This window comes from Zophobas morio, unplaced genomic scaffold (assembly GCF_036711695.1).
Source record: "Zophobas morio isolate AGI-343-1 ecotype UQ-CSIRO unplaced genomic scaffold, CSIRO_AGI_Zmor_V1 ptg000030l, whole genome shotgun sequence".
NCBI classification, from domain to species: domain Eukaryota; kingdom Metazoa; phylum Arthropoda; class Insecta; order Coleoptera; family Tenebrionidae; genus Zophobas; species Zophobas morio.
In genome coordinates, this window is record NW_026972135.1 from 14,840,844 (window position 1) to 14,907,946 (window position 67,103).

Consider the following 67,103-nt stretch of genomic DNA (forward strand, 5'->3'; position numbering starts at 1 on the left):
GGAGTATGAGAAAGAAGAAGTCGCCGGGAAGGGATGGTGTGACGCTGTGTGGAAGACTGTTCCGGAGTATATGATGGAGGTGTTTAATGCATATATGTGGGAAAGATGGGTTCCGGACGAATGGAAGGTTACGCGACTGGTCATCCTCTTGAAGGACATGGATAAGGATAGGTCATTACGGAGGTCGTATCTGCCTTTTGAGTGTGATCGGAAAAGTGTTTGAAAGAGTACTGGTGGAGATTGGCGAGGGTACTTGAAAGAAGAAAGTCGAGGGCTCAGTTCGGATTCGTGAAAGGGTTGGGAATACAGGATGCGTGGATAAGAGTGAAACAGGTTGTGGAATGGTCGGAAAAGAAGTACGTGTTGGGAATTTTTGTTGATTTTATAGGAGCGTTTGATAATCTGAGCTGGAATGCGGTGTTGAGTAAATTGATGGAAGTTGGGTATAAGGAGATCAAAGTTTGGGCGAGTTATTTTAGAGACCGGAAAATGTGTGTGGTAGGAGGAGCAAATGAGGTGGAAATAAAGGTGTGTAGAGGATGTCCACAAGGATTATGGGTTGTTGGAAGAGATTGGAAGGAGGGAGAAATCGTGTGTGGTGTATGCGGATGATCTGTTGTGTATGATTGAGGCGGATAATAATAGGAGGGAAACTGAGGATGTGAGAACGGAAGTGATGGAAATGGTGGTTGCTTGGAGGAATGGAGTGGGAGTTGATATATCCGGGGAGAAAACGGTTATGATGCTTCTGAAGGGATCGTTGTCTGACTCGAGACCGCCGAATCTGAGGGTTCAGGATAAGCGTTTGAAGCATGTTGTAATATCCCGCTTTAAATTTAAATCGAAACAAGATCAGCGCCAAAGTAACATCCGAATTTATCCCAGAACGATACTTGGTACGCCATCTGTTGGGTGGTACGGGACGTACCGGGGGATGCGGAGATACGAGGCGAAAAGGAAGGGAGAGAAGTCAGTCAGAGTACTACCTTCAAGGGTGCAAGATCGAACAAATTACTGGTGTCAATATTTATGTTTTTCTGGAGTTTTTCGTCTGGAAATAGGAAACCACCGACTCCTCCGAGACACTTGGGACGGGTGCGGTGTACCAATAAACTATTTCCTACCCAGTGAGGTGAAATTTAGTGCGACGCCCGCACGGCGCCTGCGACTTAAGTGCCGAAGCTGAAAGGACGCCGATTGGATTAACCTTTTCCCAACTCGGTGGCTTATTGGTAGGCTCGATTATCACATATGATGTTAGAGGCGAATTATTGTAAGAAGTGTGCATGCATGCGGAAGCGGTGTTGGTATAATAATAATAAATTCGTTGTTCGCGCGGTCAGGTGTCGGAAAGTTGTATCAAAGTGGGCTAGGAATGGAAGGGTTAATTTTAAGGCGGGCGTAGAACGTGGGTAAATAGCTTTGTTTTGTTCTTGGATTAGCGTAGCTAGGTGGTGGATACCGGGTAATTGGGTAATTGTTAGTTGCGTTAGTTAGAAAGAGACAGCCTGTGACGCTTCACGAAAAGTAAAATGGCGGCCGACGTGGTGCTGGCGTTTTGCTGTCTTTGTCATTTTGTTAGCTAGAAAGAGAAACCGAGTGACGCTGCGCACAAGCGAAAATCGCGACCGACGCGATGGAGGCGTTTGTCTATCTTTGTTATTTGTATTAGTTAGAAAGAGATAACATGTGACGCTTCACGGAGAATAAAATGGCGACCGACGCGACGGTGACGCTTTGTTATTCGCTTCTTTGTTTATTGAAGTCTTGCCGTAACACGTAAATTAGAACCTGTGAAAAGAGTGACTCCTCTGTTCGTAATCTGATTCGCTTGCACTCAACTACGACCCGTGGCGCAGAGCTTCCTCTCCCCCTCTCTCTCATTTTTCGTTCTCTCTCTTTCTTTGTTTTTTTTTGTGTGTAAATGTACCTAATAATTAATGTATGAGCACGTGACTATTAGTTCCTACAGCTGAATTTCCAATATGTACTCGCCAAAAGCCAAAACGGCAATAGGGGAAGCACCCCAGGGGAAATCCCCCACCCATTATTTTTGAATTTGTGCGTTATCGTCTGCCCTGAACGCGGGTGTTTTTTTTATGTCTTTTGTAGTTGACTTTTTCTTCTTTTCACGTTAGTACGAGGCATGATTGATAGGTCCGGTTCCTTTTTCTTTTCCGTTCTGCGGGTGATCGATGCGTGATGTACCGCCGTCTTTAATCCCGTCGCTGATCGGACGGTACACGATGCTACTGAGCAGAGACCTGGTTACTGCGGGGCCATCGGACCTTGTAGACGGGGTGGCAGTTGTATTCGGGGACAGCAGCTTCTCGTGGAACGGCCGGTAGTCAATGGTACATCGCGCCACGAAACCGGCGGGCCCGGACAGGAACTTTTGGACGGGGGGGCGTTCCCCCGGCCCTAACTCTTTCTCTTTCTCTCTCTGATGTGACACTTGTATATCCCTGCACGTCAAATAATCTTCCTGTTCTTCCACTGGCGAAGCGCTACGTTTTTTTGTTTTTCACGGCGAAGATGCGAATGGGAGTCATTGTTCCGAATGCAAAAATTATTAGTAAAATTTATTGTTAAAAAAGATGTAATTTAATGGGCCTGTTCGGTGTCTTTCTGGGAGGTTTGGACCCGAACCTTGCTTTTTAACAATTTGTAAACACAATGATATTAAACTTTGTAAACAAGACAAAATGTGCCGCAAAATAATTGTAATCGCAAACTGCAATGTGTTTAAACCGTTTATTGTGTAATCGTTAAACATTAAAGGCGTCCTCCCGTTAAAAATTTATGTGTCTTTATACCTGTGTTCTTCCCTCACTCGTTGGTTTGCTCACTTCGCTATAGATCTGAACCGCCTGCTGCCATATTAACGTAACACAACTTAGGTTCTAACCTTGCTAGACGTTCACGACCATTGGCCAAATTACTCATTTGAATTTGCGCGGTTTTCTTGTGTTCAGAGTGCGCATGTGCAATATTCGGCGGCAGGTTTGGGTTATTACAATGTGAAAGAGCTGAAGTATCTGGGTATAAGAGTTAGTGAGCGTATGAATTTTAAGCCACAAGTCGAGAGTCTGGGAGGTAGGATGATTGGAGTGATGGGGAAAGTGAGGCGTGTATTGAGGAATAAATGGGGTCTGGATAAACGAATGGTACGTGTGATATATAAAGGATTAGTGGTTGCGTGTGCTTCGTTTGGCGTGTTGAGGTTTTGGTATGCGAGGGAGTTGGTGAACAGATGTCAAAGGAGGGTATTGTATGGGTGCATGGTGTTTTGTACGGATGCGATGCAAGTGTTGATGGAAGAGTTACCGTGGGATTTGGAATTTTTGATGTTTAGGCCGAAAAGGGGAGTGAGTCTAGGAGAATTGGGATGGCTGCAGATTAAGTTAGAAGAGGGAGAGGATCTGGAGAAAAAGGATGTGTTGGATGCGAAACTGTGGGAGATCTGGTAGAAAAGATGGGATATGAGCGAGAAAGGTAGACTGATACATGATTTTGCTCCGAGTGTAAGGTTTGCGAGAAAGAATGTTTGGTTTGACCAAGGAATGTTTGGGTTGTTTTGTTGACGGGGCCTGGGACTATGAATGAGTTTTTGAATAAAAGAGGACTGAGTGATACGGATCTGTGTGGTTGCGGTAGGGTAGAGAATGTTTCGCATATTGTTTTCGAGTGTTGATTGTATGATGAGGAAAGAAGGAGTTGTGAATGGTCAGAGTGGATGGGGGAAGAGAAAAGGCTATTTAAGAGATTGTTGGAATCAAAGGAGATGTATGAGGGATTAATGGGATTTGCGGAAATGGTGTTTAGGAAAAGGATAAAGATGAGAAAGAAATGTGACGGGGTGAGGTCCACACGACGAGCCAGATTGCCCTCTCAGGTACATCACTGTAGATCTACCCAGAAAAGGACTTGCCAGCTGAAAACCGACCAGATCTCCGATCCAGACCTCCATAAAATAATCAAAAACATGGAGAATGGTAACCCAGAAGAACCCAACCGATGTAACGGAGAATACGTGATAACACAGGGTGTGTTATACCGCTACTCTCCAGACGACGATGTCGAAGAAGCCCAGCTCGTCGTTCTAACAGCAAACCGCCCGAGTTCTTACGAGATTTCCATGAAACGCAACCGCCAGACATTTCAGACCCGACCGAACATTCTATAAATTATCAAGACAACCGTGACCTAAAGATCCTCTTAGCCATCCTCGTGGGCACTACGCCTGATGACTGGCCCGAGAAGCTACCATCAATCCGGTTCGCCATGAATTCAGCTCGTCAGACTACCGGTTTCACCGCTGCATATCTTATGTTTGGCAGAGAACGCCGTACCTTTTTCGAAGTCCAACACGACATCCGAGAAATTCTTCACTAAGAAAACTTCATTCCAGAAATTACCTCCAAGCTGCTCCAGATGGTCATTACCTTCTAGGAAGCTCGAGAAGCCCAAAAAAGGGGGCAAAATTGCCAAAAATGGTATCACGATCTCCGTCATCAGTCAGGGCCGAGCTACCAGTTTGGAAATCTAGTGTTGGTGGAAACCCAAGATCGTCTACGAAGGACATACTAGCTCTCTCAGAATCTGAAAGGGGAGATTGTAACAAACAGTACCCCGGTAGATCCAAAGCGCTCCACTACTAGGCTGGTGAGGTCGCCACCGTAACCTGCGTGAGCCCTTACACCAGCCCATCTTTCGCCACCCACTCTGAAGAGGGTATCCCGCCAATCCCTATAAAAGAGACCGTTCTGCACGACCAACTTCACTTCCTCTTGTGGTTTCTTTAGCACTGGTTGCCGGTCTTGAGCTTCATAGACATTAAGTCATCGCCGCCCTTGAGCCTCCACCGAATTCTACGCCGTCCACTTCCGTGTCCATAAGATGTATAAAATACGAAATAAACGAATTTTTGTAACTAAAAGTGTATAAGAAAAAAAAATATCTGAACATAAGCACATAAGGAGAAAAGTGCATAAAAAATAAAATAATACTTACGTACAAAATGTGTAACAAAAAGACGTCAAAAATTTTTTCATATAACAAAAATTATGTAAAATTACCGATGAAAGTAGCCTTCATAAAAGATTTAAAAAAATGTAAAAAAAATAACACCCAATTTATATAAAATTAATGCAAAATTCTAACCTTTAGGCTTCTTCTTCTGCTACAATTCAGCGAATCCCCTCATCTTCATTTATGAACCAACTGCAACAAAAAGCACAAGAAATTTTTGTATACACAGAGAAAAATACCATAGAAGTTACTATCAACTTTATAGGTACATACTAATTTTTAATAACGCTGCAATTCAACATTAAACAGGTTTAATAAATAGAGGAGATTTAAAAAATACCAATCAAAAAAAGTTTTGAAATAACAATATAAATTCTAAATAAAATTTTACATTTACAACACGCGATTCTTGGTGATAATGAACAGAAAAAATTTACATAACAGACTCAAAATACGCCCAAAAAAAAAGAGATTCGGAGAATAATTTTGCCTAAAAATTCGCTAACATTTTTCAACGAAATCTAATAGTGAGAGCTATAATTTAAAAGTATTTTCAAACATATAGAGTGTTCCGTTTAACTTTTAATACAATAAAGCTGTATGTTTCACTTTCGGAGCGGCCACTTTCATGTTCTGTTGACGTTTCATAATCATAACACTCAGAATATAAAAAATTAATGCAAGTTTATTTTGACAGAATTTATCTTGTCCCTAAAACAAATCCCGTCTCTTTGAAAAATTACGAAATCTGATTTTTCGATTTTTCATTTTGTCTCCTTAAACGAGAGGAGTAGACTGGTTAATACAGCAAAACGGTCCAAAAATTATCTTTGGTGAGGATCTGTTATTGTAATAAAAATATTTAAATATACAATATAATTTATACAATTAAAATATTAACTTATTTTATCTGAATTTGCTATTAATATTCCTTGTGATACGAGCTTGAAAAGGGGTAATGATTTTCCTTCTTTCGAACTTTTTCCTTGTAATACAATGATGAAAATTAGTTGCTTTAGACTAATGCTGCGAATTTATTATTAATAGTATTTTTAATAGCCAGTAGATAATATACAACATTACAATATTTTTTATCTCGGGTCATTACGAATAAACATTTGTTGTAGAGATACTTAATAATTCCAGAGTCAATTGTTTTAGAATTTATTTTACGATAAACAAAAAAATGCGGCGTTAAATAGTTTCAAAACTTTTGTATCTGATGATAAATATTTCTGATAACAACTAAATCGCATACCATTCACCGGAAACAGCTGTAGTGCAGACTTATTCATAACATTTCTCGCATGAGTGTAGACGTTTACCTTTCGGGAACAGAATGTTTAACGAAAAAAAACTTACATTTCTGCTCAAGCTAGGCAAACTATTATTGTTAACACCCTCGAAAACCCGTTTAACAAAATTTTGTAGTAGTGTGTTACTAGTAATTTTGACTTTTAATTTTATTTTTTCATTCTTTTACAAAATACCGTCTAAGAACGAACGTACTTATCTAAACCTGACTGTTAACTTTTTGTCGTATTTTCTTTTATGGTTGTCGAACGTTTTCGCTATAGCGAGTCCGGTATTTATTAAAAGAAGAGAATGGTATCAACTGACAACGAGTTTAAAAATAGAGAATTTTAAAAACTATCACAGAAACTTTTGGTACCGTTACGAATTAGCAGCAACACACATAACTTTTACAGCGTTTATCATTTACAAGTTTTATGTTTGGTCATACGTCTTGGGTGTACACTTCTTGCCACAAATAATTTTTAGTATTTTGCTTTATTACCAGTATTTCTACATAGAGTTAATGTTCAGCACGCTGCAAACTTTACTCAAAAAGTACAAATTTTTGAACTCGACAATTAAGCAAGAAATTTCAGCTATAAAATGCTCAAGACTCTGCATCACAGGCCTGAAAAAAATTGAAAGAAATTGTTTGAAATTGAAAAACCTCACTGATGTTTTTAACCAATTGTTTGGATGGCCACTTTTCTTTTTAACATCCTATTCCACTCTCCTATTGATTAACTATGTTACCGATTTTTTAAAACTGGAAAGTGAATTAAACAAATCCGAAGAAAGTATTTCGTCCGATGTTTTTCAACTGTCTATATTTTCTGTAACGTTTTTACAACTTTAAGTACAATTTTCAATAAATTGTGTGTTTTAGGTTGGTCTTACTGCCTTGATGTTGGAATGCGGTAGAATTTCAGAAGAAGCCAAGAAATTACTATTTCTTTTATATAAGTTGGAACTAAATAATAATTATCGGTTGATGATCTACTCACACGAGTTGGAAGATCTTGTAACTTATATGTCTGATCATATGTTTCATGCAGCAGGATTTTTCACTCTTGGAAATAGCACAATTCTGGATGTAATGAACGTAATCACTACATATGTTATTATTATTTTGCAAGTTGACGATAATTTTTTAACTGTAACCGCAGATTGAATAATTGATTACAATATTTGTGACTAAAATGCTTGATATTATATATCTTTAGCACAGCGTTTCTTTAGAACTTTTCACTGCTAAATATTTTCAGTAAAAATATGTCTATATGGATACTTTCATTCTTATTTCATTCATTTACTATTAGGCAAGCATGTATTACCTAATTGAGCGTTAAAAAAATTGTAACAAAACTATATATAATATTTATACAGGGTGAATAAAAAATGGCGCACTTATTCAGCGATACAAAATCATTAAAAGTTTCTTTATACATATACCTACATAAAATCATACGTTCACTTACAAGAACAAAATATCGGTTTAGAATTATTAGAAATAGAAAAAAAAGTTTGAAACAAATTCGTATCCTTCTCTGAGAAACATACATTAAAATTATTTTCAACTATGCAGAGTATTCTATTTTCGATGCAAAACACGCGACTTAGGTTTTTAATGGAACAGCCTATATATTTTTGCATATTCTGACTGGCCTATTGTAGACTTGTACACCTGGTTTATTATTTAAATTTTAATGGGACGTTGCCACGTCACTGCAGTTTTCTTGAATTTTTATTTCCCGATCTTTGCCATTTCTATTGAAACACCACTTGTTAATCGTAAATTTGGCAACGTTCATACTCAGACAATTTTCTAACTAAAAGCCGTTGTCAATCAACCGAAAGCTGTCACCAATTGCTAAATTTTAAGCAAAATCAACAGGTGGTGTTTCAATAGAAATGGCAAAGACAATAATAAGGTAATCGAGTCATCGGGCGACTGGTTGATTTAATGTTTTGTTGACGATTCATGACACTTTCATTATCACAGTAACTACTAATAAAATTTTTAGTTAATATTTCTTCCACCCATGACAATGTTTAATTACTATTTCAGTTAGAATGTACAAAGATATGCTTGTGTTTTTTTTTGTAATAATTTGATAAAAGTCCATTTGACAACAATATTTGCAGCAGTTAAAAATGTTTGACGTATCAAAAATTGTCAAAGTTTTCAAAACCCTACGTATCAAATGTTCACAGTTAATTTTAAGTCCCCTGGTGTTTTATTTTCAAATAAATTTAAAGGCATATGGTGTTTTGTTCCTAGATTAAGTTGAAAAAATCTTTTGAAAAAGTTTTGAGTGCCGCAGTGTTTTTTTTTTTAATTCGATATACTATTGGGTGCCCGTGGTGTATTATTTTGGGAGCCCATAGAGATTCTTTTTATAAATTGTTCTGAGTTAATTTTGGGGCCCTGTTTTTTTTTGAAAATTTTAAAACAATCTTGAGACTTTGGAAGTGCTTTCATTAATATCTTGTAAGGATTTAAGTTAAATTAAACTAGTAACCTTCAAAGTTACCAATAGAAAAAACATCCTAAGCCTCTAGTGTCATTTCTTATAATAATTTAATCACCCGCCCTCTCTTTTCTTATCTCATTTGCCAAAATTACTCTTACCAGGAACTACCCCCCCCCCACCCTCTCTTTCGTTAGAAGGTATGTCGTTCACCAAAATCTGTCCCTTATTAGCAAGTACTAACCCCGCCCACCCGCGATCTATTTAATTCTTAGATGGATCTGATTTGCCACAATCGGTCTTATCCTAACAGGTACTAGCATCGCCCACCCACCCTCTCTTTTCTTAGAGGGTATTTCATTTGCCAAAATCAGTCTTATCCTAGCTAGTAGCTACTAAGATAAGACTGATTTTGGCCAATGAAATACCTACTAAGAAAAGAGAGGATGGGTGGGCTGCTAGGATGAGACTGATTTTGGCAAATGAGATCCCTCCTAAGAAAATGAGGGCGGATGGGTGGGGTTAGCTCCTGCTAAAATTAAATCGATATTGACAACTGACATACCTTCTAAAGAAAACAGAGGGTGGGTGGGTGGGGCTAGTAGCTGTTGAGATTAGACTGACTTTGGCAAATGACATACCCTCTAAGAAAAAAGAGGGTGGATGGGCGGGGCAGTAGCTGCTAAGATAAGGCTTATTTTGGCTAATGAGATACCTTTTAAGGAAAGAGAGGATGGGTGGGCGAGGCTAGTATCTGCTAAGATAAAACTGATTTTGGCAAACGACATACCCTCTAAGGAAATAGAGGGTGGGTGGACGGGGCAATAGCTGCCAAAATAAGGCTGATTTTGGCAAATGAGATCTCTCTAAAAAAATAAAGGGTGGGTGGGCGGTGTTAGTACCTGCTAAAATAAAATCGATTTTGGCAAATGATATAGTAGCTGCTAAAATCAGTTTATATTTAATATCCTAAAAAAATAAAAGGTGGATTTCAGTCACTATCGTTACTAAGAAATCAGAAAGTAAGCCGGAGGTATTCACGCATTAGGTGCGTACAGTGTTCCTAATTTTTATTATTTTTTTGGGACTCCCGAAACCCCCGTACATAACGTACTGAAGAGTTAATCCGCCACTTTTCAGACACCCTTATAGAGTGTTCTATTTAAAAAAAAACAAGCTGTATGTACACGTTTCAGAAACAGAATTCTTTGTATAGTTGAAAATAAATTTAGTGTATGGTACCGAAAAAACAGTGCGACTTTGGTCTCTGACTTTTTTTCTATTTCTAATAATTCATGAGATATCAAGGACCGCACTGTGTGACAGCCTATATATTTTCACTAATGGCTAACACTAATATGAATACATCTGTTGGTAAATAAAACTTAATATTATACTAAATACATATATCACGTTTTCTTATCGTTTTAAATCGTACCTCGATTTTACAGAAGTTAAAGTCGAAGTCAACAAAAAAACATAACGAACTTTAATTTTAGGAGTTATACTCGCATTTCCTAAATAATTCATTTTTATGTGTCATCACAAATTTGTTGTGTAAAACAGTTATAAACAGATTTTAAATGATGTAAGCATTTTTTAATTAGCCAATAACACGTGACGTCACGCTGTGGCGGGAACTCAGCGTTTGACAAGCGCTGTGAAACTCCGTAAGTGACAATGTTAACATTTTCGCATTTTATTTAAAAGTGTGGGTATTTATCTAGAAAATAAACACGTGAATAGCTTCTTTCATATCTTTTCTGTGTATCAGGGTGCTTTTTTGGCGATTTGAGTTTAAAAATACATAATAAAAATAAAAATACAGAACGCTGTTTTGGTCTGAATTCCTCGTCACCCAAAATACATTCGTGTGTTTTAAGCGGTAAATCGGAAATTAATATTTTCGTTTGAGGTTAATGTGACGGCTTTAAGTGAAGGTGTGTAATTTGTTTTTAAAGTATGGATAATTTAAGTGATTATGCACGATGTCTTTCCGTCAAAGAGAAAAGCAGATATGTACAAAAGTTAAACAATTTAAACCGCGTAGATCCTTATATAATGAGTGCAAGTGATTTTAATTTGTGTTTAGACGATGTCCCTACCATAACAATGAATACCATTCTAAACTTTTTTATTTTTGGAATAAGTAAAATAACCCACAATGAAATTTGTGCATTCAAAAGTCTACAGGCATTTATTCAGTTTTCTCTATTTTTGTCTTTCAACATTACAAGTATTACGAGTGGATTTATTTTGATATCCTAAATTTTGTGATGGAACATAATCAGGATGGTCCACATCCGACAAATCTGCAGGTTTACCTAAAAGAGCACCAATGTAGTAATTTATTAAAAACTGTAAATCTAATAGGTAGTTACTGTACCAAAATAAAATGATCTGAACAAACATAGGAATACTTTACTTTGGCTTCGTTAAATCCACTCGTTTCAAGGCTTTTAACCAAAGCTTCCGCCTTTTTCCCCATCCTGTATATATTTACCTTTATTGTTGCTAATTGCTGGGAAAGGAAAATAAAATTTGTCCGCATTTCTGGTGCTTCGATTCGCACAACCTACAACAGCACAAAATTTAGGCATTTTCTCCTAAAATACAAAATATTATAATATTAAGATGCTAGTGTATTTAAAAAACATTGATGTACATTAACAAAGAATTAATTTGCAAAACAAATAATATAAGATGCAGCGAAGTTAACCTGTACATCACATTGGAAAACATTATTTTTTAAGCATATTCAAACGTTATGGTGCGTTTTACAGATATCTACACAGTCTAGAAACTGTAACAAACTTACCAAACTATAAAAACACAGTTGACACGCTCTCAAATTTAAATGAATTCCGAAAATATTAGCATTGACTCTTATGAGAAAACAGGCTAGTTGTCAAACGCTGCCATCTTGATGACCTCGGATGACGTCAGTGTATTTGGCTAATTTTAGATTTAAGTGACGTCACAGCATGCGATGTCCCATCCCCCTAAAAGAACGATTTTAGTATCAAAAACGGCTTTGAAATGTAAAAAAAATGTGTCTGAGTGTGGTAAAAAAACAGCAAAACAAAAGAGTTCCACCCTTGACACCACATTCTCTTATACACTTTGTGCTACTAATAACAGTGATTATGACTATTATTAGCGAACAAAAAGGCATTTTAAATTAGCTACTTTCATAAAGATTTAATAGAGATACTTGCTCTATATTTTTTATATATTTGTGGTAGCGACAATTTGACATTCGTCATCTGGCAACCCTGCATCAATTTGTCATTCGAACCAACTGACGTTGACAGTTTTAGGTTATGTGGTTAGCACGTATGTGACGTTTGTTGTTTGTGTTGAAAGTAGGAAATCCAGTGATACGTATGCATTTTAAAAATATTTATAAAAGTAACGTTTACAATCCATACGTTAGTAATAGGTAGTACTTAGTACAAAAATGGAAGAAACTTTTATGTTAATATCATTAATTGTGGTTATGCTAATAGGCTCATTTCTCGCTGGTTCAATACCACTGTTTTTCAGTTTTTCCGAGGTAAAAAAAAACTAATTAAAAATGTAACTTCCTACACCCTGTTGCAGGACAAACTAAAACGGATAACCGCTTTTGGAGCGGGGCTATTAGTTGGAACCGCCTTAGCTGTGATTATACCAGAAGGCGTTCGTGCTTTACTGCATGAAGAAGCCCCCAAAGATGTCCACCCACAGCAAGAAGGTCACCATGAAAAAGATAACCTGTCTGTGATAGGGATTAGTTTAGTTTTAGGTTTTATTTTCATGTTAATGGTAGATCAAGTAAGTCTTCCAAATAAAATAATTATGCATGTTTTTGTTAAAAAAGGATTGTCGCTTTTAGATTTCACAAAGTAAAAATGAGAATCTTAACCCTTCTGAACGTAATATTACAGCTACAATCGGCTTAATAGTTCATGCAGCCGCCGATGGCGTTGCTCTGGGGGCAGCAGCCACTACAAGTCACGCTGATGTAGAAATTATAGTGTTCCTAGCAATCATGTTACATAAAGCTCCAGCGGCTTTTGGTCTAGTCACATTCTTATTACATGAAGGAATTGACAGGTTCTGAATGTGTTAAGTAATGTATGTAGACATTACCTGTTTTTTTTTTATAGGCAAAGGATACGAAAACACTTGTTGATGTTTTCTCTAGCAGCCCCCATTTTGACACTTTGTACTTATTTTGGAATTGGGCAAAAAGGGAAAGAAACGTTAAGTTCCTTAAATGCAACTGGTAGGTATTTTTATTTATTCCGTTCACAAAACGTCTCAAAAAAATAATTTTTTACTGAGAAGTATTTTTTTGTCCTTTATGCTTTAATTTTTTATGCATACAGTTAATAACCTCATCTTAAGATTTTAAAAGTTGGCGCCGTAATGACATGACGTCACTCATTTTCTGAACGGGATATACATTAATTATTGCAATTAATACTTCTAACTCGTGTGTAGAGAATGATATGACTAATAGAATATTCTGTATTTCTATCATTTGTAATCTTACAACGTTATCAATGTTTATTGGATATAAACTAACAATTCATCACTCCTCGTTTTTCCAGGTATCGCCATGTTATTCTCTGCTGGAACATTCCTCTACGTAGCAACGGTTCACGTATTAGCTGAACTCACCCAAAATTCTCATCATTCCTACTCCAAATTACAAAGTTTAGAGACTGGGAAAATACAGACTTCTCAATCGTTGAAAACTGTCGAATTAGTATGCTTAGTTGTGGGTTGTCTCACTCCTCTTCTTCTTACTATAAGTCACCATCATTAAAAATATTTGTAATAAGAATTTATTGCAGTATTTAATTTTACGAATTTTGTAAATCCAATATTTATTTTATTTTAAAACAAATACATAACTGTAAGACGAAGATAGGCTGACTGCAATAAATAAATATGTAAAATTTAAGAATACGGCAAATTGTGATTGTGTGTACACCCACAGTTTTGTACTGTGGTTTTATGCTAAATCATCATGTTTACAGTTATAGAATTATTTCAAGTGTAAACAAATATATGTGATACGTTAGCATTATTTTTTTATTATTGTGTGCACAATGTATTGTGTTCAAAAAATCCAATGGTGGTTGTCAAATATAACTATTTCTTTTTATGCATAAAGTATGTGAAACTTGGTAAGATATTTTTATTTACTTCAATAATTACTTTGAATTTTAATGCAGGTGCAACTTTATTCAAACTTTCAAAATAAGACGATAATTTTACAGTGGTGTGTGCTACTTATTAATCGTAAATTTGGCAACGTACATATTCAGACACTTTTCTAACTATAAAAGTCTTTCACGATCCAGATTAGCAGGATTCGACGGAATCATCTATATAGTAGGCCATGAAATTTATTTTTAGAAGAATAAAGTTGTCATTGCAACCACGTGAGAAAAATTGTCAAACCAAACAAGGAACGCTTTGGTGTTGCCAACATCATTGTTTTAAAAATAAATTTCATAGCGCACTAGCGGACTTTTTTTCGTTCATACACGGTAGTAATTTAAAGTAAATTTCTAGAGAAGCTTGTTTCCCTTTTTCAAATAAATTGTTGCTGTCGAAGCATAGCCAATTTTGTCTAAAGAACTCGTGCAGTTTAAAATATTTAAAACATGAAATTTTCTAAAAACTTATTTTAATTCTGCTACTGCAGTTTTTAATGTCGCACCCAGTTTTATCACTTTTGTTAGTATGTGGGTAATAGAGCTCACAGTTTATTTTAATTTTTCTTACTGAATTTTTGTAGATTGATTTTAAAATAAAAAAAATACAATAACAACGGTTTTTGTTTTTCAAAAAAGTTACAGAAATATTATCGTGCAAACATTACGCTTGGACACTCGGTATTACCAAATTTTTGGCGAATTTCGATTAATATTTAATGTAGGGGAAAGGTGGGTATACAGGCGTTACATTTTAACGTTTTGGTAGAAAATATTTTAACAGATTGGTGGCATTTTACCACGTTAGAGTTTAATGTCCCTGTATGGAATACTACCGAGCTGTAAAAAATAAGAATGCTACTCCTTTTGCAGAGTTGGGAAATTCCGTTGTGTTTTGAGAAAATCGCTTGTTTGTGTTTCGTTATTATTAGTAGTTAGTAGTAGTAGTGCTATCTAACAGAGGTTTGAATTTTTCTGTATCAACGTATTATAAAATAAATAACTAAAACATAATATTTTTAGAATCAAAATTTCAAAGATTAGAAAGAACATATTTATTACTTTGATAAGACCTATATTTATGTAATCCAATGTAAATTTTGGCATTCTTACCCGGAGTAATCATTCTACCGTTTTCATATAAAAAAAAAATCATACGATGCATTCAAAATTTTCCTTGTAGACCCGTGTGGAGATTAATTTGTTCAAATAAAATTAATCAATTTTTCCATCGTTCCAAAGGTAGACATGGGCAAATTTTTTCCAAAATATAGTAAACAGCCACAAGTTATTAAAGGTTTTCTATTTTAGGAAAATAGCATCATTGTCGAACAATTAATATTAATTTCAGTAGTCAGAGAAATGACATATTTGCAATTGTCGACACATGTAGGGACTTATATTTTATCAAGATAATAAATAATTAATGAACTCACTGCAATAAAAGTTATAAATTTTAAAACAAATACGTTTCTCATGAAATTTTTGAGGTAATATGCAACCAACTATACTACCTTAAGCATACAGCCTAACCAAGACGAAAATGTAATTTAAAATTTCAAAATACATTCTCATAGGTTTCATATAGATTTATTTTTCAACTGATCAAAAATAAAGTCATACTTTTTACAGAAAATTGGCCTCCTCTTAAAAATCTGGAAAAATGAAAAATAGTCAAATGTTACTTAAGAAAGTTTTTTCGTAAAATTGTAAAATTTGGTTTCGCAAAATTTTATTTAGAAGTAATAGTCAGTTCTACACACACTACAAAGCATTTGATGCAGAAGCGAAACATCGGTTACGTGAATCGTATAGATAATACTGCACAAAAAAAATTGTGATAAAAATCAAAACGAATTTATAAACCGCCAGTACAGGACTAGGCATATTATTTCATAAAATCATTTTATCTTTGGACTGATTCATCATTGAATCAGTTCAAAGATCATTTTTAAAATTATAGTGTGTTACTCTTAGATAGTTCGTATCCTGCAAGAGGTTTGATCACGGGACTTCACTTTCTAGGTTTAATATTAACCCGTTGAGTACAAGAAGAATACTACTGCGATTTCTGTATAATTTAGTTAATTATAAAATTAACTGTTCATCATTTAAGTGAAGTAAATTTTACTATTCCGCGTCAGGGCACACGCCATGTTTATACTTTTTATAGTTCGTTCAATAGAACCAATGCCATTGTGACGGGCTTGGGAGATTTTCAAAATTAACTTTTGTTAATTTATTATATATAAAACTGTAAAACTCTCATCGTGGGCCTTGTGCCCGACATATAGTGAAAATATTATTTATTTGTTCGTAGGCTGGTTCGTGATGATGGTAACACATTCTAGTGACTGGACAAAGGGATTACTTCAAGTATATGCATTTTGCTTAAATGAATAATTATATTTAATTTAGAAATGAGTATGTACAAAAGAGATTTAGTCATATGAGAATAATTTGGAATAACAATAAATTGTAGTATAGTTTAATATGCAAATATAATTATCAGAAAATGAACTTCAGTATTAAAACATTTTTAAATAAATTCAAGAAAACCTTATAACTTTGAAACTAAATCTTTGAAAGCATAGTAAAACAAACATTTAAAAAAATCTAAAACAAAAATATAACAAAACTTAAAATTGGTACCATAACTCAAAATTTGGTAACAACTCAAACATTTGTAACAACTCAAAAATTTGGTAACAACTCAAAAATTTGGTAAGGAACATTATAGTAGTTGCGTGGTCAGCGTTCATCAAACAATATAACTGTTTAACTAATAATTTCAATGCAAATTAATCTTTAAAAATAGATATAAATCTCAAAACGTTATCCAATCGAGAATACAAAGGGCGATTTATCATCAAATTTAAACTGAACGTTAAAAATATTAAGAAAAACAAAACTTTGAACTTTTTATGAAATCGTGCACATTGTTGGAGATTTTAACACTTACCCCTTTGTGTCACAACACAAACACACACTAACAGGCAACTGGCTAGAGGACTCTGATCGTTTTTGGATCTTTCGAACTTTTATAACTAAAGACCCCTCCAAAGGAGTTGTTTTCGCAAAATTGTTTACAAGTTACCAGTTTATTTGGGGAGTCGTAAAAGTATTTGTGTTTCCACCAAATTAGGTTTAATTAACTGTAATATGAAGATTTTTAGTGGCAAAATGTGCTTTTTGTTAAAATTAACAAATTTAAACCATGAAATTATAAAACTGGACAAAGACATCGTGTCCAGCCAAACGGCGCCAATATTTAACTGTGAAATTATAAACCTTGATTAGAATGGTGTGAAATCATAAAATCCAAGTTTCACAAGGACAACCTTGATTTTTACGACAATGACGATTGTTCTGATTCATACCAACATCTCCAAAAATAAGTAAATTTATCGCCCGTTACACCATGTATAAATCTCCCATATCTTTAATGTGTCATTACTCATTACTTTAACCAAATATGTAGGAAGTTTGATTTTAATTTTGACAACGCGAGTTCGTTAAGCTGTGGTTATTGAAGAATTTAGTCTTTAAATTTAGGAAGTCTCACTTAATTTTTGTATAGTTTAGTCCGGTTTCTCTTTATAATTTTTTTTTAATTTTATTTATAATAGTTTCTAAATAACTAATGTATTCTGTCTGTCATATATAATTTTATTTTATTATTATTTCCTATAAGTGGGTGCAGAACCTGTTGGAAATAAAACTTATTATTATTTATTATTATAAAATTTAGACAAAATCTTAACGCAAAAACAAACAAACGTTAGTGGGGATGCTTAGACAAATTTTGGTCAGCATTTTACCACCCACTGAGTATTCTTAAAATAGCTACATATACAATGTGATAATAAAAAGGTCCGATAGATAGTTTGGGAGATTGTTTGTGTAATTAAAATTAACACAGACAACAGACAGACGGAAGCTCGAAACCTACTTTTTCATACTCTACAAAACGTGTTTTTATCTTTGAATTTGAAGTTTTTGTCAAAACTTTTGACAAGTATTAAGGTTACTATGTTTAATGCTACAATTGTAATTAAATAATATCCAAGCATGGCCGACTAGTATAAAGATTATGGCCTGTCCAAGAGGTACGATACGTGTTGCCATCTCTTAATAATTACACTTAATAATTTAGCAAAATTTTAATTTGACTTGACATTATGGGACTTCAAAACGTGTAATGGTGGTTTGTTTCGGTATGAATGCCTTTGTGCCTTTCAAAAAGTGTTAATAATTCTTTTGTCGTTTTTGAATTATTAATAGATGGCAGCACGTATGGTACCTTTGGCATTCCTTTGGACAGGCCATAATCTTTATACTAGTCGGCCATGATCCAAGATAGTGGGGAAAATGTATTTTGGGTTGCGTCTCAAATTTATACAGGCTCCTTATTTTTGTGGACCAGCCTGTATAGGGATATTGACCCTTTTCCTGTAAGATCGTAAAACTTCCGTAGTGACTTTTCGTGCGCACGCATCTTCAAAACCACGTTGGAAATAATATCCGGCATGCCGGCAGCAGAGCAAAGGCACAGTATAGATAACAATCAGTAGAGACGGCTCGCCGTTTTTCGTGACCCGTTTTCGTGGGTGGTCGTTCGCATTATGACCGAATGAGGGCGCCCAACTGACGTCTAAAATAGTGTCCCTGTAGAGGGACACTAGTCTAAAATATTTGAAATTTGGCAGTTTTGTTACAATATTTTTGCCAGTTCTGCTTGTTTAAGACTGCTTTTCCGGTAGAATTGTACAAATAGCATAAAAATGTAATTTTCACAATAAAAGGTAAAATCTTTGTCCGATGAATTTTCATACAGGATCCCTGTTGTGCGCCTTATTCTCTCCCTCGTGTTTGGAATTCTTCGAAAAGATAGTAAACATAACACACTTTTTGTTTAAAAAGTCGTCGCAAACGAACAACAACGGTGGTTATGAAATAAATAATAAAAATTTATTATATATGATTCCGTTGTTGTGGTAAAATTAAATATAAAAATAATAAGAAACAAACTACACGTAACAAAAAATTATATAAGCAGACCTTCACTCAATAAACAATTTTTTTATTCATCATGTATATATATATATAAGCCGTACATTTTGTCAAATATCTTTTTTCGCTTAATCCCTATGGACTTCCGGTTTCATGAATTCCTTAATTATTCTTACCTGCATCGACCCATACCAATTACCTGCACTTTATGCGAGTCGACAAATATGTATTTTTTTTGTAATAATTTTTTTTAAATAAAAATTTTACTTTATGTGATATTACGCTTACGGGTTAAGTTGTTAGGTAAAATGCGTTTTTTTCGTAAAATTTTTGAAATTATTAAACAATTTAACAGGTGCTGTTCTTATTTTTATATTTAGTCTTGTATAAAGTAATTACCATAATTACATTATCATGCCTGTCTATTTATTTCTCTACTTTTTTTTAGTTTTCTACATATATAAATAAGATGGATACTTTCTTTAATAACTAAAAGAGTCTATTCTCGAAAAATATTTAGTCCTCATAAAATACTCCTTTACCTACAGTCCATTACAAAGTGTACCATTTCCGGATTAACATTCATGACTTCCGGGTGTGGTCCAGGTTGGACTGGGGACCGATTGTCAATTTCGGCATAAAATAAATGTTTTCCTGCTGTTCATAACGTATTTACGTGTGTTACAGAGATACCTAATTTTTTTAGTTAATTTAGTGCTTATTCCTATTTTGAATCGTTCACGTTTAAAATGGATGGATCAATTAAGAAAAAACCTAGAACTATTGTTAGTGCCATATGCAGTGTTAAATATTGCAAATCATCGTATTTATAAATTAAATATCAACTTTTCTTTTTTCTTATTGCGATTCACGATTATACGATTTGAGCAAACTAGACAGTTTGCAATAAATTGCGTACACGAATCAATTTTTGAAATTGTAAATGAAGTGATACTTTTTAAATTGAGTGGCGACATCTAGGAATAGTTTAGGCAACGACCACCCATGACGGCTTAAAATTCGGGTCAGAAAGAACAAAGGCGCCGACACGAGCTGTCTCTACTGATTGATATCTATGCTGTGGCAAAGGTCTGTGACGACAAACCGCTTTGACAGAATGCAACCGGAAACACATGCGTAACCTGTCGCTCATTGGTTAATTTTAACTTGGCGCTCCAAAAATCTGACTTCGCCTGCGCGATGTTGTCTCACTCTGTATCACTGGAATTTATATAATCTCTACTCACTTTGCTTACAGGAAAAGGGTCAATTAAGGCTCGAATTATATGCAAAATTATATTCCTTAGAATGAGGCATATTCAGAGAAAAAACAATGGAATTTTTTCATTTTTCAATATAACTGCATATTTACCGATGAAGTCCTACCTATATTTATGCGTATTTTTGTAAAATTTTCAAAATTGTACCATATTTATTCAGCAAATACCCTTACCTGGAAAAACTAATAAATCGAATTCATAATGACAAAAGTTTCTGCAAGTGTCCACGACAGGATAAAATATATAATATCCCGAACTAATGTTACATGAAAATTTTCAATTTGTTTTTTGCAGAGTGTGCTGTAAAAAGGTAAATAAGGTACTTATCGAAATTTTTATCATTGCTATATTTTTGAATTTGCCACATTTACTTTATTAGTTCCAATTTCAAACAATTGGTTTAATTTATGGATATCTTATTGCTTTCAATTAAACGCAAGAAGTAAAACATGATTTAATGTAAGAATAAAATTTATTGTTCAGGTCGTCTGTGAAAAAAAGTTTTCGATAACTCAGCATATTGGGACAAGCCTTCACAAAAATAAGCTGAAGGATTCTACTACCTTAAAGTCCCAAACTCTGCTCGTAGAATCTTTCTCCAACACCCAGAAGATGACAGATCAACAAGAATGTAGTTTCGAAAGTGTCGATATTCCTTTATCGAAAATGAATAACCCCAAGCTAGGATCATTTCTTAAAAAGCGTACCATGAAGTTAGTTCCCGATAAGGGTACCTTAAGAAAAAACTACGTGGACAAAGTATTTCAAAAAACAAGGCTATTAGTCACATTATCCACAATTCATGTGGACTTTACGTCGCAAATTTGTTGATTGGAATTTCGACCACTGAAAAATGTGGCACTTTATATTTGATTAGCACAAAAGGTTTAGAAAAGACGTAATGATAACACCATTACATTTTTCCTCGCTTAATCCACATTACATGCTTAGCTCATGATATAAATAGAGTGGCTGAGGAAATTAGAAATTTATTTCCAATAGTAGATGATTTAGCCAATAATGTTAAAAAAAAATTTGTTAAATCACCTTTGAGGGTACAATTTTATCCACATGCATTGCCCAATTTACTATTACCTCCACAACCTGTTGTAACTATAGGTGGGAACATGGTTAAATGCAGTTGTATTTTATACCAAAAACTAAATTAACTAAGAATTTTGTTAATGCGCTGAAAAGCTAATGAAAGAATCTAAAATAATTTTTGGTAAAACAGAACTGTCATCTCAACTACCATTTATTTCGGCTAATTTTTCCATTGTTGCTTATACAATTTTAAAACTTGAACGCAACAATTTACCACTGGTAGATTCTATTTAGGTAGTAACAAATTGTTTTCAGAAACGATCCAATGTTTAAGGTAAAATAGCTGAAAAAGTTTTTCAGAAATTTAAGTCTGTTTTAGAAAAAAATGTAGGTTTTAATACCTTGTCGCTTGTGAGTAAAATTTTGGGACGAGAATTTGTAAATCTGTAGATCGATACACTTGATAGAGAATTTAAAATTTGCTCCAATAAATTCTGTCGATGTTGAAAAATCGTTTTCAATATTGAAACTTGTATAACAAGCGCGAATCATTTCTAATGGAAAATTTTGAAAAACATTTAATAATAATCAATTGGTTTAACAAAAAATATAGCTACTAAGAGACAAATACTGTGTAAAGAGCATTTTCTTACATACTTAATTTGGTTATATGAATTCTTATATTGCAAATAACCGTCACGAGACATATATTTCAACAATAAATAATTAAAATGTCATTTTGTTTTATTACACTTATTCAAATTAAGTATTTCCATATGCATGTTTCTTCATATTTTTAATCAAATGGTGCATATTTTGACTAAAAATATGTGCATATTTCTTTAATACTTTTTTTTTGTGGCGCTCAAAACTCATCGACAATACACAATCAAATGAATAAATTTTTGTTGTAAATCTGAAAATGGATGTTTTTGCCAAAATTATTATGTTTATGTTTTTGATAAATAAATAAATACGTCTACGAATTACTTGGAAATGTATTCTGGGTTTTGTTACCAATTTTGTTTGGCTTATATTACTTGTGAATTATCCTGCATAGAAGATACAGTACCTACTTTATGTATATTTTTCCTCTAGCTAATTATGTAATCGCAAAATCGTTACTTGTATACTTTAATCGTTTTGTTTTCCAAAGGCGTCCTTGTGTTCATCTGATGGTTGTTCTTTTTTCCTTTTAACTAAAAAAGAAAAAAATTAAATTAAAACGGTGTATACATAATACTTATATTTTTGCTTCTTAGCTCAGTAGTGTAGATTTCCAAGTGTAAACAAATAAGCTATCGCGACGAAAGGAATTTAAAAACACCCCGCGCCTCGCTGCAGGTTCCAGCCTCGCCGCCTTTCCGCTCCGGCCCACAGATGGCGCCCGCCCTCCCGGCCGCCGGAGCAATCCCCGACGCACGTCCCTCTAGAGCCCAACACAGCCAAACAAACCCACCGCCTCTCGTCACGTCGTAACTAGCCCCATTTTCCTTGAACTTGATTGTAGCGGTCGCGGCGATCAGTGTGCACGTCCGCCATTGTTGTGTAGTGAGTTCGCCATATTGTCGCGACCATCTTTTATAAACAAAATAGGAAGCATCGTCATGGCGGACCACCAGAATATCATGTGCGAGGTGGAGATCCAGCCCGACATCCAAGAATGCGTTGAAATCGAGTCGATTCCGGTCGATATCTCGGACACAGTCGAGACGATCGTAGAATGCGGCGAGCCCATGATCTCCATGCAGCCGCTGGAGGGCCGAGACATAATTCTCGAGGCGCAGGAGGAGATCATCGACGATTCTGGCGACCCGCTCAACATCTACGACGTCCCGGTGCCGGACGCGTCCGACCTGTACGTGGAGTCGTCGCCGGGGCCCTCGAAGAAACGGCGGTCGCCGACGAAGGGCCGCAGCGGCGGCGGCATCCTGGGCCACCGCCGCGCCGACAACGAGATGTTGCTTAGCGACATGCACGTGGAGACCAAGCCCCGGAAATGGGAGCAGAAGCAGGTGCAAATCAAAACCATGGAAGGGGAGTTTTCGGTAACAATGTGGGCGTCTGGTGCCAGCGACGGTAAGTCACCCTGTCCCATCGACGAACGACACTTTTCGCGACCGGAAGTACGAGCTGAGACGTCAAGGGCGCTGGGAACATGCATGGGGGCACTTTGGGACGCTCGAGGGGGACGAGAGCGCGATTTCGGGGGGCGGCGAGCGCGGATGCATGACGCGGAGGCTGTGGGGCGGCCATCACTGCATTTTCTGCCATATTTTGTCATGGCCGATGATTGTTATTATGGTGGAAGAGTATGGCGGAAGATGGGGAGGTTGGAGCGAGTCGAGCGCGAGTGGCGGGAAATTTGAATTTATCGCGATAAATTATGAAGTTCAGGTGAAAATTTCACACAATTCTAACTTTTACGGGCTCTAAATAATTTAGCAACACCTTTTCCATAATTTTATCTAGAAACTTTTAAATAGAAAACATTATTTTAGCCTGTCCATTCAGATGAAAATACTAAAGTGGCTTTCAAAAAAGTCGAAAGCCACAACCTTTATATCTAGTTTATAAATAGACAGAACTGCAAAATCATGAACAATTGTTGGCATTTTAATTCAGTTTATACAGGCAAAGTCATTACACGGTCTCATGTTTCAATGTGATTGTGTTGCGTAGTTTTTATCGTCGTTTCTATTCAAAAATGTTGAAATATCGCATTTCTAGTGATATGAAACATTATGCTACAGTAAAATCACAGCTAAACGAAGAAAACTACCAAATTTGAAGCAATTTGGGATTCATATGTAAATGCACACTTCTTTGAAGCATTTCAAAATTTCGACACAATTTCGGTTTTCTAAAATTTCAGCATAACTTTGCTCAATGAACGTTTTTGAACTGTTAGAAATGTCCATACTTTAGTTCTGCCTCGAATTTTTGAAATACATACATTCATGAACTAATGGGAATGGGAACAACAGATTATTTAATTATGAATAATCTTAATCTACATGTGTAGGTGTGGCTTTTAGTGACTTTACAAGTTTACTGATAATTTCAACAGTTGATCTTCAACTAAATTTTTATTTATTTATTTATTTTGGTAGTAATGCGATTATCTACAGATTCATGAGTAGCGCATGAGTTTGTACTAGTTTGTAGAGAAATTTCAAAAAGTGAAAATTTCAACCTACAAATGAGAAAATTATGAAACCTTGTCATAAGAGATTGTGAAAAATACTGAGAATATGAGGTCATATTTTGGCGAAACTGACATTTTAACGTTGTACTTCGTCTCTTTGCGAAAGATGGCGCCACAGAAAAGAAGTAATTACTTATTACTAATTAATTAAGTAATTAATTAAATACTTGTGTGAAACCTAATAAAATCAATGTAATTGACAAATTTTCCTATGTTCTTTGTTACAAGTGATTTAGGAGCAAATTTTGTACGTAAACACTAGTCTTTATTGATTTGCCCGCTTCCTTTACTGTGTGTGTTTTCATATACGGCAATTTTAATTTTACTCTTAAGTATAGCTGCATTTTCAATTTTCTTAGTGTTATTTCTTTTAATTTTTATAGAAAAATGTGAAACTTAACAAAGGATAAATCTCGGACCATACATTCTATGAGAAAGCCACGCACGTTTACATAAAATTTTGCGTGATGAACTCATTTTTTAAGAGATAAAGTTTGTTCACCATTGATTTTATAAAAAATTTACAATTTTCTTGACTGTTCGGGCTTTCAAATAATTTTTGGCTTACTATACCCTAAATCCAGTTATTTTGATAAAAAATACTTTTAAGGTTATTTATATTGTATTCATTGTTCATCATTTAAATTCAGTTGACATTTTGATGCTCGTCAAAAGTTATCATTAACTAACATTATTCATTACACTGCTGCCATTGTAGATTTTTTAAATCCATGTTAATTTTTCACCAGTGACAATTTGACATTATAATTATTCGTTTATTAAAGGTGTAGGAACCTAGAGCAATCTAATTTTTCTAATTTTAAGGTTGCACTTTGAAGCTTAAGATTCTAAAAAATCCAAAAATTACCTATTTAAAAACCAGAAAATGCTCCAAAAAAGACAAAAAGGACACTTTCGGGAATAACTTTTTGTAGTAAAATTAATTATGTTATTTGCTTTTACTCCCCGAGTAGCGGCATTAGGCTACTTTCGTGTTTCCTCACCGGTTCATGACCCCTACTGTTTGAAAAAATAGGTCTTCCGTTTTCGTCTGTCTGGCGCCGTTTGGATTTTTATTAGACAGATAATCTCCGAAACTACCGTACTGTTTGTTGCCAAATTTATATGTGTTAGAAACAGGTATTAAGAATATCGTATAGATAAGAAAATGCTAACTAATCTTTGTCTAATCAGCCCCACCAACAATGTGACGTTACATTAAAATTTTGCATAGTAAATGTTATTTAAATTTTGTAAATGTACATGTTCTTACATTTGTGGTTTATGAATCCGTCTTAATTTTTTACCCTAGTCATTTTACAATTTAACTTTAAAACACTTTACGTTTTAAAGTTATGCCAAGCTGATAAATTAATCAAAAAATTGTTGACGTCATCTCAAAATGTTACCGAATAAATCCTACCTAAAATGTGCACAATATTGTGAGCCTACATCAAATCTTTATCTATGCATTCATATTTTTCAGAACTGCTTATATAGGGTGACTCAGAAAAAAATTAATAAATGAGGCTATTTATTTTCCCGCTAACAATGTAATGATAGAGGTTATGTTCGAATGAGGCTGTTACTAACTTCAATAAGTTGAAAACTATGAAAATATCTTTCGAAAATTGTCACAATTTGGCGAAATTTTCGAAGGAATAGGTATTGAAAAATTTAGAAAAATCACAAAAAATGCAGGGTTATAGACTTCCATTTGCTGATTCCAAAAATATAGCGTGTTTACGGTCCCGGGGAAAGATTATAGAAATATTCACTTTGAAAATATACATATTTTAATCCAAAAACTGGCAATATTCCAATGGGCGATTCTGAAAAAGTGGTATAAGTTGTCGAAGAAATGAGGCCAACACTAACTTTTGTAGGTCGATCTGTATAAGAAAATGCCTTTGGTTATGTTTCAAAAATGGTCGAAAATTGCCCAAATTCTTGTAGGATTGAAAAATCTTCCTTTTGAAGAAGTTAAAAAATTCGCAAAAAAGCAACATTATAGATTTCGACGTGCTGATTCCAAAAATATAGCTAGTGCTGGTGCAAAATTTTGGAAATATTGTATTTCAAAATATATTTTTTTGGTCCAAAAAATACGATATTCCAATGGGCACACTATAAGAAAATGTTTAATGGTGGCGTCTGGTTCGGTTTCGCCCAATACTAAATACATTGAAAACATCGTCGTAGTTTCCGGAATTGCATTTTTAAAATACTGAAATCTCCAACCAAGTCAGAATCTAAGTAAACCTGCATTCTGCTACCGCATCACAGCTCGTTTAATGCCGATTTCTCGTTTCAATAGATTTTGACTTTTCGCGAGTTATTTACCTCATTCGTGGATTTTTTAATATTATAAATGGTATCAAAAGAAAGCTGACACTTTTCCCCAGGGGACCTCCTATCTCAGAATGCAAAAAACTTCAGCACTTCGTCAAAAAATGCATCAATGTGTCGGTTAAAATGTGATGTAAAAGTTGTTCAACTTTATAATTTTTTTTGTAAATGCATACTTGATATGAATATAAATATGGAGGTCCCCTGGACTGAAGTTTGTTAATTCGAAATATAATTTTTTTAAAGCGATATATCTCATATTTTTAAAATGCAACTCCGGAAACCGCGATGATGTTTTCAATGTATTTAGTATAGGGCTAAACCGAACCAGACACCAGCCTTAAGTTTTGAAAATGGTCGAAAATTGACCAAAATTTTCATGTTTATTATTAAAATACTCTGTCGTATTTCCTAATTTAGGCACTATACAATTACATTTTAAGCAATATGTATAGTGGGTAAACAAGCACTAATACGGAAAAATCGGCAATTAAGCAAAAACAAGTAGAACTTAAATGAGAGTATTTTTTAATAAATTTATATATGAAAGCCTACTTAGAAATGAAAAAGCATTTACCCAAAGATCCGCTCTGTACTTATCAACATCTTCAATTCTTGTAGTTCGAAATTTGTGAAAAACATTTTCAAATAATGTATAAGCAAAATTTAATATAGTTTGGATGTGAATTGATACTCTGAAAGTAGACAACCAATCGTCAAAACTCCATATTTTTTCTTATATTGGACATTAAAATATGCATTTACTTTTAAATATAATTTTAAAAACCATAAAAGTTTCACAGTTATTGACACAACATATTTACAACAATAAACTAAATATGACAACAAGAATTTGCAGTTAATAACTGGTATTTGTCAATTTCGGTAAATGACAATACGATATTTGACAGAGATGGGAAAACAATTTCAATATTCGGACTAGCCAGTACCTAATTATTACTAATTATAAAAAATCCAAAAATAAAAAAATAGTCTGAAATAAGTCACTATTGCTGATAAGAGAATTAAACATATGAAGGACAATATAAGGTGAAGCTATGAAAAAGATAAGAAAGTTTGGTTATGAGTTATGGATGACATTTTAATAATAGTCAATAACAAATGTTGTTATGATGTAAATTAAATGTCTCTATCAACCATGTTAGTTTTGGCAGTAGAAACTAAGTGGGTTGACAAGTTTACCAATTTCAAGCAACATTTTTTTATACCCACTGTAACAATAACTGTTGATCACCTTGTATTATGGTATAGAAAGAACAAAAACCAAAGTTAATCAGCAATTTTGTTACACGTTTTTGAACTACTGTCACTAAACGGCTTATCAGAAAGAATTTTGGTGTCGATAACTGATGTGAATTGTTTGTTTATCGAAGAAAATTATTGCGTTTTCCAAAAATAAAATATTTCTTTCAATTAATTTCCATTCAGAAATAGATAAACAAAAGTATGGAGATTTTTTGTTTTCAATTTCATCGTAATAATAGTCTAATTTAGTTAAATAGCGCATTTTTGAATCCGCATTAAAGATCCACCAACACTGCACTGTAACTCGAAAATACGCCTGTCGATGCGGTAACAAAGAAACTAGGTTAAATTTCGCCCCCAAACCTTTGCCAAAATCTTTTAAATGTGATTTTGTTTTGATTATCATTAAATTAATCCTGCTTCTCTTCCCTTTCAGATGAAGGCTCGAACCCCGAACCCGATCCCGACTACACGGAATACATGAGTGGCAAAAAGATCCCAGCTGATGGTATTCCAGGTCTAGATCTATCGGACCCAAAGCAATTAGCAGAATTCGCTAGACCTGGTTTAAAAAGTCCACGAGTACGTAGGCCCAACCAAGACACAACCGACCGAACGATTGGTGAGCACCAACAGCATAAAAGCGACTTTAAACGAATATATCTTGTTTTTTCAGCTTGTCCACATAAAGGTTGCAATAAAATGTTCCGTGACAATTCCGCCATGCGCAAACACCTTCACACACATGGACCGCGTGTGCATGTGTGTGCGGAGTGTGGGAAAGCTTTTGTAGAATCTAGTAAACTTAAACGGCATCAGTTAGTACATACTGGGGAGAAACCATTTCAGTGCACTTTCGAAGGATGTGGGAAGCGGTTTAGTCTCGATTTTAATTTAAGGTAAGCATGCGTGAGATTGTAGCTTTTTTATTTTCGGTGAGGGTGATTTTGGTTATAGTTTAGGTAGTTGTCATGTGACAACATTGGGCAACCCTTGTAGTAGGAAGTTTTTGATTCTGATTTTTGGTTACTACGTATATTAAAGGTTTCCCTAGATGTTTTTCATGGTTTCGCTATATAGTTGTGATTTATTTCGTTTCAGAATAAAAACGGGTTACTTAAATTGTCTATTTAATATACTGTGTGTTTTATTGGTAACTGGACTGCTTCTGTTCCAAATTCCAGTGTCAGGTACCGGAGGTTACTTGGAGGGGGCGAACTACAGTTTTTGCTGAAAGAACATCCAAAACACCATTTTTGTGACTCAAGGATATTATTATTTAAATCAAACCTTTTTGGTAGATACCACCCAGGTCACCTGATTTACATCCACTCGATTTTTTCTTTTGGACTAATTTGAAAAGTCAGTTTTGTTGATTGAGTACTACAAATAGAAGAATGATAATCTTAATTTAAATAATATTAATATATACACTAATAGCAGACATTAATTTTTGCAGTATTCGTTCATTAAGGTTGTTGGTACTTTTTACTTCGTTACTGTATTCATACTGATGTTCAACTAATTTTGAGAAATTGGTAGATATTGTTATTGGCTCTAAAAACGGGTTTTCATGTAATAAATTGGTGGCAGAAAATTTTGTTTCATGTACTAATGACAAATTATCAGAATATCGATCGATCTCTACGTGTAAATAAAAACAGCAAATTTTAGTTATCTAGGTACATGTTTGTACCAACATTTCTCTATTTTTATTTGAAACGTCATTTGTGTAAATATATTCGGTTTCCAGTCTTACAAAAGCTGATTCATATTAAATATTTGATATTTATGTTTACGAAATTCAGTTTTTATTTCCTTTGTACCTTATCTATGTAGCGTTATCAAATACGTCGTAATCTGTTTTGTAAATATCTTGCAAAATGTATATATTTTTTGCAGACTACATAATTTTCCTTTGTTTCTTATAATAAACGAGTTTTCTTTCAAACTGTTGATATCTAATGTTACTTACACTTTTCTTTTTTTTGTACTAAAAATAGCAATGATTTTATTTAATCATTTCATTTCGTTTGATTTACTATTACCAACCAAAAAAAAAAAAAAGAATTAAAATGTTAGGTTATATCACAAAGTATGTCGCACAGAAAATTCTAGCTTCCTTTGGGCACATCTATTTAAAATTCCAAACATGCATGATACTTCTTGAACTGATGAAGTCATTGAGTGAGCGACTGACGTGCTTTCGTTGGGTTAAGCCAATAGACTTTAAGTAGCACTTAACTACACATTAAGAAACGAATCTATGAATAAGCTGTTTACTTTCCTTTCTTACGATTGGCGTTAACACTGTTTTATAAATCTTAATTTTTGTCTTCTTTGATATTTCCCATTCTGTGAAGAATATTTTGTGCAGCGCTCTCTATGTATCATTTACTTTGCAGATTCGATTAATTTCATCTTCCATTGTACGTGTTTCTGCAATGTAGACACTAAGGTATTTTAGTTGATTTACTCGTAGTATTTTTTGTTTTTGCAATTCTGTATCTGTCTATCCGCAACTCAGTATTTTGGTTTTGTTCGTATTAATTTTTCGGTTGTTCGTCCCTGTTCTTTGTGTTTATTTATCTTTATAGCTTTTAGTTTTCTGTATCAAAATTGCACCCTTTCGATTCCTTATTGACTTGCGAATTGTAATAAACAATGAATTAGTATACTTCCCTGACTTACTCCTTTGGATGCATTAAGTATCTTTGTCTGTAACCTGTTTTCATCAATTTCTTTTGGCTTTCCTATGTGGAATTTTTGTATGGTGTTTTTTACTTCGCAAAGTTGTATAGCTTCTCGTTGCCGTTCGCTTGGTTCTATAATTTTGTGCTTTATTTTCTTCCAATGTCCTCTGCTTTATTTAGCTTCAAAAGGCGTAAGATATTTCGACCATATTTTCTAGTATTTTTTTCTTTTGTGTTATTATCTGGCTGCTTTTACGTTTTTCACAAGATATTTTTTTTACAACAGCGTTTCAGTGTATCATGTAACATTTTTTAGTTTTCCTTGACATTTTCATCCGAATTTTTCACTCCCTCCTTTGCCATTTTATCTTCGTTTAATTTTTGATTTCACTTATCCTCAAAATACTTTTTCACTTTTTCTAACTTAGTTTTTTATCTCTTCACTCCACTAAGAAGTCTATTTCTTTTTAGTCGTGTTTTTTGATCATATATATCATATCATATAAGATTTGTTGTAGATTTTAGGTATTAATTCTTTGCATACTTGCATTTATTTTGCATTTATGTTTGTTGTAACCTGTGTATAATTCCAAAATTAAAAATCTACCACCACCAGAATTTCTTCAGTTGTGTCATTCGGTTTTGATATTTAAATATTTCAAAATCTTGACAAATCAAGTGTAGGTCATCATTGCGAATCCACTTTGTGGTTAAGATTTTTCTGCAACTTTGGTCCATCAAATTTATTTTTAAAATATTGATGTTGGCATTGCTGAGATTTGACACATTTTTTTCTTCTTAATTTCGTTTTATATCTATTCACCCCACTAGTCTGTTTCTTCTTAGTATAATTTAGAATTCCTCAGTTTCCAAGTTTTTTAATTTTTGTAAGATTTGTTGTAGATTTTGTATTTCTGTTTGGTGTAACCTGTGTAGTATTCCAAAATTAAAAATCTACCACCACCAGAATTTCTTCAAAAATACAACTGGCAACGTTGCCAGTGTAAGTTTTGGTAATTTATTCCAGAGTGCAATAGTTCGAGGTTTTTTCATTTTCATCGACAATTTAATGCCAATCTTAGCATACTTAAACTATATATACAGGGTGTTTCGTTTATTTGATACAACCCCTGTAACATTTTATTCCTAAAGATAAACCTGTAGTTCTTTGAGCAAATGTATCATTTTAAAAGATCTATGTGATGGCAATCTCACATTTATATTATCACTTCCGCTAGAACCGGAAATGACATCAACTGTATATTTTTTATGGAACACTAGGTATATTTTTTCATAAATGGAAAGACTGATTTTTTCTAAAAATCAAAGGCAACCAATGTTTCTAAAATAAATACTTAAAAAAGTTATTATATAAAATAAAGTCGCGATCTTTTCTATAGAACCACTCCCTAGTGTAAATTTTCAAAATTTGTTTGGTGTAAGTGACCTTGACGGGTTTCTGGGGGAAAACATATGTGTCAAAAATTTGACAGGTTAGATGGCCCCATTGTCAATGTAGATATTTTATTTTAATAAATAGATGAACAGAACATACAGTCTGCACGGGATACAGTGCGGCATAGCTGAGGGCAACCGAAACATTCGTGTTGTGCTAGTTTCGATTGCCATGTCAACTACCGCTACCAACCGCGTTCGGCGTAAAGTACTAGGTGACAGGGCTACCAACTTGACTTTTTATCGAGTGGTTCCGTAGAAATGACCGCTACTGTACACGAAAAATTCATATTCATTGATGACAATCTAGTAGCTTGAAAAATTGACACTCATGTCATTTATTCACATGGGTAATCTTTTAAAATCATACAAATTTGGTTAATGAACTATATGTTGGTGGATTTTTTATTTTGGAATTAATTATAGGTTTTGGTATCTATAAGTCAGATCATATGATCAAAAAAAGTCGCTAATAAAGTCGTAGACAAAACTAAATGACAAACAAATGTCATTTACGTCCAAATTTTCAAAGGATTCGTGTATTATAGGCTGTAAATGACTAAATGACGTGAGTTTAACCACAAATCGGTGTGGTAAAAATTTGGGTGAGCACCACAATGTCAAGGGAATGTTCAAATCCACATTGTATCTGTCAGTTGTGTCATTCTGTTTTGACATTTGAATGTAGTGGCTAAAGTTTCAAAGTCTTGACAAATCAAGTGTATGTTGTTATTGCGAATCCACTTTGTGGCTAAGTTTTTTCTGCAACTTTATTTCACGAAATTTATTTTTAAAATAATGATGTTGGCAATGCAGAGATTTGGCAGTTTTTTTTTGTTCTTAATTTCGTTTTTTATCTCTTCGTCCCACTAAGCAGTCTGATTTTTCTCAGTCGTCTTTTTGTGATCATAAAGTTTTCATATTTGTGGTTGTTGTAATCTGTATTATTTTTTCCAGAATGAAAAGTCTACACACACTGGAACTTTTTCGAAAATATAATTGGCAACCTTGTCACAATCAATTTTAAAATAGTGATTTATTATTCCGCGTGAAATAATTTAAGGTTATGTTTCATTTCGTTGTTCATTGACGGTTCTTTCCATTTTTTGACAATCGGTGGAAAGACGTTCTCAAACGTTGTAGTGCCAATCTTAAAATAATTTAATTATACAATCAAGATCTGTTTTTAAACTGAATTTCCAGGTGGTGGCTTTTTGATTTCAGAATGAATTAAATATTTTGGCATGTGTATATTCAGCAAAAGGTCCTTATGACAACCAAATGTTAAATCTACCGTACTATTAAAAAAGTCGTCTAGTAGGCCATGACATTTATTTGTAAATTAATGATGTTGGCATTGCAGTTGTTTGACACTTTATTACCCATAACCGTCAAATTGAACCAGGAACGCCTTGGTGTTGCCAACATAATTTTTTTAACAGTAAATTTCAAAGGTGGCTACTATTGATCCTTCTTTCGTACTTACTACTTCACGAAGGTATTTATCTTTGTGTTTTTCCAATTATCATCTCGTTCAGTATCTATCCTTGTTGTTGTTTATCCCGTATGAAAAAAGAGCCCTCTAGTAGCCCATAAAATGTATTTTTAAAATAATAATGTAGATATTGCAGCTAATGGACATTTTATTTGACAGTTAGTTGATCGTAACCGCCAAACTACTTATTATTAACTTTACTGTCATGTAGATCATTTTCATTACGTGAGCTTCCCCAAATCTATTTTCCACGTTAGTTTCCGTTTTTTATTTCTTTGTTTCAGTTTATCACATTTCCCTTCCATTTTCCATTAATGTGCTACAAATTTGCGTAAAATAACAAAAATAAAACATTTCACAACGTTGCACAATATTGCCCAATGTTGCAACACACTTCACGTGATCGGGTGACTCATCATCCAAGGCTAAACGAACCTTGAATTCCAATTTAGCTGAGAGCTGACGCACTGCTGTTCAAGGTCGTGTTTTTCAACATCTTGCGCAATATTTAAGAACATGTTGCAATCCTGTTACGTCGATACAGTCACGTGATTAATTTTCAAGGCTAACCGGGCCTTGCGTACAAAGATAACCGCCAATAAGGCGCGAAGGATTAATCACGTGATCAGAATAACTTATTTGATTGGTGTTTATATTTCCAGTGGCTATAAATGGGTGGATTCGTTTCGTTGGGACTTAAAAGTGTTTTTTTTTTTTCAGAACTCATGTTAGGATTCATACGGGTGATAGGCCATATGTGTGCCCCTTCGACGGTTGTAATAAGAAATTCGCACAATCAACCAATTTAAAAAGTCATATTCTGACGCACGCAAAAGCGAAGTAAGTATCGACATTTTGAAATTACGTTGTCACAAATGTTTTATATTTGTAGGTCTAGAAATAATATGGCCCGCAATACAAATAATATGCAAATGTTGCAATCACAGTTCGTACAAGTTGAAGTAACTGATCCTGAATATATTGTATATACAGATTAAGTAAATGAAACGAAGGGTATTTGCGCAAGTGAGATGTGCACTAATTTTTAGAACTGTTAAAGTTGAAAGACAAGCCAAGTGAAATTAAAATATTTTAAACCAAAAACAAACGTTAAATTACAAGTATAAAATAGAGGCTAGCGCATGCACTCTGGTTATTTTGATGACTGATTCAATGCAGGTATCTTCTACTTTTAATTAAAAACTGAAACATCGATATTTATAATTTCTAAATTATTTTAATGTAAGGTTTGTATATCAGGTCGTTTTAATTACCAACTCAATGAGTTGTAAGATACAAATATCATATTTCCTAATGTACATAAAAAATAAATAATTTTCCAGTACGATTAGTTTTTGTTGCGCGCTGTGTATGTATTGGCAACACTGATTTGCATACGACACTGAATCACACTGAAAGTGAAAGCAAGTGGGTGACGTTCAATGACGTAAGTTATAAATAAACTGAGTGAGATCATGACTTAAAAATGTCGTTCTAGTCTGGAGACAGTTCAGGCCTTGACGTCACCGACTGCACAGTTCTAAAGTTTAAATAAAACAAGTCGTTGGTGAAAATATATTTTATTTCGTTTTTAAAATTGTGAAAACATGGATTTTTAGATACCTACAGTACTTTAATTGCTGACCTTAAAGCTTAAAACATGCACATTACTTACATAGTAGTACTAGAAACGATACAGTAAGGCACAAGAAATTCTAAATCAAAATAAAAAAACAACCTAGATTAAAGAAATTTATTTGAACACAGAAGAAATACAAAAATTTTTTACTATTTACTTACATCTAAACCTGGAATTACAATTCCTTGGTATAAAAAATGCTATTGTTTTAATATAAAAGAAAAATGACTACTTTAAGTTCGTTTCTAACTCCTCCAAACTTCATGAAAATAGAAACTTGAAGAAATCTTAAAAATCTCTAATACTTATATAAATTAAAAATATATAAAAAGTCTCATTATACAAAAAGTTCTCTCTTAACAAAACATAATCGAAATATTTGAAGACAGTTTCTCTTTTAGTGAACAAAATAAAACACTCATTTCGCTCCTTAATCCCCCTTCCGTCGACACGTTCATTTGACCGCCACAACACCCCCCGTCAAATAAAAATCTCAAAACTACCAAATCCAACTTTTTCGTTTCGACGAAAAAATCCAATCTGATGAGGAAAAAGGGCGTAAGTACGGAGAACCGTGTTTGTTAGGCTTCAAGAGGAAGGAACAAATTGCCGCACAGCAAAACAAACACGGCTTCGTTCATCTGAATGCTAGGTAGGTACATTTGATATTTACTTTAACTTTACATGATTCGGCACTTCTCTTCCCCTTGTGGGTCGCCGTATTGGTGGTGGAGCTCCTCGGACCCCAAAAAGCCGCCCGCCATTTCTCTGTGCCTTAAAAGTGAGCTCGACAGCTGCCTTTTTACTCTAAAAACAAAACACATCGGTCAGAGGAGGCGCAGAGTTGAGGTTATGAGGGGTTTAATGATGTCACCTTCTGCTGCTGCCGCCGTCACACACTCTGGACGTGTACAGACTTTATGAGTGAATGTTAGATGGTGACTGTTAAAATAAACATTCGTTTGCTAAACTTTTTATTTAGTTATAATATATATATTTATTATTTTAAATAGTAGTCATAAAATAATACTCTTAAAACATATTAATACAAAATATAGTATAGATAAATATATGTATGTGGTTTACAAAGATTAGTTTTATACTAGGCTGTAAAGATTTGGTTTCTCTGGTTTATCTCAGATTTTCTAACCTGTTACCAACAAGCCACCCCACGCTCCTTTCTACAGTACTTTGTATTAAAATATCTGAGCTTATGCGCTCTTTTTGGCGTGTTTTTCCTGTTATGGACTCAAGTCGGGTCAGCTACCCACCACTTTCTGTTCGTCCCAAAACCAGTAGTCTCTCAAGTTTGCTGCTGTCAATCCATACCAGATTTGCAAGTTTTGCAGTTCTACCAACGCGAATCAACGATTGTCGGTCACATAAAGTAAACAAATGAACTTAAAAAAATGTCTGTATTTAAAATCCATCACGATTTTAGTGATATCTTATTTCTCTAGCAAATATTTTAGATTAGATCAATCACTCGTTTTCTGAATCAATATCTCGAAATAACAAAAATTTCGTAAAAATTAACCAAGAAAGCATAAATTACTAACCTATTAATTTTACCTCACCTTGTAGGAAACTACCAGTTCTATAAAAAGTATTGTTTTTGCGACAGTTGACACTTAAAAATGATGTTTAATTCATAAGAATCAAAATTCAGCACTGAATAATTTGCAGAAATGGAATGACACTCAAAAATACCGAATTTATAAAATCTGTAAGTCGATTTTATTGGATGATTTATTTACGAAGTGGCTTAGGTTTACTGATTTTACAATAATCACAATTCTAAAATACGTTTTTTTTTAATCCACCACGTTGTGTTGGTAACAAAATTTCCCCTATACATCTAGTAATTTTTGTACAATGGCAATGGCAGAACTGAGTGATTGATGACAACTCCGTCAAGTCAACAAAATTTTAGGCAAGCGCTATGAAAATTCAAAATTTGAACATACATTACAAAGAAAATGATTTTCGTGTCAAAATGCGTTAACTACTCTTTCTTTCCGTCGGAAAAAAATCTTTTTGTAGAATTGGTATTCTCTATAGATGTTATCTTGTCTAAAGAAGTGAGTTTCGGATGATATTTATTAAATAAACTAGGTTATCTGACTGTAGATATGTAATTAAATATGAATAAATATACATTATTTCGTTATTAACGAAATTCAATTTTTAATTTCTATATTTTACTTAATATTAACAATATAATTAAAATAATATTTATAAGAAAAATCAAAACCTTACTACACAAGTTCTGGGTTTATTTATATAGAATTATCTAAGTACATTTTTTATAATTAACCCACCACCCACTTAAAAAAATCTCTAAAGGATGCATATAGAATACATTGGGAGCTTCATTCTCCACAGATTAAATAAATCAAGCATTTATTTAAGTTTCTGGAAATATGACAACAAATGCTCAACTGCGCAATATGCTAAAGATCCATAACATACTAGCCCCATTATAAAAAAATTAATGTAGTGGATCATAAAAACTACTTACCACAAATTAAAAAGGAGACACAATAGTCAGATCATTTTTTCTGAAAACTTTCAGTTCATGAAGGACCAAAAATTTGAATAACTTTCTTTCAGTTTAGACGTTAAAACGATAATTTTTGAAAATAGAAGATTTTATTAACGAAAATTTAACGAACTAGAACACTGAAAACAAAAATAAGCAGCCTAATTAGTGAAACATAGAGCTCCTAATTTATTCTATACGCACATTTTAGTTCTCATCTTGTATAGATTTTCTTAGTTTTATTCTTAATTTACTCTGTTGAAAACCGTGGCACAGTGAAAAACCACCATATTTAGCAATGTGTTTAGAATTTTTTACTAATACTTTCAAAAAATACTTAAATACCTATAAATGCAATACAAACACAATGTTGATAAATAGAATGTTTGCCTTAGGAAAAGTATGGGCAGGTTATAACTGAAGATCATCACTGTCTTCGCTTTCTATATTGGATTAGCGGGTCAACTCAAGATCGAAATTTCACAAAAAAAAGGATTTCCGTCCTTCTAATTTTTCTATTTCTCAAAATTTTGATGATTTGTGCCTCCGTCACTCAATTCCTGGAACGCACAAATTTCCTTTTCAAATTTCGTAGACACCATGTAGAAATTTTTCTCCATTTTCTCCCAGTTTTTCTTTTCTTCTTTGACTGTGTTCTTTCAAATGGTCGTAATAGTTATCCTCCTGAATTTATCGTATATCCAGTTTCATTCAACTCATTGAAACCCCAAAAGTCTGTTTTCTTCAAAAATATTTCATCTTTTTTAAAACAACCCATTAACAAAAATGAACTCTAAATACTTAAATTCGAGAATACTTTCTGTATTTGCACCAAAATTGCTAAATACTTTAATCCGACTCACGATGTGAAAAATAAATAATTGCATTCAACATTTGTTCATAACAAACACTGCTGTATCTAAAAAAGCTTTTCTTTGTTGTAAAAACTGGAGATTAATTAATTCTCTGAAATTTTAAAAACCTACTTTTTAGCATTTAAATCTGATGTACTAATTTATAAACTCTTTCGAAAAGCTACAAAATTCAAAACAAGCAGAAAAAAATCACAACTTTTAGTCAAAGAAATAAGTGTATAGAAGTTCTAATTAAATAGATGTAGAGTTGGATCTTATAAAAACATCCAAAATGATAATTTAAATTTTTCAATGTGAAACTGATTAAGACGAACAAGGAACACGCCGGTGTTGCCAACGTAATTTTTTAAAATTAAATTTCAAAGGTTGCTCGACACCTTTTTTTCTCAATTATATAGAATAAGAATTGTCATATTCATTTCGGTGACTAAAAAGCTGTGCTAAGTAGAATGCAGCATTCCATGAAGTATTAATACGACATATGTTACTGAAATTGAAAAAGTACAACAAGAAATAAATGTGCACAAAAAATTAGAAAAAACTGGATTAAATTAATCTAATTTACAATTATTTTAATTTTGGCTCGCACTTCTTAGCATTTTACAGGTGGAAATGATACCAGTGTACAGTGTGTCGGATGAAGATAAAAATAGAAACATACCGTTTTACAACACCTTGCCAAAATGAAAAGAATTCTACTAAGGCGAAAATTTAAATTTTAAAACGAAAATAAATAGCCAAAAATCAATTCAATTAAAATTTTCTTCTGCTAACGTTAATTAAAATATTATTAATTATATGATTTTTGATATTTTTCTTTACAAATTTATTAAGATGCATAAAAAAAACAAATCGAAAAATGAATCTCCTGTGGGCAACTTTGACTTGTTTTCAATTTTATCCACTTTGGTGTTTCCTTTTATTTAACCCTACACAATAAAAACTATTTTGGGATTAATGTAAAAATTAGGACGAGCAAAATTTATTAAACACAATCTTAATTATGAAATTTATTTTGACAAAACTATAACAATTTTCATGACGAATTTAATACTCTCCATTTTTGGGTGGGCAGTTGTGGGATCAAGACCTTAGCATAAATCATGATAACTCAATCTATCCATTTTGGTGGAAATTACTTTTACCCTACCAACAAACACACTTAAATCCAGAAAAAAATCTGCTAATTTTTTTTACAAAGGTACCTAGGGGGTCAGACTATGTAAAAAGTACAATTACAGCAACTAATATCCTTGGGGTGGCAAATCTTGACCGGAATTAATAATTATTGTTGTGGGTATGGTGGAGGTAATTTCCACCACGGTTGACGGATAAAAATGACGCAGGGTCCATAAATAACGTAAGTTGGCAGCACTGACCAATTTACTTGTTTTGAAAATTGGTATTACAAATATTAATAGGAACAGGTCATTTCTATTTGCCCACTCTCTAGCATATATTTTGGAAAATTCATGGGCGTAGTTTTTTTTTCGTATTTTAAGAGCTAACTCGAGTGAGGTTAAATAAAACATTGTCAAATCTTTTTAAATGTCAAAGAACTTGACCGTAATGATACCACAGCTTTTGTACCTTTCATTTCTCTAATTAAGTATTTAGAATCCACTTTCTTGGGTCTGATACTCCAGTTGCGATTTTTCTTAAGTCATTCGCAAATTTTTGGAATTTAAAAGAAATCCCTCTTTCTGTTCAGCTATACAGAACTCAGAACTCATACTGCAGCCACAACTTTCCTCAAATTCGCACCCACTCTAACCGCCTTTTCCCAAGAACCCTCGAAACTCGCACCCAGAAACCAAATCTTGACCAAAAGTGCTATTCATCTATTAGGTGCACTTACACAACAACCTCTAAATAAACTCCGTTAATAATAAAAAGTTAAAAAATATACTTTTCACTGTCATCCCATCGCATCACCATCATTTTACCTCCTAAAAAACCTCGAATAACCAGTAGAATGCACTAACCTTTCAGACACCGCCACTTCGTCCCCGTTATTATTGAACACGGTGGTGGTCATGTTGTCGGCAACCATCCACTTCTGGCCCTTCATCACCACGTTCGTCGGAGGGTCGTGCTCCTTATTCTGGTCGGAAGACCACACCGTCACGTGGCCGTTCGGCTCGATCTTGAGCGAACGATGGAACTTGAAGAGGGTCTCGTTATCGCCGGCCTTCCTCACGACGGTCCACCCGCCCAGAGACACCTCCTGGTTGGTCTTATTGTGGAGCTTGACGAACTTGCCCTCGGAGTCGGCCTCGGCGACCTCGATCTCCCCCTTGGAGGAACTGTTGACGCTGAAGTCCGACAAACTCTGCTCGTGCGACTCCTCCAACAGAGTGCGCTTGCGCTTAGCGCCAGCTCTGACCGGAGTCCGTCTCTGGGAGCCCGCCCGCCCGACGTGCTGCGAAGTCTCCGGCGAACCGTGGGGCGTGATGTTGAGTCTGGCCTCTTCCGACTCCAGCAGCTTCCTGTAGGCGGCGATCTCGGTGTCGAGGGACACTTTGATGTCCATCAGGTCTTGGTATTCTTGCAGCTGGTTGGCCATTTCTTCGCGCAGGCGAGCCAGGTCGTTCTCGAGAGCTGCTAAGTCTTCGGCGTGGCGCATGCGCTCGTTCTCGAGCAGTTTCTCTAGGTCTCTGCAGCGCATCTGGAGACCGGAGTTCTCGCCCTCTAGTTCGGAAATTCGGGAGCTTAGGGTGTCGATGCGGGTTCGGACTTGACGGAGTTCGTCGAGGGCGTTGCCGGCTGCCGACGAGTGGCGGTTGGCCGCCGCTTGGATGTTCTTGATCTTGTTCTCGTAGAGGAGTTCGATCTCTTGGCGGTTGTTGGCCATTTGGCCTTCATATTGGTCGCGGAGTTCCTGGAGGGCTTCCTGGAGTTTAGCTTCGTACTTTTCGGCCAGGCGACCGTCGATTTCGCTGATTTCGACTTGGCGGCGGGTTCGGGTGTCGACGAGTTCTTTCTGGTAGACCTAGAAAAAGAAACGGATTATAATTAAATGGATGACAATTTAATGTCAAACAACCACAAAAGCAAAAAAAAAAAAAACAAATAAAATTATTTGAATTTTTTTAAATTAGCAAAACTTACTAACTCAAGTTCACCTGGTAATTTACTTTACAATAAGTATGTATAGACAAAAGAAAGACAAGAAATTAATTTCATGGTGTTGGTTTAATGAGATCACCATCCATCTGCTCTCTAGTCGGCTTGATATTGACATAGAAGAACAATTAAACAAAACCGGTTTAGTTTAATAAATTAATTAAAAAAAAAAGTAAGATAAACTAAAAACAGGGATGGACTAGTAAAGATCAATAAAATTTTGTGATGACGTTATCAACTTTTTTATATACATAATATTTTGCACATTTTTGATAAGACTTATCTAGAAAAGTTTTGAGATGACGCCATCAAGTTTTTGGATACGATCAATTTTAATCAGCGGTTTACCGTGATCCTTGGCAAGATTTCAAAGCAGTGGGTATTGTAATTTATAATTTAAAAAATGTTTTACCTTTTTTTTATAAAATAATATCTACACGCCGAGGAGATTATACAGAGGCATATTATTTTATTAAATTTAAGTAGGATTTACTACGCAAAATTTTGAGATGACGTCATCAAATTGTTGGCGGGTACACGATTAGATAAATTTTGGTCAGCATTTTATCATACGACATAAAATAAACCTAATATTTCAATAATTTCGGCTATGTTTCAGGGATTTGTTCTATGTCATCAAGTTTTTGGTAAGGATGATTTTGGCTAGCGTTTTCCGATCTGGACGATAATCCGAAAATGCATTTACAATTTCAGTCCAATAGTTTCGATAATTATTTGTGTAATAAAATCGGCGCTGGACAAATGGAAATGGCAGAACTACTCTTTCCGATTTTAAACGCTATGAAACGTCGTTACAAAGTGAAATTAGCCATCTTTAATTGGACCCTATTACAATTGCAGAAAATTGGTCTAAGGTGATTTCGACAGAATTTCCCTCCAGTCTGAAGTATAATACAATTTAATCAACATTTTCGAGAATTTATAAAATTATCAAAATGTTAGTAGTGTTAACACATTTATGTATATCGCTATATATTTAATTATTTGCTGTAATTTTCATTTTTCACGTATTGTAACACACATTCACTAGTATGCGACTTAGTGTCATGTTTGAATAGCGTTTCCATGAGTTTCGAGCCATAAAGAGAATTTATTTTCATTTACATTGTTATACATTATTTATGTTTAGAATGTTTACTCAGACATATTTAATTAATGTTTTGTTCTTAAAATAAAAAAAAAATTATACAGCTTTTTTTTTAATAACCCTTTTAATAAAATCAAATTGTTATGTGGATGATCACATGAATTTTGGTTATCATTTTACCATCTATACGATATTTTTAAAATAGAAATAAAACTGGATAACAACCGGAAAGACCGATGGAAAAAGGAGACCTATTTTTCATACTTTAGGAGAAAACATTTAAGTACACGTTCGCCGGGAAATAAATAATTAAAAAACATTGGCGTTTTATTTTGTTGGAAATATTTTATTTCTAGTCGGTGTTCAATTATTTTCATTTAGACTGGAATCAAAAAGGCCATGATAGGTATTATACAGGGTGATCAAAAATGAGAGAAAAACTCGACTGTATGTTGTTAAGAAGGCTCTAAAGAACTCGAAACAAAAAAAGGTTAAAAAATCCCTGAACCATTTTTTTTTAATATTCAACTTCAAAATTGAAGAATTAACTACATAATTCTGAAAGGTATAAAGTTTTAACGTGAATTTAACTGAAAGTGTACAATTCCGATAAAAAGAATACATAATTTGAGGTTAGCTACGTCATACGTTCAAAAAACATTTCCACATCTAGTAGTAACCTGAAATGTTTTATTTTTGTACCCAACTTACAAATACAAATAGATAAATATTCGACCACTGTATGTACATAACCTCAACTTAACACACCTTATGGAGTAAAACAAATACGTCCCTGTTCAAAGTTTGACGAGTGTCTTACTTCAACCGAAATATCATAAATAAAGACTTTAAAGATTTAATAAAAGTTTAAGCTTTAGCTTTTAGGTTGTAAAATTTTATTAGTACACAAAAATAATCATAATTATATTGCCGATGTCAAAAAACGGAATATACGTAAAAAAAAATTGGTCTATTGTTATTTCAACAGAACTTCCCTCGCCCCTGAAGTGCAGCCAAATAAATCCCACTTCTCTGAAAATTACCATTTTTTTGCGATTTTTGTTTTCTGATAACCTCTATAAAGTAAAAACCAATTTTTTATTTTTTTTTCCTTCATTTTTTCGATTTGCATTTTTTCTAGTTTTCCACTTAAAATTTTTCAATTTTTCAACTTTTCAATTGAATTTCTAGATTTTGCAATTTTTCAATTTGAGTTTCTCAAGTTTTTAATTTTTACAATTTTTCTGTTTGCAATTTTTCAAGCTCTCTTTTTTTCTTGCTTCAATTTTCCTATATGTAACTCATTAAATTTTTAGATTTTGGAGATTTTCGATTTGAAATTTTGGAAGTTTTCAATTTTTAATTTTCAATTTTTAAACTTTTCAGTTTTTCGAACAAAAACGAGAACGTAGAAGTTATTCAAGGTGACTTACATTAGGACTACAGTCCAAAGTTGAAAGAAAACTACGTATATAAAGAAAAAAAAAACAAAGATTAAGCCCCAACGATCTCAATTGTGATGAGTTTTTCATTCTTAATCAGACCAAAGGGCGGAATTTAATTGAAACATCAATATTTCTGTAAAAAAATCTACACCCTTTTAAAAACATTTCATATGATAATTTCTTGTACAGAAATGAGGATTTTGTAACTAAACTCCGCCCTTCAGCTCACGACGAATAAAGTATTCATCATAATTGAGAAGGGGTGGGTGGGCGGGGCTTATATTTTGTCTATTTTTTCTTAATATACGACGTCTTCTTTTCCCAACAAGAAACTGAAAACATGTTTAACTATCTTGTTGTTGAAAGAAAACTCTATTTATTAGAAAAAAAAAAAACAAAGATTAAGCCCCACCCACCCGTCCCGATCTCAATTGTAATAAGTTTTTCATTCCTAATCAGACCGAAGGGCGGAGTTTAATTGTAACATCAATATTTCTCTAAAAAAATCTACCCTTTTAAAAACATATTTCGTATGCTAATTTCTTGTAGAAAAAAGAAAATTTTGCAGACTAAACTCCGCCCTTCAGCTCATATTGAATAAAACTATCATCACAATTGAGAAGAGGTGGGTGGGCGGGGCTTATATTTTGTCCATTTTTTCTTAATATACGAAGTCTTCTTTTCCCAACAAGAAACTGACATGTTTTAACTTTCTTGTTGTTGAAAGAAAACTCTATACATTAAAAAAAATAAAAAAACAAAAACGAAGCCCCATTCACCCGCCCCGATCTCAATTGTGATGAGTTTTTCATTCATAATCAGACCAAAGGGCGGAGTTTAAATGTAACATCAATATTTCTCTAAAAAAAATTATCATTTTTAAAACATATTTCGTATGCTAATTTCTTGTAGAGAAATGAGGATTTTGCAGACTAAACTCCGGCCTTCAGCTCATGATGAATAAAACATTCATCACAATTGAGAAGGGGTGGGTGGGCGGGGCTTATATTTTGTCCATTTTTTCTTAATATACGAAGTCTTCTTTTCCCAACAAGAAACTGACAACATGTTTTAACTTTCTTTTGTTGAAAGAAAACTCTATACAATAAAAAAAAAAAAATGAAGCCCCACCCACCCGCCCTGATCTCAATTGTGATGAGTTTTTCATTCCTAATCAGACCGAAAGGCGGAGTTTAATTGTAACATCAATATTTCTCTAAAAAAATCTACCCTTTTAAAAACATATTTCGTATGCTAATTTCTTGTAGAAGAGAGAAGATTTTGCAGCCTAAACTCCGCCCTTCAGCTCATGATGAATAAAACATTCATCACAATTGAGAAGGGGTGGGTGGGCGGGGCTTATATTTTGTCCATTTTTTCTTAATATACGAAGTCTTCTTGTCCCAACAAGAAACTGACATGTTTTAACTTTCTTGTTGTTGAAAGAAAACTAAATTAAAAAAAACAAACAAAAAAACAAAAATTAAGCCCCACCCACCCGCCCCGATCTCAATTGTGATGAGTTTTTCATTCCTAATCAGACCGAAAGGCGGAGTTTAATTGTAACATCAATATTTCTCTAAAAAAATCTACCCTTTTAAAAACATATTTCGTATGCTAATTTCTTGCAGAAGAAAGAAGATTTTGCAGACTAAACTCCGCCCTTCAGCTCATGATGAATAAATTATTCATCACAATTGAATAGGGGTGGGTGGGCGGGGCTTATATTTTGTCCATTTTTCCTTAATATATGAAGTTTTCTTTTCCCAACAAGAAACTGACAACATGTTTTAACTTTCTTGTTGTTGAAAGAAAATTCTATACATTAAAAAAAACAAAAAAACATAAATGAAGCCCAAGATAACGTTATTATACCGTGCAATTGTTTTTGCGAAAATTTGAACGTTAAGCGATGACGTCATCAAATTGTTGGTGGGGATGATTAGCCAAATTTTGGCTAGCATTTAACCATCTACATGATATTTCTAACGTAAGTACAAAATTTGACAAGAATCGGTCCAGCAGTTTCGGAGATTGCGTCTCTAATAAAAATAGATACAGACAGACAGACAGACAAACGGAAACGGGAGACTACTTTTTTCGTACTGCAGGGGTCATGAAACGTCCGAAGGACTTGTTTAAGTAAAAATCAAAGTGGTCAACATAATAATTTACATAATACATATTTGTGTTGGGAGGGCATTTATTGGCTAATATTGCGTCAACGTTTTAATAAGGTACTGTTTTCGGCAACTACTAATTTTAAGTTCGTCATAATTTAAAGAGTACATAAAAATTCTCATAAAATTTTATTAATTTAGTGACTTGTAAATAACAAAATGTATAATTTTGTAAAGACCAGTTTTTTAAATTTTATTCCACCTGGTTATCATTTTAAAAAAGGCAGGCCAAAATTTTTTTATCCTTTCATTTTTGTTATTGTTTTTGTTAAAACAACTTGACTTGAACCTATACATTCCTTGAAGTTTATTTTATAAAAGTACTTTTTACACTATACTAACATAAGCTACGTTCACACTATTAGTAGCTGGTGATAAAATACTTATTTCTGTTAAACGAATCACTCCTTTTCAATGCGATAAATTTAAAATTATTAAATTATAGCCGTCTCCATGCAGCGTTAATCAATTTCTCCATAGAGAAGCAGTGCGAAGGCGAAAAATTAAAATTTGAAATTCCGAAAACAGGTTCCACCTTACCGACAGCGCCAAAAATACTAAAACTCCTTCAAAATTTAACCAACAACATCAATAGTTCAGCAAAACATTTTCTACTTTTCTTTTTCTTTCCAAACACCAGCCAATTCTCCACAAATTAAAGCGAATGTCTACTTAAAATTCGGCATTGTACACACACGTTAAAGCAAATATTTGTGCATGATGTCACGTTCTGAATTATGAATAGTTCTATAGTTAGTTTATTACACTTCGTTATCTTGAAAAGATAGAAAGAGTGTCAATTGTCCTCGAAAAAACATGACTCCTATATTTTATTTTTCTGTGAAAACATAATAAACAAAAATTAAATTTATCGTGCCACCAATGGTGCATACATTGTATACACTGAGATAATAATAAAGAAATTAAGTGCTGTAATCGCTAATTTTTAACAAGTAAACATCATTTCTAAATACGAGCTCTAAAGTGGGTTCGACGTTTCGAAACAACATTTTCATTGATGAAACCGACCGAAACAAGCGTGTGGGTGTGTTGCATAAATTTATGGACTCTTGTTAGTGCTAGATATTATCATTTCACTTAAAATTCGAATAATTACTTAATTTATTTACAAGATATAATTAAAATAATCAATACAATAATATCTACTGTTTTTGAAAACTGTAGTCTCTGTGAGAAAAACACAAATACACGGTATGCATATCTCAGAATTTATTCAAAACGCATAAAATTGCCTAATCTAGGTAAACATTTATCAACAGCTGCAACTAAAAATCATCATTTACATTGCCCAACCTTCACAGAATAACGCAACCAAGCGTCAAGATTATGTTAAGCGTAATTTAACAAATTTATCGATTATATTTATCAGAAACCACTTCCCCACTGATACAACGTTTACAATAAAAAGTTGTATAAATTATAATAAATAGACCGAACATGTGTATACGTGTGGGGTGTACCACGAATTATTTTCGAACGATGACATCATATTCCATCGACCGTTGAGTGACGTCACGTACCTACCGGCGCTTCCTTCGTGGGGAAAGATAAAAATGAGCTATTAATAACAGGGATAATAAAACGCGAATTATCACACGCGATTATTTCACGGAAAATGGGAGTACGGTAGTTTATGAAATCGAGGAAAATGATCGAATATTCTTATTCACTGTATGTATAAGTTTATTGAATTGTAAGTAGCACTCATGAACTTCTAACCTTGGAAAGCGAGGAATGTCGATACGTTACTGGCGGTGACATAATTTTTAGGGGAATTTGGTACGGAATTCATCGTTACGTTACGAGAAATGTTAATATTGGAAAGTATTTTTAAAACGTGATTTCGACTGTGTTAAAAAAGGTGTTATACTCTTGGTTTTGTTATTTCAGTGATCTGGTTGGGTCCTGTCGTTTTCAGTTTGTTTACATTTGTACAGGATGTGTCATGAACATAAAGCCACGAATTTTTTAAAAGCTGTATGATTTTAGTTACGATTACTCATCTTAAGAAAAATTATCGTGTTCACACAGTCGGATTTTCCGTAAATCATCTTGAGAATAGGACGACGCCTATTTCGCAATGATTTTAACTTGCCGAGCTTAAGCTGGTGGCTAATTTTATATTTTTTCGACGTTTCGTAACTCCTACGATATGAAAAAGTAGGTCTTGTCTTGTGAAATTTTAGGTGTGTTTTATGAATATCTTGTGGGTGGAAAAAACGCTAAACAAAATTTATTTGATCACCCCCATCAACAAACTGACGACTTCATTAGTTTGAATTTTGTGTTTCTGTACTCGTGGTTTATTAATTCGGCTTTATTTTTATTTCAGTCAAAATTTTTAGAAAAAGGAACATTCTTAACGTTATGGTAAACATAGTCAATGGTTCTAAAACAAGCCCCCGGAAAAAAAACCATTTGGCGCCCCCGAGAAGGTTTGATATTCTTAAAAAAATACATCTGAAGCCCCTGAAAATGTTTTACATTTTTAAAAGAGACAGTTGGGACCTCCGAGAAGGTTTCACATAAAAAAAGACATTTATTTGGCGCCCCCGGGAAGGGTTTACATTTTTAAAAAAGACACTTGGGACTCCTGAGGTTTCACATTCTAAAAAAGACATTTAGCGCCCCCGAGAAGGTTTTACATTTTTAAAAAAGACAGTTGGGACCCCCGAGAAGATTTTACATTTTTTAAAAATACAGTTGGGACCCCCGAGAAGGTTTCACATTATTAAAAAATACATTTGAGGTCCCTAAGAAGGTTTTACATTTGTAAAAGAGACAGTTGGTACCTCCGAGAATGTTTCACATACATAAAAAAGACATTTATTTGGCGCCCCCGAGAAGGATTTACATTTTTAAAAAAGACAGTTGGAACCCCCGAGAAGGTTTCACATTATTAAAAAAATACATTTGAGGCCCCTGAGAAGGTTTTACATTTTTAAAAGAGACAGTTGGGACCCCCGAGAATGTTTCATATTAACAAAAAAGTCATTTGGGGACCCCGAAAACACTTTACATTTTTAAAAAAGACATTTCTTCAGTTTTTCGAGTTAAAAACGAGCAAGTACAAGTTCTTGTTCTACGTGACTTACATTAGGAGTACAGTCCAACATTATTGAATAATAGATTGACTGAAAAAATTGTTGAAGAAAAACTATGTCTATAAAGGAAAAAAACAAAGATTAAACCCCACCCACTCGCCCCATCTCAATTGTGATGAGTTTTTCATTCCTAATCAGACGAGAAGCGGAGTTTAATTGTAACATATTGTTTCTCTAAAAACTTCTACCCTTTTAAAAACATATTTCATATGATAATTTCTTGTAGAGAAAAGATGATTTTGCAACTAAACTCCGCCCTTCCGCTCACGATGAATAAAGTTTTCATCACAATTGAGAAGGGGTGGGTGGGCGGGGCTTATATTTTGTCCATTTTTTTCTTAATATACGAAATCTTCTTTTCCCAACAAGAAACTGACAATATGTGTAACTATCCTGTTGTTGAAAGAAACGTCTATATATTAAAAGAAAAAAAAAAAAAATTAAGCCCCACCCACCCGCCCCTGTCTCAATTGTGGTGAGTTTTTCATTCCTAATCAGACCGAAGGGGGGAGTTTTCATATGGTAATTTTTTGTAGGGAAATGAGAATTTTGCAACTAAACTTCGCCCTTTAGCTCACGATGAATAAAATATTAATCACAATTGAGAAGGGGTGGGCGGGGCTTACATTTTGTCCATTTTTTCTTAATATACGAAGTCTTCTTTTCCCAACAAGAAACTGACAACATGTTTTAACTATCCTGTTCTTGAAAGAAAATTCTATATATTAAAAAAAAAGATTAAGCCCCACCCACCCGCCCCGATATCAGTTGTGATTAGTTTTTCATTCCTAATCAGAGGAGGGGCGGAGTTTAATTGTAACATATTGTTTCTCTGGAAAATTCTATCCTTTTAAAAACATATTTCATATGCTAATTTCTTGCAGAGAAATGAGGATTTTGCAACTAAACTTCGCCCTTCAGCTCACGATGAATAAAGCATTTTTCACAATTGAGAAGGGGTGGGTGGGCGGGGCCTCTATTTGGTCCATGTTTTATTAATATGCGAAGTGTTCTTTTCCCACAAGAAACTGACATGTTTAACTGTCCTGTTGTTGAAAGAAAAACTCTATATATTAAAAAAATGATAATAATTAAGCCCCACCCACTCGCCCCATCTCAATTCTGATGAGTTTTTCATTTCTAATCAGACCGAAAGGGCGAGTTTAATTGTAACGGCAATATTTCTCTAAAAAATTCTACCCCTTTAAAAACATATTTCGAATAGTAGTTTCTTGTAGAGAATTGAGAATTTTGCAATTCAACTTCGCTTAGGGCTTAATGTTTGTTTGTGTTTTTTTAATATATAGTGTTTTTTCTTTCAATAAGAGGATAGTTAAACATGTTGTCAGTTTCTTGTTGGGAAAAGAAGATTTCGTATATTGCGTTAAAATGGACAAAATATAAAAAATAGTTAAAGTTATAAATGTAGATTTAAATTATTGGAAAGAACAAGAGTAGACGAAGAAATGACAGAGGTCGATGTATGAAAACAACATAAATGGTAATAGGAACAAATAATGACTGGTCCGAAAAATTTTCAACCGAATTAGGAGTTAAACAAGGATCTATACTGAGTGCAATGCTATGTTCAATAGTAATACATGATGCGTTATAAAATGGGAAGCAAGAATACCTGAAAGTAGAATACTGGAAAATGGAAAAAACTCAAGTATCCGCGTAAAATTAGGCTGCAGCCCAGACTAAAGAAGATTTACAACATAACTTAAAAATACTTACTCCAAATAGAGAATTAGGCAAAATTTATAAGCAAATAAACAAACACGAAAACCCAAAAAGTACGATTATTTCAACTAAGAACAAAACATCAAATCAAAATATCGCGATAAAAATAGAACTAGTGTGTAACTACAATATAATAGTAAACTGGATAAAGAAATAGAAATACATAAAAGAGTGGGAAACAGCGAAGAATTATAAGATCAAAGAAATATTTTTTTTTAATAGGAAACACCAAAAAAAAAGAAAAAGCAATAAATGAAGTGATTTTTTTTTTTAATGCAATGGAGAGAAAGATATTGACAGAAAAATGCAAAACTATGTAATTCAATTCCCACCCATCTGACACCAAACGATAGTAAAGTATAGGATCAATAAGATAAGTAAAAAAGACACAAAACGTACAACTAACTACAAACAATTGGTTCGAAGTTTTTATGAAAACAATTATCTTAAAATATGATAGTTTTAACAAAAATCAAAGCATATGTACAGTTAACATGTTAACTTAACCTCTCAATGACGTCAATAAAACCCCCACAGCCCTTGCGCTGCAAGGGGGGCACAGTTCAAGGGGGCGCAGTCCGGACAGATACGAGTAATATTATAGTTATTTATGTATTAAGGGCATAATCAGGGAGATTGTGGCACGAGGGAATGTTTAAAGCCCGACGAAGGAGGGCTTTTAATTTCCCGAGTGCCACAATCGACAATTATGCACGTGGTACATACAACGTTTTATTCTATTTTAGTTTCTAAACTATTTTTAACGAAATATTGAGTATTTTCGGCAAGACTGTGTCATTGTGCCGATGCGAATTTTAATACATAGCTGGCTATTATTTTGATGTTGTTATGGATACCACGTTGATTATTTGATAATTCGTTTTTCAAAATGGAAATTAAAGAAGCGGAAAACCTTTATTCAAACGAAAGTTTAGAAGAATTTGAAGTCGGTCAGGTAACGATTTGATAAAATATTATTTTCCCAACTTAAGAAAAACGTTGAATACCGAAGCTTGTTTGAATAATTAATTGATTAGTGTAAATGAACAATCAATTGTTGCTTAGCAATTTTTGACAGATTTGTGCTAAAAAGACCAATTTAAGCCCGCATTTGGGTGCTGATAAATAAGATTATGGTTCTAAAATAGAATAAAATATATTTAAGACCGCGGCAGATGAAATTTATGCATTTATGTTAACAGAAAATTAAATCTGACAGGAGAGAGCTAATTATCAATTAAGCTATAATGGAACAAAACGTTCTGAACATTATTTTGGGTAAGTAGCTGTTATTATAATAATTATTATTTAATTTGCGGGGCACGCACACACTTTTAATTATACGACTGCCTGAACTATACAGATGGAATTATTTTTCAAGTATTTTTATGTACGCTGACGTACGCGTCATAGCCAACTAGAACCGAAATCTAAAAATCACACGGTGGTAAAATAAAGCCAAAACCCATTTTTTTCAAGATTTTTTTATCGAATGATAGCGTTGATTTTTTATTCATTACTTAAAAAAGAGAATAGTGTTTCATTTAACCTTTGCCTTTACGACAGTTGAAATGTACTTTTTTTTAATATTGGAGTTTCAACTCCTTCCTTTTCGTATAATAGAACACGTATACGACGCGCGCCGGAATAGGATGTCGAGTTCGAGCTCGGTGTCGGTGTCGGTGTCGAGGTCACCGAAACCGATCTGAATTGAGTCTGAACATCTACATGTAACGCCGTGCTATAGAAACAACGAGAGAAATAAACTATCAAACAATATGTACATGAAACGACTCAGTGAGTTGTGCTGATTTCGTCTCTTAGGACCCCCAGGGTGCTCTAAAAGAACACAACCTACACGCACCACCAGAATTCAGAGTATCTAGACCACAACGGCCCTGAGGATGCAGAAGTGATGCATTGATAATTCTCGGAACTGTGTCTGAGTGAAAGAAGAGTGGAGTGGGAGAGTAGCGTGGGTGTAATCGAACTATTTAATAAAATGTGTTCGTTTGACTGTTTCAACGACTAAATTAGGCACAACAATTGATGCCGTTTTCACACGCTTTATTACTCATTTAAGAACTGATATTTATATCGCTCATTTTAGTCCCCATAGGCCACTAATAACTGTATTAAATGATAGGGATAAAAATACCGAAGGCGATAACGGTATGATTGAACAGTAATTTGTAATTAAATCGAATAAGTTATAAATACTGCTCTAGCATTTGTAAATATTTAGTTGTTACTTTAGTTGGTAAATTACACATTGTACTTTTTTTTACACAATATTATAATAATTAATTATGAAATTTCTATATGATAAATAAACAAAAAAAGTTGACAATACATGGATATTTACTTTAATTAACCCAATCATCATTAATCATCATTTTGGCAAAAAATACAAATGCACCATATTTTTGGTTTTTATTATTTTTTAAAAGAAAATTAGAGACTTCGCCACGTATACGTGTTTAATTTATATAAATTGACAACGCAGAGTTAAAACTCCAACCGTGCGTCCCTGGGTGGACGCACTCTTTTTTTCTATACATTGTTTATCCAATAAATTGTAAAATTTTGCAACCATACACCATTTCATAAGTTGATTTGTGTTTGCAATAGTACCAGTTACCTTATGTTTGTAGTTTTTGGGGAAAAATTTGAAAATTTTAGAACAAAAAATTTCAAATGCTCAATTATCATGAACAATTGAACAAATCAGAATTTATCGGTTCATCCCGTTCAGAAACTGGATGACGTCATCACATTTTTTTTTTATCAAGTGGGGCTTGAAATTTATAGAACCTTCGTTATTTGTCATTTAACATAATTAATTACAAAACCACGATTAAAATTTATTTATTCCTTTCCTCTAGAAAGTTACTAACGTTATTCGCTCTGTAGCAATATATTTTTATTTATTACAATTGTTTATACAGAATGCTATCTGATGGACTTAAAAAGCGAACCATTAAAACTGAAGGTTATATTGAATAAAAACCACGATTTTCGGAAAGTGCACACGGAAAGTGTTTAATGTGCATCAAAATGTATGTTTTTGTATTCTGGATACTATTATGATAAAAAAGTCGTGTAGCCCCCTTTGAAATTTAAGTTAAAAAAAAATTACGTTGGCAACACCAAAGCGTTCCTTTTTCAGTTTGACATTTACAGTGCCTGCACTGAGAACATTATTATATTAAAAATAATTTTCACGGCTTACTAGACGGCTTTTTTCGATCATATTTGTTTGATTAGTTTTGACTAAAATTTTACAATAAAGTTTTACGTAAATTTATTACAAGAAAACTTATTTTTAAGAAAAAAAGTGGAAAATAATCAACGCTCCAAACAATAACACCCGACAATCTATTGTCAAACGTTACTTAGTTTTTGTCATAAAAATACACATTTGTTTGATTTTACTGCCAAATATTGAAGCTTCTTCAGAAATTTGCATACCGAATTTATTTCGGTTTCATAGTTCACATAACCTTCACAAGATCAATTGTCATTCTAATGTTTTGTTTAATAATTCGCATATAGGTAAAATAACGAACCAGTGAACACATTTTTATTTATTTATTTAAAAACTTTAACACCCTTTTGTATTATTTAGTGATTTTGCTTAGTTTTTTTGCATTAAACATGTATGTAAAAGCTGTACAATATATTATGCATACATCAAGCGGGATTTGTCTGGCAAAATTTCGAGATGACGTCATCAAATTTTTGGAGGGGACGATCAAATAAATTCGAATAAGCAATTTACCGTGTTATGCAGATGTGGCCGACAATTTAAAGCGTGAGCAAAATATTTGCTTGACGATAAACTGCAAAATGTGGTTGTATAATTTCCTCGAAGTTTGAAAATTGACGATCTCTAGCCACATTTATGATACCAAACTTGTTTTAAATCATTATGTATATAAATACCGTCATTACTTAATGAGATGACATAATCTGTAATAACATTATAAAACACGGTTGGAAACGGTGATCAATAGATACTTTGCTGAAATTTATACAGTTATATTTCAGTACTTTATATAATTTTGAATGTACAAGAAATAATTTTTAAAATTAATTGCAATAATGAAAAAATTGCAAAAAGATATCCGTGACAATAGAAATAAAATTAGATATTACGCTTGGATTTTGTGTATAGACATAAAAAATATCGATGATGTTATACTTTAAATTTAAAATATCTCGCCGACAGATTTACATGAATATTTATCACATGTAAATTTATATTAAAACAGGTGAATATCATTCACTTTTGAAATCAAAATCTACAAAAACCAAACAGGTGACTCAAGTGTTTTAATTTTTTTTTTTTTTTTGTATACATAGGTACAATCTGAAAACGGTACCACCTTGACATATCAAAATACATAGCTCTGTTTTACGAGTACCTTGTAACATATGGTATTGTTGATTTATTACTATTATTTTCTGACGTCTATAAAATGTCATAATTTATGCATACAGTGTGAATTTCTTAGCTATTCGTTCCACTGTCCCATGACGCAATTCTATTTTTAGTCCTCTTACGAATTTCATTCAATAATTAAATTTCCAGTTACATTTAATCACAAAATGAATGGACTTATGTCAACAATCACATTATCAACACTTTTTGCTCAACTGTGAACACATGAATCATGACAGGTCATTAATGGGAGGAAGTGTGGCCAAACCGCGGTGGTTCCAACATGACGACGAAAAACAAAAATAGCCAATTTAACGTGACACACTGTATACTGCAAAGATGGGACACAATTAATTAAATTTGAAGATTGTCTAGCGTCATGTCCCCCACTTTGATCGCTTGGCGGGAGAAATATGACTAAGACAACGCTATCCTCGTCCTACTTAATTGTGTAATAGTCACCAAAACACTATCGACAAATGTTTGTTTCGACAAATTTTTGCCTCTTATTTGAAAAATGACGTCAGCGATTAATGACGTAAATAAATCAGAGTGAGGTTATTTTGAGCGTGTTTTGCCCCAATTTCTTATTGACCAAACTTTACCTGATCTTTGAACGACAACTCCTCCCTCAAGGTCTGATTGTGGTTCTCCACATCCACCCTCGCCAGAGACTCTTCTTCTAGCTGCTTCCTCAACTCCTCACACTGCTTTCGCAACTTGTCTCTCTCCTTTTCCAAGTCTTTCATATCATTGATGGCCTTTTTGGCATCAGCGTTGGCTTGGTTGTACTTCATTTGGAGCTCGCTACATCTGGTCTCCCAGACTCTGGCCGAGTTCTCCGCGAGTACGAGCGCCTTGCTCTTTTGGGCCAGGTCGCCTTTGAGTTCTTCGTTCTCATCCCAGAGCCTCTTGGTGTCGATTTCGAGTTTGGCTTTCTCCCGGAAGGTTTCGTCCAGCAGTTTCCTGGCTTCCGAGAGCTCGTTGTCGTACATAGCTTTGATGTCCGTCACCTGTCTGGTGACGGTCTCGTGCGTCTTCTGCACTTCCCGGGTGAGGCGGCCGTTTTCGCCCTCCAGGTACCGGACTCTGTCTATGTAGCATGCCAACCTGTCGTTGAGGTTCTGCAGGTCGGCCTTCTCCTGCATGCGGGAGTGGCGCGTGGGGCTCAAGGGACTCGATGGCCGCGTCGGCAGCGTCTGCGAGGCCGGCGTGGAGCTCTTTTTCGATTTGGAGGACATGGTGAGCGATGCACGGCTGGAACACTTGGAGCACTGTCACAGAAAACGCGAATTACACGAAAAGCGGTCGAGGTTGACCCAAGCTGTTCACTATTTTCGGAGATGATGATAGGAGAGCTGCTTGGCGGCCGGTTTAACGGTTTTTCTACAGTAAAATGTAAATAGGTGGGGCTGTGGAAGTGGGGAACTGTATGAGTGACAGGAGCGGAGAAACTATTCGCCGGTAGAGGGCGGAAGCGAATGACAGTTGTCGCACGTTTGTTTTTATTTTGAATTTTGAAACTGTGAAATTTATATTTAGAAAACAACAAAATTTATAGAATTTAAATATAAATAAAATATACAGCTTTCAGTCTAGTTCTATCTCAACTGATATCGCTAACGGTAAATTAGTGATCTATAATGAAAAGAAGAAATTTACATTAAAAAAAGTTTCTCAGGTGTTCTATCACCTTTACGAGTAATAAAGAGCCTGCCTGAACTGGAAATGCAACCCAAAATACACCTTTACAGCAGTCATGAATAATAATAATTTTATAAAGTTGCAGACAAAACTTAATAACAAAAACGTCATTTAACTTCAATTTGTCTTAACAACAGTGGCATTTACATAAAAATTGGTCGAAGATTGTTTCAACAGAAGTTCCCTCACCTATAAAGTACAATACATCAAATACAGCTGTTCCGAAAAATTATAAAATTTGATTTTTAGAATTTTAAAATTAAAATAAAAATATGTATATATGTACATATGTAATATTCAGGTAAATGTAAAAAAGCGTGTTATGCGTTTGTTTCAAGTGAGTTTTTCCATTACGAAATTTTGTGAGAACGTCATCAACATTTTTGCAAGGACACGTATATGAATTTGGATAGATGCAATATAATACTAAATTAATAACATTACAGTATTCCTAAATTTTCAGGAAAATGGAGTGAGTCGTTCTTGAATCTTGATTGAATCAATAAATAACGAAACAATTTAAAAGGCATTTAATAAAAATACTCGTAATTTAGGACAAATAGCGTAAGGCTTGTTGAGATTATACATGTGGGACATAAGACATTGCATTTTATTTCGATTTTCGATGTGGTACCTAATTCACATTTGGTTTATTATAAGTTGTCTAGAATTACGGGAGGCAAAAATTTCTCTAGGGGGGCTTAGCCTTGCTCTAGCTACGGTCTTGTCTAGAGGCCATGAAACATCGAGAAAATATGAAAATACCTAGTCGTTTGATGAACTCGACTATTCTTCTTTAGTTTACGCTAAGTAAGTAAAAATTGCTTCTCAGCAATAACCTGAAGTGTTTATATTTATACAAACTAATTTTTACATCAGGTAGAAAAAATTAGAGAGTGATTATTTTTATTAAATTCATTTTATCTAATAATGACAAAAAGAGGGTAAGGTGGTTAGACATATATATTTTGATTAAAAATTTATCTTTCTTGCGATAAACTTGAAACGTCTACAAAATTTCAAAGCATTCGATTTTGTAGTTCCTGATTTAATCCACAAAATAATGGACTCATTCATTAACTTTTTTGAGTCACCCTGTATAAACAGTTCAAAAAATATGAAGGCATGGATAAATCACAAACATACACTCCTCATATTTTGCACATTTTCGATAGGATTCATTCAGTAAAATTTTGACATGATGTCATCAATTTTTTGCGGGGACAAACAGATATATTTTGGTTAAAAATTTACTATGCTTCATCGAGGTAATCAGGTAATATAACCTACCTCCATGCCACGTTTACAATAGGTAACTTTAAAGTGTCTGCAAAATTTCAACACTTTGAGTTTTACAGTTCCTGATAAAATAAATTGACTAATTCACTAATTTTTTGAGTCACCTGTATAAGCAATTCTAAAAATATTTTGCACATTTTCGAAAGGATTATTTATTTATTCAGTAAGATTTTGAAATCACGTCATCAATTTTTTGAGAAGATAAATACAAATATTTTGATTAAAAATGTAGCATGTTTTTACTTGCAATAACTGTAAAACGTCTGCAAGATTTCAAAGCATTCGGTTTTGCAGATTCAAAATGAAATTACAAAATCAGAAAATCTCGGCTAACAACTCTGTACCTGCGAGCGCAAAGTGCGTAACTCCAAATTGTCAGTTTTCAGTGAGAGCAATTATTTGTGGCTCATTTTACATTCCAGACAAATTATTAGCTTATTCTAAATATATAATACAAAATATTGAATATAACAAACAAAAAATTGTAAATACCTGAATTAGACAAAAAAGCGTCAACATTTTTTAGCAAAAAATAACATTATCCAATTTTATGTAAAAATGGAGTTATGCACTTTGCGCTCTCAGGTACAGAACTCAACACGGATTCATAAACTACACGGAAGGGACTATGTTATTTTATATAATTTACTAGATACAATTTTGAAGTGACGTCATCACACTGTTGACGGGGATGATTAGACCAAGTTTAGTTAGCGTTTTACCTCTACATGATATTTATAATATGCATATAAAATTTGACAACAAGCGGTCCAGTAGTTTCAGAGACTGCCTGTTTAACAAAAAATGACATAGACGGCGGACAGACAGATTGACAGACGGAAAGTAGAGACCTATGTTTTTGTACTCTAGAAGTGATAACCTATCGAGAAAATGTAAAAGTAGCCAGCCACCCGATGGACTCGGTTACAATACTTCCTTAGCTTACGCTCGGGAAGTAAAAATAACTGCTCCCTACGTCTTTCAAATTTTTTGTTTAAAAGTCCCCCCTCCGCCTTCCCAAATTTAAAAATTTAATTTTAGTTGGCCTTTACTTACAGATCTACACAAAATACTAATTTATGTAGGTAAATATTTAGTGTGTAAATTTTAGCTTCACGACATGACTTCAAATACTTCGTAACGAGGTTTCCTGAGTGGTGCATAGAACATTTTTTCTACGACTACAAATATTAATCTCGAGGAAATTACAAAATCCAGTCGTTTCCAAAAAATTCATGACCAGATCAGGTTTTCATAGATCACTGAAAAGCAATGGGAATATGATTTTCATGTCAATGTCATTTGCCCGAATTTTTTTGGAAACGACGATACGGTAGATAAATTTATACCAAAATATGGATAGGGTAAACAAGAAATTATTTATTTACTGAATGAAGACAACAGAATGATATAATTAATGGTCGAAATTTTACAATTGTTGAAATTCACTCTTGATTCTGATGAGTGATAAGTTTCATGTTTTCAATATGTTGTTCAATCAGGTGCGGATACACATTTCGTTTAAGGGGTGGGGGGCAATTTTTGTGCGATTTTACTTACCTATGTCCCAGAAATTCGTTCTAAAGAAAAAAATTTATAAAATTTTTGCTAGTATACTCTTTTTCACATAACATAAATGACATTTTTTGGTTGTTTTCGTTACACGTGTAATGTGCAGTAGAACCTCGATAATCCGGATTAATTGGGAAAAAGGTGTGTTCGGATTAGCGATTTGTTGGGATCAGCGATTTTCCTAAAAATCTGAAAGGAAATTGAATAACAACTTCATACACAGCTGAAAACAAACTTCGAGAAATAAACCTTAATTTTATTAAACAAAATTAAAGAATTCTTAAGCAACGATGGATAATAGATACATTCTAAAAAAATATGACTCCGTGACCATAAACACGCTATCTCTTTGGCCGAGATCTATACCTTGAATTTTTAGATAAATTTTTCAAAAATGAAAGTTTCCATTATGTACTCCTATTAGGACCTCCATTATGCAAATTTCGACCCATTCTTGACGATTTTCGAAATTTAACTAAATACATTTTCTTGTAGATTTTGGACCTTAGAAGTCACTTCTGGCTTCATTTCTTCGATAACTTAAACCATTTTTCCGGAATCGTCCAGTTGAAATATCGCAATTTTTAAAAATCTCGAAAAATGCGAATTGCAGACCGAATTTTCCGAAAAGATTGCTCCGTTACCATAAACATGCTATATTTTTGGAATCAGCACGTCGGGATATATATCCCTGAATTTTTTCAGAATTTTTAGATAACTTTAAAAAATGAAATTTTCCCTCATGCAAATTTCGACTCATTTTCGACAATTTTCGAAATTTAACTAAATACTTTTTCTTGTAGATTTCGGGCCTCATTTCTTCGATAACTTGAACCTTTTTTCCAGAATTAGTTCATTAATTCAGTGCATTGAAATATCGCAATTTTTAAAAATTTCAAAATATTCCATACAACATGTGCCGAAAGATCTTGCATCATTTTTGCAAGTAGGTGCATGTTTTCAATTCGGATTGCAGAGTTTCTGTTCGGAATAAAGAGGCATCGACTTCAAATAGTCTCTGTTCAGATAATCGTGGGTTCGGATTATAGAGGTTGTATTGTATTTAGAAAATGAAATGCGATTTCAAATCAAAATTTTGAAATTGGTCAAAATAAAGTACCTCGGTCGTGTGTTAGGGGCCTGTGTTCAATACATTGGTCCACAACCACGAATAATGAAGAGCTTGTCTGAATTCCAAATGCAACCCAAAATATACGGTACCGCGTCAATTCGTCGTGCACAATTCGTCGCGCGACAATTGACCCTTTTCCTGTAAGATCGTAAAACTTCCATCGTGACTTTCCGTGCGCACGCATCTTCAAAACCACGTTGGAAATAGTATCCGGCACTCCGGCAGCAGAGCAAAGGCCTGTGACCACAGTATAGACAACAGTCAGTATGGACAATTCGTGTCGGCACCTTTGATCTTTTTGACCCGAATTTTAAGCCGTCATCGGTGGTCGTTGTCCAAAATATTTCTAGATGTCGCCACCTAATTTAAAAAGGATCACAAACGCTTTATTTTAAAATTGATTCGTGTACACAATTTACTACACTTTGTGCAAATGAATTTTTGGAAAAGACTTAAAAATAGTGTAATAACAATAACATTTTATAACTAGTTGATCTTAGAAACCACACAGTCTATTATAATAAATAATTAATTAAGCGCCCTATAACAGGGATGCCATGTTGAAATTTAGATGTGGCCCGTTTCTCTGATTACGATTTTACGTTTCATTAATTTCTTTTTCATGATGGCTGTAAATGGTTGTAAAATTCAACTTTATTAGAAAATGCTAATATATGTACATTTAATTTTTTTACAAAAAAAAAAAACAGTAAACAATGGTCCTATGAAAACGTGAACAACGCTTTTTAAAATGTCTGTATGAAAATTACACTTAACTGCAATAATTACACCGGAAGATCAGCCTTAAACCATCAAAACCAATGCAACTAAACTGCCAAATTTCAAATATTTCACAATTCGCATTAACGTCACTAGATAACAAAAGTACCGCAGTTCAATGTCCCAATGTGTAAGAAAGAGAAGTACCTTGCGTTGCGCGCCCTCATACGGTCACAAGACAAAGGACCACCCATGAAAACGGGTCAGTAAAAACAGCGAGTTGTCTCTACTGATTGATATCTATACTGTGCTGTGACAACAAACCGCTTTGACAGAATGCAACCGGCTACACATGCGTAATCTGTCGCTCATTGGTTAATTTTAACTTGGCGCTCCAAAAATCTAACGTCGCCTGCGCGATGTTGTCTCACTCTGTATCATTGGAATTTATATAATGTCTACTCACTTTGCTTACAGGAAAAGGGTCAATTGATCGCAAACAACTGATCGCAGCGTCAACTGGTCGCAGCGACAACTGGTCGTAACGACAACTGGTCGCAGTCACAATTGATCGCAACACAATTCGTCGCAAGTACAACTGGTCGCATGCGACAATTGATCGCAGGCGAAAAATGATAGCGTTTATAGAGAAATAAGTAATTGTTATGAATGAGGAAAATAAAATAATGTGCTATATTCTCAAAAATTTCATTATTTCTAAAAAAAAGTGTCAAAATAAATACATACGAGTTCCATAAAAACAGTAACTATTAGGCTCAGTTCCGACTAAACCAAAGTGCAAAAGAGTGAAAATATTGTAAAATATTTTTTTTAATGCTGACACATCTCGTCGGTATGCTACTGTAATGTTCATTTGGATTATTCGTCTTATTGATTAGACGCTCAAGTAAGTGATTCAAGCTTTTCTTCTCACAAATTTAAAGTTTGTCAATTAAACGAGTGAAAAAAATAGCTTTCAAAACGTGTTAGACGTCATTTTTCTTTAATAAAAAATGGTTTTAAAATTATTACAATTGTCAAATTAAAAAGTTATAGATAAATCGTGAAAAAACCCTCGTTACAGTTTTAAGTGAAAAAGTATTATTTTCATTACGTTCGATAGTTTAAAAAATTAAATATATATATTTTTTAATAAATTTGGTGCAAAGAAATTTGAATTTATATATTAACAATTAATCTTGGAGTTTATTGCATTCTTTGCAGACAATTTTTTGCTCACTACAAATTAGTTCTGGATTATCTTTAATCCATGATAAAACCAAAGATGTTTTTTCATTCAGAACTTTTTTGAACGCTCACACTGTTAATACGGCACTTGTAGATACCAAAGAATGAATAATTTATCTCGTTCCCTTTGCTAAGTACCTACACACGAATCTCCACTTTTACGTCATTTCTGTAAACAAGATCGTAAAAAGATTAGTTTTGACCATGGAGCAAAGGAATATGCTCTTACTGGAGGAAGTGCCAGACTTAAAATGATGGTTTCGAGCCAAACCGGTAAAGTGTCAGTACAGTACCCCTCACTATCCAGATTAGACTGCCGATGACAGTGACGTACAGTTTTTTTTTTTTTGAAGCGGCTCATGGAATAAAATTTGTTGAATAAAACAACGCACATAACAGATTTATATTCTCTATTAATTAATATTATTTAAAATATTTAAATCAATCAATACATCACGAGTAACAAGTAATACAAACAGTGAATACCGTTAAAAAGTAGAAACAACCAGGATGACGACGCCACTGAGTAGTGGTTATTCGTAATGGCGTGACTAATTTTTAGCTTGGGAAGTTTGAAAAGTTTATTGAAGGGCATTTCACTCGGAAGGCCGACTATTCATACTCACAATTATTTGCCTAATCTGCCGGATGTAGGTGGGCTTCTCCAGCCCATGTTGTAAATTTTTGTAGGATGCAAAGTGCGGAGAAGAATAAAAACAGGTAGCAGCCCGTAGTAGGGTCATTCATGGAAAACTGCGAACCAATTATTTTTTCCATTTTTTTAAATCTGAGATCTGTTTTACACGTCACAGAAATATCAATCGTAAAAGGAATTTTTAGAAATAATTTTCTCGTCATTAATCGGTTGCAAAAGATCAAGAGGCACTCGAAGCAAGCCCTGACAAACTTATAAGCGGCGCCAGCGGAGATCTCCAACTGGCTGCGGTACCACCATGGACACTTCGTAACCTCCTTTTCCAGAATTGTCAAAATGACATTGCCAAACTCAAAGCAATCATGAATTAAGCATTTCATTTTAAATTCAGTTAGTATCAAGTGGTACATGGTATTCGTATTTTGGGTTGCGTAAAAATAATTTTCAGAAATAATTTTCTCGTGACTAACCCTGTATATGTATTTTTTTACAGCCACATATGGTACAACTGAATTTTTCTTCAGTACAATACTAGTCACATAATAATAATTAAAAAATAAGTTTTTAGTTGCATAAGTACCTACATTTCTTAGATTTCCCGGTAACACAAAATTATTCTTGACGCTCTAATAAAAGTTTTTGCAATATATATTTACAATACACGTAAACCTTTCTCAAACCCTGTAAAAGATCCGTTGCAATTTACAAGGGATTAAAATAAGTATTATATCCGTCCAGTGGAATTTACATTCGCTGCATATGGATACTCTACATGTACTATTAGTTCATTAATTTTATTGTTTGGTGATATGTATAAAGACAAGAATAGACAATAGAGGCAATTCTATATCAAAATGTGTTAAAATTTAAAGGTTGTTAAAAATATGATTTTTTAAATAATTGTAGTCTAGTTAAGAACAATAAACACTTGTTTTTATGTTGAGTACTTATTATAATGAAGCTAGTTCCTATAATATAATAGGTAAAATAAGCAACGAGATAAATAGAAACAATCTCTTAAAAAAATAACCAAAATGACAATTTATTAATAAAAAATCTTATGTAACGAGGTGTTTACGCTCGTATTTTTTAATTTTTAAAGTGCAACTACAAACTTCGTCACTTATCTATATTCAAATTGTTTTTAATTCGATATTTACACCTTACCTGATTGCTAAATTTATTGCAACTTAAAATTCAGAATACAAAATATTTAGTTTTAATAAAAGAAAATACTTCCCGATGAATTTTACCTTGCGATCAATTGACGCTGCGATAAATTTACGTACGATCTATTGTCGCTGCGATCAATTTACGTGCGACCAATTGTCGCTGCGATCAATTGTCACCGCGATCAATTGTCGCGTGCGACCAATTGTGCTGCGACGAGTTGCTTGCGATCAATTGTTTGCGACCAGTTGTCGTAGAATCAAAATATACATTTATATGGGTATACATTGGAGTTTTGACAAAAAACGCTTAAAATTTTCAAAAACTTTCTTTGTTTCCTATCTTTTTCACTTCGATAATATATTTTCAGAATGTACTTTATCCATTATTAACAGACTTATTAGACAGCGGCAGTTTTTTTAACAGTTTACTATCATTATTCTTTTAAAATTCTGTTGAAATGTTTCATCATGTATTTTTTAAAAAACAATATCTCAATTATATTTATGGAAATTTTGGAACACGGTTTTCGCCACTGTTTTCAGTTTAGAAAGCGCTATGGAAAACACTGTCGATTTCTTTTGTTGAAAATGAGATACAGTAAAAGTAGTTTCTTCAATACAAACTTCTTTCTAGTGTATTATTTACAACTATTAATTGCTGATTCATTTTTGCCCAGTTAATTGTACTTGCTTTTTATTTTTAGTATTGTCTGCTGGTCTTTGATTGAAAATTAATTAATTAATTAATTATATGAAGTATTATTTACAACCAAAAAATCGACAATGTTTCCCAGGCAATGTATAAAATTCTGCAAGCTGAAAACAGTGGTGAAAACTGTGTTACGAAATTTCCATAAACAATAAAGATAATATTCATTAAAAAAATTGCAATGAAAATTTCACTAAAATGTTAAAAAGAAGGTGACGAACTATCATTCTGTTTTAAATTAGACTTGTTTGCAACAAATTTGCATCTCGATTGGCGCGAAATTTGAAATAAAGAGAAGATATTCTAATAAATAGGCTCGAATATTTATCCCGATATTTTTCGGGTATCTAATTATTAATAACATTGTTTACAACACAAATTAATGTAATAATACTGGTTAAAATGCTGCCCACCATTTGTTTCATACGCTCCAAATGACTCGGATTAAAGCATCTGATGACTGTAAGATATGTTCTATAGTTTTTCTTATTGTATTTTCTCGATGTTCTATGCTGTTAATTGGACTTAGAGTCTTGTGAAAACCTTTTGTTAACTTTTTGGCACCGTATAATTACACTATGACGAATGGTAATGGGTGAGTGAAAACAGTAGTAAAAAGTGCAATAACATAAACATTACATGCAGTATGTCAGCTAATAAACGTGACTGTACATTGTTACGTTTGTCTAGTATTGATCGTTTAATTGTAAGCGGCAAATCGATAGGTTCAATTTTTTAAAGCCATCTATGATGTAAGGAACCTTTATATGCATTTTTTACAATTCGTGATGTACTACTTACCCTGGATGACGCATGTCATGTCTCATGCGTTACTTGCAAGTTTTTTTTTT

At 33.7% G+C, this 67,103-nt stretch overlaps 3 protein-coding genes and 1 long non-coding RNA gene across 4 annotated transcripts; 2 read left to right on the plus strand and 2 right to left on the minus strand.

Moving 5' to 3' along the window:
• Positions 1 to 10,991: 10,991 nt before the first annotated feature.
• Positions 10,992 to 11,744, minus strand: LOC135138791 (uncharacterized). The gene is made up of 2 exons (XR_010282056.1): positions 11,617 to 11,744; positions 10,992 to 11,373 (listed from the first exon to the last, which is right to left on the minus strand). It is a non-coding gene; the product is annotated as an uncharacterized LOC135138791 (long non-coding RNA).
• A 348-nt stretch (positions 11,745 to 12,092) lies between these two features.
• LOC135138400 (zinc transporter ZIP9) lies at positions 12,093 to 13,978 on the plus strand. The gene is made up of 5 exons (XM_064068370.1): positions 12,093 to 12,354; positions 12,402 to 12,614; positions 12,676 to 12,896; positions 12,950 to 13,068; positions 13,397 to 13,978. Exons 1-5 carry the CDS (start codon positions 12,259 to 12,261, stop codon positions 13,612 to 13,614), a joined length of 867 nt encoding a protein of 288 aa, XP_063924440.1. The 5' UTR covers positions 12,093 to 12,258; the 3' UTR covers positions 13,615 to 13,978.
• Positions 13,979 to 22,838: 8,860 nt separating this feature from the next.
• On the plus strand, positions 22,839 to 35,159 carry LOC135138773 (transcriptional repressor protein YY1-like). Its single transcript, XM_064068787.1, has 5 exons — positions 22,839 to 23,427; positions 28,608 to 28,793; positions 28,848 to 29,070; positions 34,535 to 34,654; positions 34,707 to 35,159. The coding sequence occupies exons 1-5, from the start codon at positions 22,956 to 22,958 to the stop codon at positions 34,810 to 34,812; spliced, it is 1,107 nt and encodes a 368-aa protein (XP_063924857.1). The 5' UTR covers positions 22,839 to 22,955; the 3' UTR covers positions 34,813 to 35,159.
• Positions 35,160 to 35,378: 219 nt separating this feature from the next.
• LOC135138772 (lamin Dm0-like) lies at positions 35,379 to 57,446 on the minus strand. Its single transcript, XM_064068786.1, has 3 exons — positions 56,647 to 57,446; positions 40,856 to 41,862; positions 35,379 to 36,260 (listed from the first exon to the last, which is right to left on the minus strand). The coding sequence occupies exons 1-3, from the start codon at positions 57,280 to 57,282 to the stop codon at positions 36,134 to 36,136; spliced, it is 1,770 nt and encodes a 589-aa protein (XP_063924856.1). The 5' UTR covers positions 57,283 to 57,446; the 3' UTR covers positions 35,379 to 36,133.
• Positions 57,447 to 67,103: the final 9,657 nt, after the last annotated feature.

Bases quoted from the DNA above. Each gene is read 5' to 3' on its own strand.
- LOC135138400 (XM_064068370.1), top strand. From the start codon at position 12,259: ATGGAAGAAACTTTTATGTTAATATCATTAATTGTGGTTATGCTAATA. The intron at 12,355-12,401 runs GTAAAAAAAAAC...ACCCTGTTGCAG, and splicing joins TGTTTTTCAGTTTTTCCGAG to GACAAACTAAAACGGATAAC. The intron at 12,897-12,949 runs GTTCTGAATGTG...TTTTTTTTATAG, and splicing joins TTACATGAAGGAATTGACAG to GCAAAGGATACGAAAACACT.
- LOC135138773 (XM_064068787.1), top strand. From the start codon at position 22,956: ATGGCGGACCACCAGAATATCATGTGCGAGGTGGAGATCCAGCCCGAC. The intron at 23,428-28,607 runs GTAAGTCACCCT...CTTCCCTTTCAG, and splicing joins GGCGTCTGGTGCCAGCGACG to ATGAAGGCTCGAACCCCGAA. The intron at 28,794-28,847 runs GTGAGCACCAAC...TTGTTTTTTCAG, and splicing joins CACAACCGACCGAACGATTG to CTTGTCCACATAAAGGTTGC.
- LOC135138772 (XM_064068786.1), bottom strand. From the start codon at position 57,282: ATGTCCTCCAAATCGAAAAAGAGCTCCACGCCGGCCTCGCAGACGCTG. The intron at 41,863-56,646 runs GTAAAGTTTGGT...TTCTTTTTCTAG, and splicing joins AGTTGTCGTTCAAAGATCAG to GTCTACCAGAAAGAACTCGT. The intron at 36,261-40,855 runs GTTAGTGCATTC...TTTTGTTTTTAG, and splicing joins GAAGTGGCGGTGTCTGAAAG to AGTAAAAAGGCAGCTGTCGA.